This window comes from Prenolepis imparis, unplaced genomic scaffold (genome assembly GCF_030444845.1).
Source record: "Prenolepis imparis isolate NDT839.2.m4 unplaced genomic scaffold, iyPreImpa1.0 SCAF_36, whole genome shotgun sequence".
NCBI classification, from domain to species: domain Eukaryota; kingdom Metazoa; phylum Arthropoda; class Insecta; order Hymenoptera; family Formicidae; genus Prenolepis; species Prenolepis imparis.
The window spans coordinates 18,848-90,936 of NW_028141194.1; the positions used below are offsets into that span (position 1 = coordinate 18,848).

The 72,089-nt window shown below is 28.2% G+C and overlaps 7 protein-coding genes, 1 long non-coding RNA gene and 1 pseudogene across 19 annotated transcripts; 5 read left to right on the forward strand and 4 right to left on the reverse strand.

Annotated features, from left to right (window-relative positions):
• Positions 1-3,980: 3,980 nt before the first annotated feature.
• On the forward strand, positions 3,981-5,323 carry LOC145946989 (uncharacterized). Of its 2 annotated transcripts, none has more exons than XR_014427105.1 (4): positions 3,981-4,113; positions 4,310-4,487; positions 4,741-4,946; positions 5,127-5,323. It is a non-coding gene; the product is annotated as an uncharacterized LOC145946989 (long non-coding RNA). The 2 variants fall into 2 exon arrangements; XR_014427104.1 differs by having other exon boundaries at positions 4,760-4,946.
• A 2,937-nt stretch (positions 5,324-8,260) lies between these two features.
• Positions 8,261-15,607, forward strand: LOC145946994 (uncharacterized). Of its 5 annotated transcripts, XM_083056758.1 has the most exons (14): positions 8,261-8,521; positions 8,837-9,009; positions 9,097-9,320; positions 9,468-9,650; positions 12,020-12,038; positions 12,339-12,571; positions 12,657-12,821; positions 12,921-13,073; positions 13,141-13,215; positions 13,319-13,381; positions 13,459-13,673; positions 13,775-13,934; positions 14,007-14,199; positions 15,465-15,607. In XM_083056758.1, exons 6-13 carry the CDS (start codon positions 12,346-12,348, stop codon positions 14,144-14,146), a joined length of 1,197 nt encoding a protein of 398 aa, XP_082912884.1. In that variant the 5' UTR covers positions 8,261-8,521; positions 8,837-9,009; positions 9,097-9,320; positions 9,468-9,650; positions 12,020-12,038; positions 12,339-12,345; the 3' UTR covers positions 14,147-14,199; positions 15,465-15,607. The 5 variants fall into 5 exon arrangements, with proteins under 5 accessions (XP_082912884.1, XP_082912886.1, XP_082912887.1 ...); XM_083056760.1 differs by lacking the exon at positions 12,020-12,038 and having other exon boundaries at positions 13,147-13,215; XM_083056761.1 differs by lacking the exon at positions 12,020-12,038 and having other exon boundaries at positions 13,150-13,215.
• On the forward strand, positions 14,851-18,372 carry LOC145947010 (putative cytochrome P450 12a5, mitochondrial; annotated as a pseudogene). The gene is made up of 8 exons (XR_014427110.1): positions 14,851-14,861; positions 15,465-15,606; positions 15,884-16,128; positions 16,361-16,544; positions 16,622-16,794; positions 17,584-17,662; positions 17,724-17,929; positions 18,000-18,372. The product of XR_014427110.1 is annotated as a putative cytochrome P450 12a5, mitochondrial (transcript).
• Positions 18,373-18,420: 48 nt separating this feature from the next.
• Positions 18,421-28,252, reverse strand: LOC145946997 (odorant receptor Or2-like). 2 transcript variants are annotated; one of them, XM_083056766.1, is made up of 7 exons: positions 27,962-28,252; positions 26,766-26,862; positions 23,672-23,981; positions 21,776-21,875; positions 21,411-21,512; positions 21,148-21,306; positions 18,421-18,694 (listed from the first exon to the last, which is right to left on the reverse strand). In XM_083056766.1, exons 1-7 carry the CDS (start codon positions 28,250-28,252, stop codon positions 18,635-18,637), a joined length of 1,119 nt encoding a protein of 372 aa, XP_082912892.1. In that variant the 3' UTR covers positions 18,421-18,634. The 2 variants fall into 2 exon arrangements, with proteins under 2 accessions (XP_082912892.1, XP_082912893.1); XM_083056767.1 differs by lacking the exon at positions 21,148-21,306 and having other exon boundaries at positions 21,423-21,512.
• Positions 28,253-30,872: 2,620 nt separating this feature from the next.
• On the reverse strand, positions 30,873-37,504 carry LOC145946996 (odorant receptor 4-like). Its single transcript, XM_083056764.1, has 7 exons — positions 36,928-37,504; positions 36,263-36,359; positions 33,853-34,162; positions 32,755-32,854; positions 32,246-32,347; positions 31,978-32,136; positions 30,873-31,083 (listed from the first exon to the last, which is right to left on the reverse strand). Exons 1-7 carry the CDS (start codon positions 37,219-37,221, stop codon positions 31,024-31,026), a joined length of 1,122 nt encoding a protein of 373 aa, XP_082912890.1. The 5' UTR covers positions 37,222-37,504; the 3' UTR covers positions 30,873-31,023.
• Positions 37,054-42,070, forward strand: LOC145946993 (uncharacterized). 4 transcript variants are annotated; one of them, XR_014427107.1, is made up of 3 exons: positions 37,054-37,170; positions 39,100-41,290; positions 41,372-42,069. XR_014427107.1 is itself a non-coding variant. In XM_083056755.1 (2 exons), exon 2 carries the CDS (start codon positions 39,742-39,744, stop codon positions 41,194-41,196), a length of 1,455 nt encoding a protein of 484 aa, XP_082912881.1. In that variant the 5' UTR covers positions 37,858-38,278; positions 39,100-39,741; the 3' UTR covers positions 41,197-41,365. The 4 variants fall into 4 exon arrangements, 1 of the variants encoding a protein (XP_082912881.1); XR_014427106.1 differs by lacking the exon at positions 37,054-37,170 and adding an exon at positions 37,846-38,278; XR_014427108.1 differs by lacking the exon at positions 37,054-37,170 and adding an exon at positions 37,858-38,278 and having other exon boundaries at positions 39,100-41,294; positions 41,372-42,070.
• Positions 42,071-44,777: 2,707 nt separating this feature from the next.
• Positions 44,778-45,748, reverse strand: LOC145947001 (uncharacterized). Its single transcript, XM_083056770.1, has 2 exons — positions 45,652-45,748; positions 44,778-45,207 (listed from the first exon to the last, which is right to left on the reverse strand). Exons 1-2 carry the CDS (start codon positions 45,733-45,735, stop codon positions 44,797-44,799), a joined length of 495 nt encoding a protein of 164 aa, XP_082912896.1. The 5' UTR covers positions 45,736-45,748; the 3' UTR covers positions 44,778-44,796.
• A 4,461-nt stretch (positions 45,749-50,209) lies between these two features.
• LOC145946990 (uncharacterized) lies at positions 50,210-57,751 on the reverse strand. Of its 2 annotated transcripts, none has more exons than XM_083056749.1 (5): positions 57,645-57,751; positions 52,728-52,812; positions 52,380-52,648; positions 52,116-52,241; positions 50,210-51,960 (listed from the first exon to the last, which is right to left on the reverse strand). In XM_083056749.1, exons 2-5 carry the CDS (start codon positions 52,738-52,740, stop codon positions 50,296-50,298), a joined length of 2,073 nt encoding a protein of 690 aa, XP_082912875.1. In that variant the 5' UTR covers positions 52,741-52,812; positions 57,645-57,751; the 3' UTR covers positions 50,210-50,295. The 2 variants fall into 2 exon arrangements, with proteins under 2 accessions (XP_082912875.1, XP_082912874.1); XM_083056748.1 differs by lacking the exon at positions 57,645-57,751 and adding an exon at positions 52,913-53,286.
• Positions 57,752-67,941: 10,190 nt separating this feature from the next.
• On the forward strand, positions 67,942-70,193 carry LOC145946999 (uncharacterized). Its single transcript, XM_083056769.1, has 5 exons — positions 67,942-68,103; positions 68,184-68,321; positions 68,866-69,074; positions 69,153-69,315; positions 69,966-70,193. The coding sequence occupies exons 1-5, from the start codon at positions 68,076-68,078 to the stop codon at positions 70,094-70,096; spliced, it is 669 nt and encodes a 222-aa protein (XP_082912895.1). The 5' UTR covers positions 67,942-68,075; the 3' UTR covers positions 70,097-70,193.
• Positions 70,194-72,089: the final 1,896 nt, after the last annotated feature.

Consider the following 72,089-nt stretch of genomic DNA (forward strand, 5'->3'; position numbering starts at 1 on the left):
GTTAGAAGCCGTGTAAACGTAGTCAATAACGCGGGACAAACTCTGCGATACTTTTTTGTCTCTCTCCACCTCCTTTCCTTATTCGCTCTTCCTTATCGCTGTTAAACCTATAGGATGAATTACGGAAGAGCTCTTTAAATGTCTGCATATATGTACGATTGCTTTATTATGTGTATGTAGTATGATAATGTTTTCATCGGTTTTAACTATAAAATACATCGCAAAACAAACGCAACATAAGTAATTATAACATTGCATCGTTTGCAATAATAAAATATATTTTCTATTTTAACGATATAATAACCGCACAAATATAATCAATATAATAAATGTATATTTATTATTATTTATAAAATGCTGAATACTTTTAAATGCGTTCTACATTGAAAAAGATAAAATTTTATTATAAATATGTTATATTAAAAAATAATATACGTATACATATATGTGTGTGTTATAATATACATATGTCAATGTAAAATATTTTCTTAAATGTTATAGACGTATTACATTTTAGTTACAGGTTTTTATCAATATGAATAATCCATGGGGGGGTTTTTAGTGGGTGCAAGCCCCACATAACCCCGGGGCCGACCCCGAGGTATGCGCCGTAGGCATTTTCCCCTTCGGCTCCAGGCAAAAAAAAAAAAAAAAAAAAAACGCGACCGATACTTTTTCATTCAAAAAAAACATCCTAAATAATTTGAAATTTAAGTTTTGTTAATTATTTTAACAATATGTATTTAATTCTATTTTTTAAATATAAAAAAAATTTTGGGCAATATATGGAATCGAACTCGAGTCTTCAGCGTGAAAGACCGAGCATTTTCTCGCAGAGCCATAATTACAATATACTTAAACATTATCGTTATTTATAGTACATATTTGCCTCAAGTTATGCGGTCTTTTTCTTACAAATTAAAAACATTTTTGACTTGATTTCCATATTTTTCGATTTATTTCTTACTATGCTTTGTTTTATTTCAAGGATGGACAAGGGAAAAATAATTTCGTTGCACATTTACAAAATGCTTTGATCAAATTGAATGTAGTTTATTATAAATATATCGCAAAAATAACATTTAATTAATAATTTATAATTTATGGATATATAGAAAATGGACGATCGCTTATTTACTAGTCGAAAAAATGAATCTAGCACGGATATGAATCACAAATCGAAAAGTGGATGTAATTTAGCACGGACATGAACCAAATGAATGATGGTATCGAAAAGTGGATGTGGCTACGTAGTTCCAATTCCTAAAAGTGGATGCACGGCGCTGCTGTACCGCCTAGTAAAAGCGTCCCACGAAAATCGCCGGCATGGCCTCTTGCTAAGACTCCATATATGCGGCGGACTCCGGCAAATGCTGCGGTGACCAATCAGGAGCCAGGCGCAAGTCGGATTCCGGCAAGCGCCGGCATGCCGCACCGCATTTGCGTTGAGATCAAAATATTTTAATTTTTCCGCACTACCGCACGTCATTCGGTTAAAGTCGAGAACCATCAGTGATTTTCGGTTAGCAGTGAAGGCACATAGCTTTTGTTAGATTATATTGTACAAAACAAACATGGAATTCAACGATGAAAATCCAAGTATGGAATATAATTCCGAGGACGTTAATGAACTTATAATTCATTACGTTAGAAGCCGCCCGCAATTATGGAATTTTAGAGACAAACAATATAGAGACAACGGTTTAAAAAAAAAATTGTAGTGTGAAGTGGCGCAGGAACTTAATGTGACTGGTATGTATTGTTTGAAAAATTTCTAGCATCTCTATAAAAAAATTTATAGTGTTAACAATAATGAAATTATGATAAATTTGAACAGATGAATTTGTGAAGAACCGATGGAGAAATCTTCGAGATCGGTATATAAAAGAGAAAAAAAAATCTGTAACAAAAAGTGGCCAAGCAGCTGTTAATTTTTCTCCGTGGCCACTTATGACAAGCTTGAATTTTTTATCAGATTAAAAGTTACAGAATAGGCCCCTTAATTTTATATTTATTATTATTATTTTATGTCCACTATTGTCACTTGAATTAAATGTTTATATAAATAAGATATAAATTCTATATTAAATAAAATATAATAAATTATTAGTATAATTAGTAAATTAATATTATTAGTAAAATTAATATTGAATGTTCATATATTAAAATTAAACCATTAATGTCAATAACAAATAATTATACATTTTAAAAAGGAAAAATTGTTTATTTATTTATTTTAGATTATACAATCTATAAATGTATACCACAGTATGATTATTTTATTTGAAAACATTCGCATCTTCGATTTCCGTATGTGGCGTGGCGCTAAACTCTGCCGCGTATATAGAGTCGCCTTTCCGCATGCGTTTGCCGGAGTCCGCCTAGTCCGCCGCATATATGGAGTCTTAGCATCTCTCAGGCTTCTCTCTGATGCTATATAACGCAGTGTTGCCAGTGTTGGTGATTTATCACCAGATCTGGTGATTATTTATTTCACCTGGTGACGTGGTGATTATTTTCTCATCTTACGCAAAATCTGGTGATTTTGGTGCTATGAAAATTTTTCATGCATCGTCACCAGAGAGAAACCTGAGAGCGGCCACCGCGATTCAGTGGACGCGTGTACTGATGCGCCCCCTGAGAAAGTAGACGTGAACTACGTCGTAACGCTCGGTAAAAAATATAGAATATGGTTCGAATCCGTGATATGGTTCATATCCAAACTATTCGGATAAGAACCGAGTTGAGAACCAGATGAGTCAGACAAGGACCAACAATCCATCGCTCTGACTTTTTCCCACCAACGAACGTCTCGCGGATTCATGCGGCGGCAGGCACGAGATTTCGCCTTTCGTGCGTAGCGTGTCACGTAATTCAAGAAGGACAAAATTTTATGACGTTAAACTTTGGGCAATATATAAAAACTTAAATATATTAAATATAAGGTGTAAAATCAGATTATAAGTTAAATAAAAATTACATCCAGTTTCCTGAGTACATTAAAAAAAATTGTTTTCTGGCAGTGCATATTAAAAAAATTGTTGAATTAATTTTGTTTTACATGAATAAATATTCTAATTTGCATAAATAATAAAAAAAAAGTGCGAGTGACGGGAATCGAACCCGACTCACAATCAGTAACGTGATAACCACGGACTTAAGTGTACGTACTACGAGTCGGGTTCAATTCCCGTCACTCGCACTTTTTTTTATTATTTATGCAAATTAGAATATTTATTCGTCAAAACAAAATTAATTCAACAATTTTTTTAATTTGCACTATCAATAAAGCGTTTTATTATTTGTTTCATTTTATATTAAATATAACGTGTAAAATCAGGTTATAAGTTGAATAAAAATTATATCCAGTTTCCTGAGTAAATTAAAAAAATTGTTTTTTGAAAGCGCAAATTAAAAAAATTGTTGAATTAAATTTGTTTTACATGAATAAATATTCTAATTTGCATAAATAATAAAAAAAGAAGTACGAGTGACGGGAATCGAACCCGACTCGTAGTACGTACACTTAAGTCCGTGGTTATCACGTTACTGATTGTGAGTTGGGTTCGATTCCCGTCACTCGCACTTTTTTTTTTATTATTTATGCAAATTAGAATATTTATTCATGTAAAACAAATTTAAATCAACAATTTTTTTAATTTGCGCTTTCAAAAAACAATTATTTTAATTTACTCAGGAAACTGGATATAATTTTTATTCAACTTATAACCTGATTTTACACGTTATATTTAATCCCACACAGCACATGATATCGTACGAATATTCTATATTCATTCTGTGAATGTACGTACTGTACGTAATATACTGAGAACATCTCTATAATATCTTGTGTAGTATATTATTTTTCGTATATTCTCGTATATTCTCAGAATGTACTTTTAATATCTCTTATAATATATTATTTTTCGTATATTCTCATAATATACTATTGAATTACGCGCATTTTTACTTATGAGCGGATATGTATGCCATTTTGGATACGTAATTTCCGCTATTGCCGTCATTTGTCTTTTCCTTGTTCTTCTTCACTGACCACGTGCAAGTGCTATGTGCAATCTGGTGCAATTATATTACGATTGTGATTAATCGCAGGTAATCCTTTTTATTTTCAAATAAATTAAATGTAAAAAGGGTATTTTATAAAAGCTATTCAATGATTTATTAATACTTCATAATTATAAACACACAAATTAACCTCATTAATGCAAATTATAACCTCACAATCGAATATTATAATGTCAATCAAAAATATGTATTTTTATGTGAAATTCTTATTATTATGTTACAGCATTTGCACAAAAAAGGACGTCATTATCAATTGTCGTTTATTATATCAATTATCATTTTGTGATCTCTGCAGAATCTTTCTAAAGAAAAAGTGTTCTCCGCATACACATATATACATATGTATATAGATGAGATGTAAATGTGAAAAATAAAAGTGAAACTCTGAATTCAAAAATCAAGTGAGTTTTATAACATATTTTAATTATATAGTGTGTACGATTAAGTAAGCTAATTGTTACTGCAATTAACTTTTAAAACGATCTTAAAAGACTAATGTATGCCAATACTCTATATTTGTATATTACACATTGATAATGAATGAAAGATATTGCATACATATAAAATAATATGTTAACTAGGCTTTCAAAATCGTTTTAAAAGTTAATTGCAATAACAACTAATATATATTAATATATGTATTCTTATATGAAGTTCTCATTATATGTTACAGCGTTATTTGCACAAAAAAAGGACGTCATTATCAATTGTCGTTTATTATATCAATTATCACTTTGTGATCTCTGCAGAATCTTTCTAAAGAAAAAGTATCTCCGCATATACACACATATATATATATATATATATATAGATGGGATATGCAAAAAATAAAAGTGAAACTCTGGATTCGCAAAAATCAAGTGAGTTTTATAACATATTTTAATTATATAGTGTGCGATTAAGTAAGAGCTAAGTTATTACTGCAATTAATTTTTAAAATGATTTTAAAAGTTAATTTCAGTAACAACATATAGCTTATTAAATATATGTTAGATATTATTAAATGTATTCTTATGTGAAATTATTATTATATGTTACAGCGTTTGCACAGAAAGAACATTATTATCAACTTCGTGATCTAATACTTTCTGTGAAATAAGAAAAATGATATACATATATATAATAATAAATAATAATAAGTAAAATGTTTATATAAAAAAATATAAAAGTGCAATTATACGTTCAAATAATATATGTGCAATTATAACATATATTTAAGAAATTTGAATAAAAAGATTTTATGTGTGAACAAAATGTTAATATTTTACACAAACTTTTTTTATTTATAGTAAAATTTATAGTTAAATTTATAGTATAAATATAAATGGATTATATATATATGTACCATAACACTCGAAATCTGTTTTTCCGTATACTTAGTAGTCAAAATTTGCATATTTTTACTAGTAAGTATATGAAAAAACAAATATGGGGTGTTTACGGTAACATATATCATTTATATTTATATATAAAATATAGAAAATATAAGTTAATCTATAGAATGTCTTGAGTATATTATTAGTACATTATTAGTACATATATGTATATACCAATGTCATACTCAAGACATTCTATAGATATACTTATTATATACTAAAAGATATTTTCAGTATGTACTGAGAAGCAGGAAAAATCGGACATAGTAGCATTCTTAGTACATACTCAGTATATCGCAGTATGTATTTCGAATGTTCCTAGAACATACGCAATATACTTTTGTGATATTCTCAGAACATTCTCGGAATTTACATGCTGTGTGGGATATAAAATGAAACAAATAATAAAACGCTTTATTGATAGTGCAAATTAAAAAAATTGTTGAATTAAATTTGTTTTACATGAATAAATATTCTAATTTGCATAAATAATAAAAAAAAGTGCGAGTGACGGGAATCGAACCCGACTCGTAGTACGTACACTTAAGTCCGTGGTTATCACGTTACTGATTGTGAGTTGGGTTCGATTCCCGTCACTCGCACTTTTTTTTTTATTATTTATGCAAATTAGAATATTTATTCATGTAAAACAAATTTAATTCAACAATTTTTTTAATTTGCGCTTTCAAAAAACAATTTTTTTAATTTACTCAGGAAACTGGATATAATTTTTATTCAACTTATAACCTGATTTTACACGTTATATTTAATATAAAATGAAACAAATAATAAAACGCTTTATTGATAGTGCAAATTAAAAAAATTGTTGAATTAATTTTGTTTTGACGAATAAATATTCTAATTTGCATAAATAATAAAAAAAAAGTGCGAGTGACGGGAATTGAACCCGACTCGTAGTACGTACACTTAAGTCCGTGGTTATCACGTTACTGATTGTGAGTCGGGTTCGATTCCCGTCACTCGCACTTTTTTTTTATTATTTATGCAAATTAGAATATTTATTCATGTAAAACAAAATTAATTCAACAATTTTTTTAATATGCACTGTCAGAAAACAATTTTTTTAATGTACTCAGGAAACTGGATATAATTTTTATTTAACTTATAATCTGATTTTACACCTTATATTTAATATATTTAATTTTTTATATATTGCCCAAAGTTTAACGTCATAAAATTTTGTCCTTCTCGAATTACGTGACACGCTACGCGCGAAAGGCGAAATCTCGTGCCTGCCGCCGCATGAATCCGCGAGACGTTCGTTGGTGGGAAAAAGTCAGAGCGATGGATTGTTGGTCCTTGTCTGACTCATCTGGTTCTCAACTCGGTTCTTATCCGAATAGTTTGGATATGAACCATATCACGGATTCGAACCATATTCTATATTTTTTACCGAGCGTTACGACGTAGTTCACGTCTACTTTCTCAGGGGGCGCATCAGTACACGCGTCCACTGAATCGCGGTGGCCGCTCTCAGGTTTCTCTCTGTTAAAAGGTAAAATTAAGAGTAAAGTCACAGTATATACAGTAGCGCAACTCTCTCGATTTTGTGTTGGCCAAAATGGAGTGCGCATGCGCGAAGTAAGCGAGTTGCCCAGTAGTGCCATCTGAACTTCTCTTTCACTCACTCTTACTTGTTTCGGTCTCTCTCAGTCTCATTTAAATGCCTTAACACATTTAAATGCCCTCTTTAATTGCGACAATAATTCTCATGCCAATTTGGAATAATAATTAGTAAGTATACAAAGCGGTAATTAAAATTAATTTCATCTCATTTTTTATAAAAACATTATTTATAGATTATTACTATATGTATTTTTACTATACTATATGTATTATAATATTATTAATTATTTTATATAAAGTTTCTTTTGCTCTTCTGAGGTTCTTTCTTGTTTGTATCGAGGTGGATCGAGAAGCTGAGGTACAGACAGGTAAAGAATTTGGAAGAAAAAATAGAGATATTAGGTATATATATATATATATATATATATATATATATATATATATATGTATGTATGTATATGCATATTTATAAAAATATTTTTTAAACATTTCTTTGTTTATCATAAATATATAATATGTAATGTAATTTTTAGAATATCTACATTAAATCAACATGTTATTTTTAGGAAAACTAAAATACTTTTAATTTTATTTATTAATAAAATTTGTAATAAATATTTTATATGTGATTTGTAATAAATATTTTATATGTGATTATATTTTTGTTTCATAAATTTTATTTATATACTTCATATTAACATTATTATACAAAAATATATATTTAATAAATATAATTTTTTTATTTTATAAAAATATTGCATTTTATTATTTCTCGTTGTCACTTATTTATAGCGTGCAATTAAATTTTTGTATAATATATAATTTTATTATTTTGATACATATAATTAATAATACTATGATTTTTTTTATAACAATGTATATAGTTAATAATTTTTATATATTATATTTTCTTTTTTTTGCCTTTGTCTATTTTAACATTACACACGTCTCATATTATTTATTAATGATACGCTTTAGAAATTTTTATTTATTTTTTAACATACATATTATTATAATAATTTGTATTTCTTTCTATTTTGTATTATTTTTGTTAAATTATATTATTCTGATATGTTAGTAATGACTGAGTTAGAAAGAGAATGAGTTGGAGAGAGAACAAACAAGAGTGTGCGAGAGAGAAGTTTAGATGGCATTACTGGGCAACTCGCTTATTTCGCACATGCGCACTCCATTTTGGCCAACACTAACTTCAAAGGCGCCGACAGAGAGTTGCGCTACTGTATATACTGTGGTAAAGTTGTTAATAGAATGCAGGAATAAAGATAGCGCGCAGTGGGTATTAAAAAATATAAATTTAAAATTTAGACGGGACGTCACAGCTGTGAGCGTGCTCTATCCTTGTTCACCTTTTAGTAAGTAACAGAGATAGAATGACGCTGTCAGCGCTAATAGCGTCTCCCCGAACGCACCTATTAAAATCTGTGGTTTCGTCAAGAAAGGGACATGCTTCGGTAAGTACATTTTTAATCTAAGATATAATCTTCTTTTTAAACTATAAATATTAAAATATTATGTTGAATATTTAATGAAATATATAAAATGAAAATTATTGTTGCATATATTTTTGGCATTTTATTATTTTTTCTATATTGCCACAGTATATTTAACCCAAAGAAGTTGGGTTATGTCTGTATAAAAACCGCATTGCAATTATAAAAGTTAATTTATAATAAAATAAATTGTTATGCTTTGTCTCGTCTTATACAATATAATGCAATAATAATTTTTGTATAATATATTATAATGTCCAGTATTTATTTTTACAGTCTAAAAAAGAAGACGAAGCATGTCCTTTCATGGAATTTTATGGAAGGCCTGATGGTTGTTATATTTATTGATTTATTGTTTTATGGCGTTCTAATGTTTCACGATGTTCCTTTCAATAATGCGAAGAGATAAACAAATGAAGAACACGTCTCAGCGACACAGAACGTGAAAGGTGCCTAATATATATTTATTGTAAGTTATTATTGTGTATTTCAACTGTATTTTAATCTTTTTGTATGATACAATTTATTTTGATAAGGTTATACATATAAGTTCCCGCACTGATTGAGAAGACAAGACCTTACGAAGCCACTTTAATGCATTATACTTTTTCCTGCTTATCAAGCAGTTTCATATTATTCTCAGCGATTAAGATCTACCAAAGTCATTTTTGAAGAGAAGGCCTTTTGAAGTTACTTAATGCGTTACATTATTTCCTGCTTCCCAAAGAATTTCATATTCTCAGCGATTCAACTTGCATTGGTAAGCGATATATATTTATAAATTGCATTAACACACCCAAAAATGAGATTTATTCTTGAATATATCCTTTGACATATACATTTATGCGTAAAAATGTTTTATTTAGTAATAATATTTGTAAAATTTTTATCTGTTTGTGTGTTACAGTTTGCTTTGAGGTTGTACATAATAAGTTGTCGCGTTTGTACATAATAAGTTGTCGCTTTTGAAGATATTAAGGACTGTCAAAGTCAATTTTGAAGACAAGGCCTTTCGAAGTCACTTTTGTTGCGTTACACTTTTTCCTGCTTCCCAAGAAGTTTCATATTCTCAGCGATTTTACTTGCATTGGTAAGCGATATATTTATTAAATTGCATTTACACATGCATATTATGAATTTTTGATATTATTTAATTTTTTGCAATTCATATTTTTTTTAGTTTGATTACGTTTTATTTTTTAAATTTGTTTGCATATATGTATATATTTTTCAGCACTTTTTGTTTGTGCAATCCATTTTAATCATGCCAAAAGATTATCGATATTTAACTAAAAGGCGAAGAAATCAATTAATTAGTCATGAATTAGATCACATTACAGACTCTCATTCAATTCAATTAACTGCTTCAAACGTAGTTCCTAATGCAAACGAAGAAGCGGTATTTACTTTCGAAAATTCTAATGATACATTTCATAAAAGTGACACATTATCTTGTAGTTTAAATAACTGTGATGAATTATCAAAAACATCGCAGTTTGATGAAAATAGCAATGAAGAACATAGCGTAATTTCACAAGATATTTCATTATTGACAAATAATTCTGATTGTAATAACCATATGAGTTTCTGGAAAGATTTGCAAACGTTAATTATCGAACATAATATTCCGCACAATACTGCTAATAAACTGCTTCATATTCTAAAAAAAAACGGTCATATCGAATTACCTAACGATGTTAGAATTTTACTTCGAACACCACGAAACACGTCTTTACATCATATAAAATCTGTGGCGAGCGGTCATTATGCGCACTTTGGTCTTTTGCCTTCTCTCGAGCAATCTATAAAAATATATTCTAAATTTATAACGAAAAACGAAATAAATTTAAATGTAAATATAGATGGCTTACCAATTTCTAAAAGTTCAGGAAGCCAATTCTGGCCGATTATGGCATCTATTGAAAAAATAGATATCTACACATTGCCTTTTATAATTGGTGTATATCACGATACATCAAAACCTAATGATGCTAATAATTTTCTGACTGATTTTGTCAATGATTTCATTTTCATTTCAAAAAATGGTATAACTGTTTCTAATATAAAATATACCATTTCTATTAATGCTATAGTATGTGATACCCCAGCTAAATGTTTTATAACGTATACTAAAGGTCATACCGGGTATTTTTCATGCTCCAAATGTACACAATGTACATGGTGATTTTGCACATAATAGAGTGATTTTTCCAGAGACTCATAACACTTTACGCACAAACGATATGTTCAAAAATCGATGTCAAATAGAACATCACACGGGTAATTCTATATTGGAAAATCTTTCTATTGGCATGGCTTCGCAAATTCCGCTAGACTATATGGATCTCGTTTGTTTAGGTGTCGTAAAACGGTTATTACAATTATGGCGTAGGGGAAATAAAAACATTAGATTATCAACAGAAAATATAAATTCTGTTTCGTCTCATTTAATCGCAATGAAATCTTATATTCCGTCAGAATTTGCAAGAAAGCCTAGAGCTTTACATGACGTAGATAGATGGAAAGCGACGGGATTTCGCCAATTTTTATTGTACACGGGAATTGTAACAATGAAATCTGTGTTATCTGTCACTTGTTACAACCATTTTCTTTCTCTTAGTGTTGCTATAAGGATTTTAACTGATTCTCAATTATGTGTAAAATTCAATGCTTATGCGGATTCATTGCTATTATGGTTTGTTTCTAATTTTGGAAAAATTTATGGTGACGAATTTATTTCGCACAATGTTCACAATCTTATTTACCTTGCCTGTGATGTGCAAACTTTTGGTTGCTTAGATAATTTTAGTTGTTTTAAATTTGAAAACCATATGCAGAAAATTAAAAAAAGTTACATAATTCTGGAAAACCTTTACAGGAATTATGTAATCGTGTATTGGAAGAATTACAACTTCCAGTTCGATCCTATCACATGGTGCAATATCCCATTGCTATTTACAAAAATAATAACACAATTTCTCATGTGCAATTTCAAAATTTTAGAATTACAATATATCAAACCGGATGACTGTACTATTCTTGATGACAAATTTGTAGTTTTCATTTTGGATATATTTGAAGATAATCGCATTTTAGTTATTCGCGCAAAATGTTTTTCAAATCCCACATCTTTTTTTACTGTACCATGCGATTCGGAAAAACTTGGAATATTGGTCATATCAAATGCAACAACTTATAATACAATAACAATTCCAATAACACGAATAACAAAAAAATGTTTAAAAATAAAACATCCTGATGAAATTGATTCGTATATAATAATACCGCTTCAACACACCAATAATTAGGAACAATACATTAGTATTATATATGTCGATTCTTTCAATAATTTTAAGAATTGTTTTTCAATATTACAATCTATTACTTCTTTTTTTACAATTTTTACTTCTGCCTTAAGTTATGAATACTGAATCTTAATCCGTTGCCTTTGTATTGAAGAATGGCAAACATTTATAAGGTGGGTTTAATATTTGAAATCAATTAGTATATAAATTTTTTATAAAAGAATATATCATATTTTTTAAGTTTTATTTTGTTTAATATTATTATGCAATTGTTTATGAGCAAGAAGAGCGAAAATTATTGTATATAATTATATAATATACACAATTATAATTCATATTTATATAATATTTATAAAATTGTCTGCATGTTAAATTTGACTATTATTCATTTCAACAGATGTTTTATTTTATGCTTATTAATTTTCAAGTTTTATTTATGAGAATGTTCAATTAAAATATTCTTTTTATTTCAGTTTCAGAATGAATGACAATATTGAAAGTACAAGGAAGTACGCTGTTGTAAAATTTAAATTGGATTCTTCATATTCTGAAATACCAGTAACTTGGTTGATGGAAAGAACTGCCAATGGACAATGGTGTTTGTGGCCACCTCGAACAGTAAATTGCGCAATACTGATAAATAACTATGCGACTCCTAATTATGACACTTGGGTTCGACATGAAGTCGATTTCATCAAATATTGTTGTAAGTATACTTATGTACGTGTTAATATTTGTCTGAAAATAATGGAATACATGTACACAAAATTTTAAGAATTTTTCTTCTTTAGCATCTCTGGAATCAGCTCGAAAAAACGCTGCAGATTCCAATTATCAGACGATAGATGAAGAACGATTGGGAAGAGGGAAAAGGCAACATGTGCCATGCACCCGATATAGCAGTGAGGAAGAGGAATGTGAAAGTTCCCAATCTCGAAAACATAACAAGATAAGAAGTATGTATCATAAAAACGTATATTAATTTTTATCCTAATTAATTATCCTTTTAATTTCAATGTTATAATTTTAACATGAAATTTATTGCAACTTTCCAGGAAAACAGTGTGATGCCAATATAGTGTCTATGCCACCATCTTGCCCAAACAACTTTACGATGCATAATTCTAACAATAATTCTAACAATTCTAACGTACGAAAACAAACATATGATGAAAGTGCACAGAATGCAACTTCAAGTCCAGAACATGGTATCTAAAAATAATTGAAATAATAATAATTGTAATAATAATAATATAATATTCAATAATAATAAAGTTTCAGAAGAAGAAGAAAATAATTTTTCAATGGACGAAAATATAGACATTCGGAATGTGCCGGTAATATTTGAAGGTATGTAGTTCAAAAATTATAAAAATACAATAGAAACAGTAAACAAATTTACATTATAATATGGAACAAATAAAAAAAGAGTAACTTTTGTTTTATATTTCAGAATATAATGTAAATGATGCAGCCTCAACCTCAACTCAGAATAAGGAAGATTTAAATATAAAACGTAAATATTCTTTTTACTTGCATTTTATTAACACATCTTTTAATTTAACTTATTTTAACTCTTATTGTTTGTTACAGAAAATAAAAAAATGTTACGCATGATGGCTGCAATCCATATCACATTGAGAGATATAAATCAACGTTTAAATAGAACTTCCCTTAAAAATCGTGCAATCAATGTGGTTGAAAATAATGATGCTTTTATTGCACAATTTTTACCACTTACAACAATCAATACTATAAAAGAATTCGATAATTTATTAAAAACTACGGATGAGGCAGTGACACAATTTGTAAGTTTTATATTATATTTTACTTTTATGAACTTGATAATCGCATTTTATTAATATTTATATAATTATAATGCATGTAACATGTATTTTTTGTTTTATAGAAAGAATTACTATCGAAAATCGGAGGAAATAATTCAAGAGATAGTATCTATCGAACTTTGAAAAAAATATTCACGGATGAATGTGCCATGAATTGTTCGTGGAAAGGATTACGAAATAATTTTCGAATCGTGGACTTATACATGACGAAACTTATGAGAAGTATGTTATAGATCCTAGTAAATGTACAAACCAAAATGTTTATGAGCTCAAGATATTAATTTTTGTTTCTAGGAGAAATAATGTTGCGCAACATAAGCCTGACAGAATCCCAATTTGATCATATAGCAGCGGAATGGCTACGCTTTGCCAAACAAAGGAAACAAAGATTTGATAAGGCCATGGGAAACGAAGAAGATAATCGCATCGATTGAACACATTCGATCTTCACTGAACTTCAACTTTATGGGCAGTCTTTAGACAACACGTAACTATCTTATCGTGTAGTAAATAAGATACAATTTTCTTTTTCTTTTTGTTTATCCTAATAAATAACAGTCCTCAGTCTTCTAAATGCAGATGAAATATATACATAGCATATAATAAGGTCAAGTTTTACAATAGACTTTAATGTAGTAGGGATTTGAAATTGTGATTAAGTACTAAGTTTTCTTTTGTTTTATCAATGTGCTACAATTTTTTCATCGGATGTATAATGTAATGTAACTTTTATATAATTCATTAAGAAGAATTCTCTGAAAATCTCGCCGGTGGGTGCTGGGACTGTACCCTTTTGGTTACAGAGTCCGCACTGGCTTAAAATTTGAGATATTGACGATTTATCTTCGTAGATCCTTACTCAGACGAATACAATATTAATCAAAGAATTCTCTAAAAATCTCGCCGGTGGGTGCTGGGACTGTCAATTTTTAAATGACAGAGTCCGCACCGACGAGATTTTTAGAGTTTAAGCCAGTGGGTGCTGGGACTGTTTCCTTTTGGATACAGAGTCCGCACTGGCTTAAACTTTGAGATACTGATTTTTCTTCCTAGATATAGACTCATATCTTATTCAGACAAGTGGTGCTATAAGAGCAACACAAAATTTTTCATTAAATTATCAGTTTATATCGGAAAAATGAAAAAATTGTAGTACATTGAAAAAGTAAAATTATATCTGAAAATTGAATATTTAATTTCAAAGTATTATATATGTAATTTGCGTTAGATTGAAACAAACTGCGTCACTGATAATTCTTTCATAATTTTCAGTAATACGATATATTATACTAATATACACTAGGGTGTATATTAGTATAATATATCGTATTAGTATAATATATCGTATTATAAAATATATAAAATAATAAATCTCTAATCTAATTATAATATTTACAAAACATTTTTATATATTTTATATATTTGTATTATTTATATACAAAAATATATATATAATATATACGATAATAATAAATCTAATTATATATACAAAACGTTGATATCATAAGTAAAACATTTTGCTTAAATTAAATAAATATGCGAATTTAATCATATTTGTTTATTTATATTTATATAAAAATATTTGTATAAAATAATTATATAAAAGTATTTATATAAAAGAATTTATGTAAAATATATAACAGTATTTATTAATTTATATATTTTTTATAAAAATATTTTATGTTTTTTTTTATAAAACATTAAATAATGCAATAATTGTATAAAATAAATGTAAATTTTATAAAATATCAGACAAGGTTTGGAGTGGTTAGAAGTGAAAGACAAAGTCGATCAGCCGTTCCATGAAACAATTTCGAATTATGTCGGAAAACTGAATTTAGTGTGTGGCGAACTGGTTAACAAAATTCGTAGAATACGCAATCGACAAGACGAGGTATGCTATATGTTAAAAAACTAAATTTAATATTAAAAAATTTAATGTTAAAAAAAATTTTGTATAGTAATGTTAATTAAATAACATACAAAATAACGTTTAAAGAGTAAAGAAAAATTATGAAAAAGCAATCTTTTATGTATGGGTATATAAATCTCATAAGGGAATAAATTTTACAAAGATGATAACACATAGTATTGTCAAACATAGCTTAATATAATAATAAATAAACTTGAAAAGTAGTATTTTAGTTATTATTTGTTATTATTAACAATAGGTACCAACGAATTTTCATCAGGACCTCACCGCATGGGGTCTGGAATGTTTCTATGTAATGATGTTCAATAGGCATCTTAGTTTTCTCGATTTCTCGAAATCAACGTCCGAGGCTACAAAAGTTATGGATGCGTTAAGTACCGCTCATACATATATGAGCCGGTGCGAAACTGGATTTCAAGTGTGGAGATTTTTCGAAACTCCATTCGCCAAAAAACTTTTTGCAGCTTGCGACATCCTTGACGAGTGAGTTATATGAAATATTTGACAGAACACCTCAACAAGAAATATCTTATCAAATATATTATCATTCTGTTGTGTGTATATTTATTATATAATAATAATTCTATTTTTAACAATAATAATTATAATTATAAATTATAATTTGATTGTATGTGATGACCATAAAACTTTTAATTTTTAGTAATATTATGCTTTGTTGATTTCATATATTTACACACATGAATCTCTACTTTAGGATTATTGGAAAATATATTCATCAAATGCAGAGCAAACTGCAGACTTCTTCGCTATCAAAACCAGAAAAATCTACGAATGAAGAAAAAAATTTCTCATTGCTCGAAAAGATGATAATTCGGGGTATCCATTCTGAAGATATTGCTATCCTTTTGATGGATATGATTATTCTAGGCGTTCAGGCTGTAATGTGCAATATAATCTGATATAAACAAGAAATAAAAATATAAATATATATAATAAATATTTTTTTTATTTTTAGGTTATTAATTGCGAGGCGTTCCTGCTTTATTTCTTAGCGAGAAATCCTAGAATACAAAAACGATTATATGACGAAATTATCTCTATTTTACCTAAAACAAATAAAGCAGCTATGACAAAAGAAGCCTTGGAAAACATGCCATATCTAAAAACATGCATAAAGGAAAGCCTTAGGTTATAGAATTTATAAAAATAAAATAATAGCTTTATAGTCTTTCTCCATTATAATTTAAAAAAACTTTGAATAGTTATACACACATTAGTTCCTATAATAAGCAACGTAATAGAAAAATAAACAAGAAGTGTTATATAATATATTTATTTATTTATTTATTACTATATTATATACAAGGTATTTCTAAATAAGTGCGAAAAATTTTAGGAGATGATTCTTGTCGAAAATTAAGGTAGGTTTTTCATATAAACATGTATTCCTGTATCTCTTCTTGAGGAGTTATATTCTTTCAAAGGAGGAGGTAAACATTTTTAATTTTTTTCTCAAATTTTGGACAAGTTAAAAAATAAAATTTGGTGAATATTTTCTATTAGGGGAAAAAGAATACTTAATAATATTTTTTAAGTCTTCTCGTATCGTTATAAGAAGATAAAATTAAGAACCCCTATTCAATATTTTATTAGAACTTTTTAATCGGAATGTGATCATCTAAAAAATATGCGTTAAAAAGCTTGATTTCTTTAGAAACTTTTTTTTCGTAAAATCAATAGTTTTCAAAAAGAAAAGTAAAAACCTAATTTTTACCTTCCCCTTTGAAGGACTGTAACTCTTCAGGGAGGGATATAGGAGGATATGTTTATATGAAAAACCTCCCTTAATTTTCGACAAAGAATCATCCCCTAAAATTTTTCGCACTTAATTATTAGGAACCCCTGTATGTATAATATAATATTGTTTTATGAATATAATGTTATATGTACTATATATAATATTTTTTTATGTGAAAGGTTGCGACCTGCATTTCCCTATTTGACGAGATTATTATCGTCGACAATTTCGCTACATGGATACACGATACCGAAGGGGGTAAGTTGCAAGTGTTAGTTCAAATCTATATGTAAGATAATAAATAATTTTTGTGTTTTAGACTTTCGTCATAACGGCGAATCAAATAACATCGCAACGGAGTAGTTTGAAGATCCTGGCAAGTATCAGCCAGAAAGATGGTTGAAACAGATCGAAAATACGAGTAACCCTTTTCAAGAGTATTCATGTCTACCTTTCGGACATGGTATACGATCCTGCTTAGGAAAAGATATGGGTGAAATGCAAATGATGTTGCTCACTGCAAAGGTAAATTTTGCACGCAATAAAGCAATAGATGTAATAGGAAAATGGCTAAATTTTATATTTTCTCTTACAGTTGGTACGAGAATTCACAATTGAATACGATTATGCTGATATCCAAAGTCAATTTCATATGGTTAATATACCAAATAAATCGTTACGTTTTCGATTCTTAGATAGGAATTAAAGGATAATAAAAAATATAAATTTCAGACAAGATTAGAAAGATATAAGAAACATATATATAATAATTAATAGATGTAACAGAATATACATCTTTATTATATGATTATATCACGTAGAATTATTTTTCTGTAAAAATATACATATGAGGTAAAAAAAAACAGATATATATTTTATGTCAAATTACATATTATTTTATTAACAGAATAATTTAAAAGTTACAATAAAAGTGTATTTATGTTCATTGTGTTAAACAGTAAGTAATACTAAGAAAAGTATAATTTATTATATCACTTGTTGTCAAATGTTTTATTAAAATACATATTAATTGCGATAGATAAAAGTCAAATAATAATTCTTGTAATTTATAAACATAACTAATTTATAAAATATAAGTATATAAGAATAGTTGCATGATGATTTTACTAACAAGTGCAAATTTTCATTACAACACTGTGATTCTATATCATAACAAACGTTTTATGAAAATACAATTCATTGATTTTTATTCTAGATTTGAATCTTCTTTTACTCCTGACCCATTAAAATACGCACAAATGCCATGTACGAAAAAACGGTCGAAACATACTGAAAAATTAAAAAAAAACTATGTTATTGACTACTCTTAAATAATGTTGCATAGCAATTGCTGTTGCATATAAAAATCTAAAAAATAGATTGCAATTCAAAGAAAAAAATATAGAATATATACAAAAAAATGATATAATAATAGTAATGCATAAAATATAATACATAATATATATATATATATATATTATGTATTATATTTTATATATATATATATATATATACCGGGTGTTAAATTTCAAACGTAACAGGTGGAATATCTCGTAAACAATGTATTTTAGAAAAAAATGTTTCCTACAAAAGTTGTAGGGTTTCGAGGGGGACATAACTTAGTAATATTCATATGACCTTGGGCGGCGTCTCCAAGATCAAGTGGAGGTAAGAATAAATATTTTAAATGGAAACCTATATTTTTTATTATAACATCTTTTTCTACTAATTAACTTGAACAACTTTTATCTGAAGCATTTTTTTATTTACCTTATATTTTTTAAGATATTCAAGAAAAACTTGGTAACTCTTCAGCTTACGATATTGAAGATCAAATAATGGAACAAAAGGACTCAAAAAAGAAAAAAGAAAATAATTAATGAAGCAAATAAGAAATAAACTTTATTCATAAATCTTCACATTTAAAAATAAAAGAATTTTTAGAAAGAGTATCGAAGTCAACCAAATTCTTTTTCTTAAAAAAAAAAATTCCATTAATCTAAGTGTTCAAAATGTTGTCCTCTTACATCTATGCAAGCTTGTAATTTTCGTTGGAAACCATTATGCACACTTTGTAATTCGTCTCTTGAAATTCTTCCGCACGCTTCGCGTATTCGTTCTATCATATTTTCTCTTGTAGTTGGAGGATTAACATAAACAATTTTCCGAATTCTACCCCACAAATAATAATCTAGGCAAGTCAGATTAGGTGATCTGGGAGGCCAAGACACTGGACCTCCCCGACCTATCCATCGGTCAGGAAAAATAACATTCATGTGTTGTCTGACGATTACACTAAAGTGGCAAGGTGCTCCGTCAAGTTGCATCCACATGTTCTGTCGAAGGTTTAGAGGTAAATCTTCCAGAAGAGGAGGTAGTTCCTCAACCAGAAAGTTCAAAAAAATTCGTCCGTTAACGATATTATCGAAGAAAAATGGGCCGATAATTGTGTCACCAATGGCACACCACACATTCAACGACCATACATGTTGATGATCAATTTGTCTTAACCATCTAGGATTTTGGTCGCTCCAATAATGAAGATTATGACGATTCACATGGCCACTGTTATGAAATGTAGCTTCATCGCTCCACAATATTTTAGAAAAGAACATTTCATCTTCTTCATAGCGCTGTAAGGCCCATCGGCAAAATTCTAATCTTCTATTATAATCTTCCTGCGTTAATGCTTGGTGTAAGTGGATATGATATGGATGTTGGTGTTGACGACACAAAATATTCCAAACATTTACGTTGGATGTTCCAAGTTCCCGTGACAATTGTCGTGTACTGTAATGAGGGTTCACAGTAATTGCTGCTAAAACGTTTATTGTCATTACAAACTGGACGAGGCCGATTTATATTGCGATGAGCGGCAAAAGTTCCGTGCTCTCCTGAACGATAAAATACACGAATGAAGACCATGGGAGATGGATAATGGAGCCTATTATAGTATCTTTGCCGGTAAACTCTAGCAGCTCCTCTAGCATTTCGTCTACATTCACCATAAATTAAAAGCATGTCACGATATTCCACATCAGTATAACGCACCATAACGGCAAGTGAAAAAAGAATAGAAAATGGAAACACAATTTACTCTAATGACCACATTAGTCGCACTACTGTAACTGATTTAAAAAGTTACACATTCCCACCTTCTTCCGTAAATATGAAAGTCCGTGGATTGGCGCTGACGATACAACAAAAAATGTAAACACACTGAGTGCTCAGTCTATCTGTTATGTGTTTTTTCTGATCGACTACAATACATCTGCTTGAAAGTCAAATGACAGAAGGAAAAGATTCAGAAAAGAAAAAATGCTTTATTAATAAATCTTTAAATAAAAAAGACAGAATTTTTACATAGAAAAACATGTTGAAAGAATTACCAAGTTTTTCTTGAATATCTTAAAAAATATTAGGTAAATAAAAAAATGCTTCAGATAAAAGTTGTTCAAGTTAATTAGTAGAAAAAGATGTTATAATAAAAAATATAGGTTTCCATTTAAAAAATTTATTCTTACCTCCACTTGATCTTGGAGACGCCGCCCAAGGTCATATGAATATTACTATGTTATGTCCCCCTCGAAACCCTACAACTTTTGTAGGTAACATTTTTTTCTAAAATGCATTGTTTACGAGATATTCCACCTGTTACGTTTGAAATTTAACACCCGGTATATATATATATATATATATATATATATATATATATAAAAGGTTAGAGATAGTTAAACACTTACTGTAGCATAATAATTAATCGACAAACTTGGTAATGCGCATGGAATTGAAACAGTGACCGGATGTTGACTTCTTAGTATAACATGTATTAAAAGTTTTCGCATGGCCAAGTCACCGTCATACCATAATGAATCATAAACAGCTGACGCAATGTCGGTGCTCTAATCAAAGTTTGCATAACACATTAGTTTAAAAAACATTATAACAACAATTTATATTATCTATATTATAAGTTAAATTGCAATCTATTTATTAAATAATTTACCATGTTGATTACATTGTCAGCTGGCCAGGCGTACATGTAAAGTTCTACAAAACCTCCGAAAGCTATCATAAGAAACGTCCATTTCACTGACCATGGCTGCTTCTGCATACATTACCATGTGCATACATATACATACATAAATATACTGTATGACAAATTAAGTGAGAGAAATATGAATTTATTTAATATTTTTATATACAATTATTATATTATATATTTTTTTATATAATTAGATTAAGTATATTTTGTTCTCTGTAAATAAATGAGAACATAAAGTAATCTTATTATAAAACGGTAATGATGCAGAATATGTAATAATTTTCTTACTCGGGAAAGTATATAATATATATATATATTATACTTACGCTTATAAAAGTAAGATAACCAAATATTACAGCACCAATACTAAAAGTTACGCATAATAGCGCTATATAACGAATTGCGAGCGCTACTTCTTTTGCATATCTGTAAGTAATTCATTGTCAGAATACTTAATTATATCTAATGTTTCTTATATATAAAATTAGTAGAACGATTAATTATTTGATATTTTATCTCATATTAATAAAAATGTGCTGCTATACAAATTATTTTATTATTTATAAAGATATATTTTCAAAAAAATTTATATATCATGTAATTTTTTCTCAAAATTTAATTAAATTATACTTTTATCAATAATATTTAATATATTTAATATTTAATATTTAATATTAATAATAAAATTAATTAAATAAAATTTTTTAAAAATTGGATGGTATATTTAATATATAATAAATATTAACAATAAAAATATTTCAAGTAATTTGAAATAAATATATGAAAAATTTTCGGTGCATATAAATTTACTAAAGATAATGTCAAACTCTAACAAAAATAATTATTTATGAAAACCTACATTTTATAAATAATCTTTTGAGATGTATTACACAGGGTATTTCTCAAACATATGTCAAAAATTCAAGGGATGATTCCTTGGGTTATTTTATAAAAATTTATACTTTTGATGATTTTTCAAAAATCATTTTGTTTTGAAAATACAGAACGATAAAAATTTATATAAGAAAATAATTAATACCTACTTGTAAAAGTTATTAATGTAGTGTTCAAAGAACTTTTTTGTTGTTACCACACACATACACACACACACAGTGATGTCGGAATGTGTTGAAAATATTGCAATGATATTGTTGTGAAAATATTGTATTTCTTGTAAATTTTTATCGTCCTATATCCTCGAAACAAAGCGATTTTCGAAAAATCATCAGAAGTATAAATTTTCATAAAATGATCCAAGGAATCACTTCTTGAATTTTTGACATAAGAAACACCCTGTATAAAGACTGAAGGCGTGAGAGTAATTTGTACTTTGAATCATTTGGAAATTGTTTCTGATAATTGAGATATGTCATGTTTTAAAACATTTTATTTTTATATTTAATTTAACCAGTTATTGAGTTTAATAATGTATAGCGCAAGATTACTCGAGTTTAAAATAATTCAAATTTAAAATAAAATTGTAAACGTATATTAATTTTTTTAAAACAAAGTAACACTATACAAAAAACTTTTATTTATTTTTTTGATTTATTTTTGCATTATCTGCCTTTCGATTATATTATGTTTTATCATTTTTTATAATCTATTTTGTATAAGAGATGCGAAAAGGTCGCTCAATATCGTATACTTAAGATTTTGATAAATGTTTACTTTAGCGCAGGCATGCCAAACTCGTTTTGCATTATGGGCCACATGATCTATTTTGTATTAAGCTGAGGGCCGCATGTTTTCAATGTTCCTAGAATAAATAAAATACGATTTTTTAAATTATTATATTTAGTATATTCAATGTATATTATACATAGTCGCTTTGTATTTATATCTTATGTTACTTTTTAAATAAAAATATTTTACGATTTTTTAAATAAAAAAATAAAAATAGAAACTATAATAAAAAATATTTTACTTTTTTTTATAAAAAACAAAAATAGAAACTATAATGAAAAATAAACAAAATCACAATTTAATATTATTTTTTAGAAGATATTTGACATCGTTTTTCACAAAACAATTTTTTTGAAAAGATTTTCAAGAAGTTTCGGCGGGCCGCAGTTTTTTCGTTGGCGGGCCGCGTGTTTGACATGCCTGCTTTAGCGTAACATACATTTACAAATATACATTTACTAATTACTAAAACATACATACATTTACTAATTACTAAAACATACATACATATATATATGTATATGTATATTATGTACCTGAGTAATATGTAGTGTTCTCGAGTGTACTTTATGAACTCTTTCATATTCGTCATCGTACGATAGCGTTCGGATAAAATGTGAAATCTGACGGCTACAAACCAAAGTAGAAGAGCAGGAAAACTATTGGCGCTAACTTGTGTCATACTTTGATAAATAGTTAACATATGATGTGCAAAGATAATAGTTTTCAATGGTTGATGTTGTACATCAAATGGATACTCCGCCGCGCTGGGAAACGGTTGTGGCGAAAACAAGGGTGTAGCTATCATACTGATGGCTGTCATTATTACCCAGCAAAAAATGCTACCTATGGTAATTGATATTTATATAATTTATTATTTACATAATGTTGAATACAAAAAAATGTTTTTTAATTTAAAAAATAATAATCATTAATAACCATTAATTTGAAGATTATTATATTTAATATCTTTAGTAATTTATATAATAACAATCATTTTCATCATGATTTAAAGATTAAATTATATATTTAATATAGTTAGTAATTATTTTAATGTACTCAGTACTGAGTTAATTTCATAAAAATAATAAATTAATATAAAATTAACCCCTTCTCTCTCTCTCTCTCTCTCTCTCTCTCTCTCTCTCTCTTCCTTTTTCTCTCCCTTGCTCCTCCCCCTCTCTCCTCTTCACCTTTCCTTCCCCCCTTTTCTTTCTCTCTCCTCTCTTTTTATAAGAAAGGAATCTTATTGGTTTAGTTAAAAACACTTCTCATTTTTTAAGAAAAAATTTTATAAAAATAAGCTACACATGTAAAATAGGAAATACTAACTAAAATCAAAATTATATTATTAAATAATAGAATTAATATTTTATTTGACTAGCTTTTGTTAAATTTCTGGTTTCATTATTATGTTCTCAAAGAGTGTTTCCCATTTTTTTCATTGAAAGACTTTCAGTTGAAAATTTTGCAGGCCTTCAAATTTTTATATTCCTCTCCATTAATATAATTCTGCAAGGAATAAATAAGTCATCTGATAGATGCAAAGTTAAATATGACAAGTGAGATAAGGGTGATGCCAAGTTTCACTTTAGTAAATAAACACAGAAATGCTGCTATTGTTTAAAATAGTTGCTATGTTTAAATAGAATATAATACTCTTTTTGTTGTTCAATTCTTGACGCTTTTTTGATTTTGTTGTCTTCAGTTTGTCCGAGTTAAAAGCAATATGTAACCATTTAAAAATTTCGCTGTTTGTTAAGAATTCGCAATGACGCTTTTTCAATATTACCAAGTGTGTAACACGATCTTTTTTCGATAAAGAACTGGACAATTTGCGATACGGGATTTCCGAAAAAATATTAACAGATAGCAAGGTACAAATTTTATGAGCAAAATATTTAAAAATACTTGTAAATTATTTAAAATCGATAAAATACAAACCGTCTATCATCCGGCAAATAATGGATACATGTAAATAAACTAAAAACGCTCATAGAAAATTGAAAAGCGAAAGAAAAGAAAGAAATTAAAATAACAGAATAAAAACCTTTATCGCGGCTCAGGTTCAATCACGGTTGGTTTTCAGGAAATTGCAGAAGCTCAGAATCTCGGAATCATTGCACCTTTTCGGATCGATATTTTTATACAGGCGTAAACTTTTAGGCAAATATCCGTAATAAGGGAAGGGTCGCCCTTCCTCAAAGGCCTTTACTGCACACCTCAAGGGAATGGAAATATCCCACCTGGGCCAGGGCACAACTTCCGTCACCGTTCCACAGTCAGTGATAACATCTACAGTTATTCGCAATGAGTATGGAGTATTGGGACTCCGATAAACCGCGTAACAAGCACACACCATGGGATCATTTGATAACTCGAGCCCCACAACAGGTTCACGTACACATAATTCACAGAAGGGTTTATGCCTTCCTTTTCTAAAGCGAAATCCGTATTCGTAACAAAAGTAGAATAAATTCATGATATACGTATGTATGTCGAAAAACAGTCAGACAGAGACTGAGGAATAAAAGTCAACATAACATTGTTATTGTTACGAAACAATACAGACATACTAAACTGGAAACAAAACATTTTACAACACCGCTCCGAATTAGCAGAACTAAAAGACAAATTAAGAGACATCAATAACGAAAATAAATTCTTCGCAAACAAACAAACACACAAAAACAATTTATTTATGTAATGACATCGAGCGGAATAATTATCCTTATTATAACAATATTGATAGTATAAATTACACCAGTTTACAGATAAAAATTATTTTAAGCCAAACAAAGTGTTTCTTATAGATTTTTGAGTGCTAAAAACGATGCCGCAAACTAAATTTCACTAGCACGTCAGATTTCCAAAATAATTGAGGTTTAATATGTAAAAACTGGCTTTTTTGCGATATTTAAGATTTTTTTGTAAAAAAAGTTAACGTTATCCGGAAAGTCTGATCAAATATCGTGAACGTATTGCTCATCCCGTATAAAATGCATTTTTTAAATTTCAATATTTAACTTTTTAGCCGTGTTATGAAAGATTAAAGCTGGAAGCTATTTCTCATATAATAGAGATACTGTTAAAGAAAAAGGTTTGGGAAAAAATTTTTTTCAAAATTGATTTTATAATTATTTGTCCCCCTTTAGATCATACAACTTTTGTCTGAAACATTTTTTCAAAAATTTGTTTCGAAAAATTCAAGGTAGGTAATTAAAATGAGACAACATATTGTATACATATACATATAAATATACATTTAGTGAAATCTATCACGATAAGTTACACTGTATATGTGCATCGATAGCCTTAATATTACACATTATGAATACAATTATATGATTTCATCATCATAGGTGGAATGTCGTAAAAAATAAGCTATTTTTTACATATTAAATCTCAATTGTTTCGGAAATCTGACGTATTAGTAAAAATTGGTTTGCGGCATCGTGTTCAACATCCAAAAATCTATAAGAAACATCTTGTCTGGTTTAAAATATTAAAAAAAGCAAAAATATTTTTTCTAAACTAGTGTTATTAACTCATTAAATATCATTGTGCTTAATATGCACACAATTAATTCAAGATAAGTTTATATTAAAAAAGTATATTTTTTGTACATACCATAAAACAACTTGCATCTGTCAACATAGCGTTGAAAAATTTCTTTTTCATGTTTTTGAGCTTGCTGGTAATAATCCTCAATTTCCAAAACAATAAACTGCATTTATCAAAACCAATTATTAATAATTTTGTTATTGTTTTATGAATGCGTAAACTACTATTGAAATATTTTATTATCAATTAGACCAACTTAGATCATATTGATTGTACACGAGAAAGTTGCAAAATCTATGGCGCAAAATCTAAAAAATAACAAGTATTACAATAATTATGCCTAAAATAATATTCATTTCATGTAACGTTTTAATCAGGCGTAGAAATAAGGCTCTTGATAATTTAAAGATAAAATAAAGGATGGCTAAGAGCACAAGCGCGATTGTTGGGGAGCGCGAAAAAGAGAAATTACTTTATTATATTTATAAATCCAAAAACATTAGCGGACGTTTTCATCCCTATTTCGGATTATCTTCAGCGCAAAATTATAAATAATTACAAAAAGTCACTGGGGAGGATAAAAGAGAATATAATAAATAAATAAATAATAGACCTGTCACTAATATTAAAAAAGAATAATTTATCATATCGCCTTTTTAACTGCTGACATCCACCGTTTGCGTATTTAATTTATTATGTTATTTGTTTTTACTTTATATTATATCTTTATTACTTTCTTTACTTTTGTGTAGGTATATCCAGTGTTTACTATTATCTAAATAAAATTATATAGATAATCATCTAGATAAAATTTTGGCGTCATCTTGTCTTTATATAGATAATAAAAATATGTATTATCTATATCTGCATCTTAGTTGAAAAAGTATATCTTTACTAAATTATCTAGAAATTATCTAGATAGTGATAATTTGGTTTAAAGTTATAGCACATAAAAATACTTAAGTAGTAGAACTTAAGAAGTAAGCGATAAAAACTTACAAATAAAAATATGAATATATTTCTATATTCCTTTTATAATTTACATTTTTTATAACTGTGTTTACATAAGCGGTTTAAAAAAAAATATTATCTGGAAGTTATCTAAATGAATCGTCATATAATTTTATCTTTTATCTAGATATATTTAAAACAAAATCATCTTGATCTTATCTAAGATGAATTTACATATTTTCATCTCATCTTTATCTAATAGTTAATTTTAAAATCATCTAACAATAAGCACAACACTGGGTATATCTTACCTGCAAACGTTTGTCCTGCATTGCGAAAAGTATCAGCTGCAGTAGAATTTGTAAGGCGGCGCTCAATTCGCATCCCAGTTTCATCACAACCATGTAATCCTTATGTTTGCAGATTGTCCATATCACCGCGACGATGAATATCGTCGAGTTCGCGCAGCAGAAATATCGAAAGGCACTGTGAAGAAATCGTCGAAGTCTCGTCGCGTTCGGTGATAGCGGCCAACAGCAGGCGAACATCAGGTATACCCTCAGAAAAGCGATCACCCTATCCAATGTTACCTTTTTCTCCATTACATACACGGAAGTGTTCCTCGTGCTAATTTACGGTGGAAACTTAAGCTGGCATAACACATGAACCCCTCACATGATCACCCTCGCAATATCGCTGAGGTTATTTACTCGAATTATTGTACGCGCGGTGCATAAGATATAAGTAACGCGTTGCGCAGCCTATATTCGGAACAGAACGCATCGATTTTCGAAAGATTTCAATAGGTGATATATTAGAAGATATTAGGTTTAATTTTTCCCTTCTTAACACACTCTGGTTACAATTTTATAAAATAATGAACTAAATGGTTGCAAAAATAAAATTATTAAAAATAATATTATACATTTTGTGAAAGAAATATATATACTTATAATATTGAAAACTTTTTCATAATTTCGTATTTCTATATAATTATTTAATATTTTAATAAATTTTATATATTAAATATATGTATATATATATTTGAAACTCTGATACTTTGAAATTTGTAGAAGTTGTTTTACTTTGGGGAATGTGAGAGATTATGTGTAGGACATGATTCCTATTTTATTATTTTATTAAGACTATTAAGAGAGACTCGAGGGAAGAGTTTTGCGTACAATATTGAATTTGTAACACTGGCGAGAAATGTTCTTAGTTAGATTGATTGCTACCTGGAAAGTTATGCAGGTGAAATAATTTTCATCGATACTGACTAGATATCTTGTCTTGAATTGCTTTCCCACTATATAAGAAGATAATGATCATTAATTAATCATCGTGCATCGAACATTACATTATCTCCTGCCTACAAACGCTGTTAGACTCTACATTGCGTTTAAGTAATTACCAACTAACGGCAATTGTCTAGTAATAATTAAATATAATATATAATAAAGTATAATTAGCAATAAAACTGACAATTAATTGTAGATTTTCTTCTAGCAAACTGATATTTTATCATATTTTAAAATTTTTTAAATAGTGTTAAATAATAAATATTGTTAAATAATAATTAAATAGTGTTAAATTATAAAATTTTTTAAAAAGAGTGTGTGTGTGTGTGTGTGTTTGTGTATAATATGTGTAAAACGAATTCAGTTCGATTTCGGATTTAATAGTGACCCGATGTAGACTAAATACTCTCTATAAATTATTATTAATTAATATTTCTTATTTATATTTCTATTTAATGGCCATAAATATTTGTATTTAATGGCCATACATTTTATATATTTTTAATTAGTGACTGTAAATTTTATATTTTTATATTATTTTATATATTATAATTTTGCCTATAATTTGTAAATTTTAATTATTATTAGTTTTATCTTTGTTACATATTTTAAAACAAATAATAAAATATTAATTAAAAATTTGATTGTAAAAAGTGAAATAATTTTAAGATAATTTTAAGAGTACAATTTAAAAAAACATGTTTCTATACACTAAAAAGTTATATAAAATTACATATATGCGGAATTTTATACTTATATAATAATTTATTTGTGCATTATTATATGAAAATAATATTTACATAGTAGAACCAAGTTTTTTGCATTAATTTCATTACTTGTAATTACTTTAATTATATATTTTATTTATTATTTGTAATTACTTTAATTATTATATTATATTTATTGAAAACAATTGTTTTGACAATTTTTTTTATCAAAGATTATATTTTGAGGATTTTAAAAGGAGAGAAAACAAGGATAGAAACAAAGAAGAAAAAGAGGATAAAAAAGGGATAGTAAAGAAAAGAAAAAAGGAAAAAAGAAAAAGATAAAAAAGTAATGAAAAATAGAAAGAGAAAAAAAGAAGGGGAAGAGGAAGGAAGATGAAAGAATGAAAAAAAGAGAGACAAAAGAAGAAAAAGTAAAAAACAGAAATGGAAAAGAAATTAGAAGAAAGGGAGAGAAAAGGAGGAAAAAAGGGGGAAAAAGGGTGATAAAGAGAGAAAAGATGGGAAAGAAGAGAGAAAAGAGGAAAGAAAAGAAAACTGGAAAAGAAAAAGAGGAAAGAGAAGAAAGAGAGAAATAGAGAAGAAGAAGGAGTAAAAAGAAAGAAAGAATGCGAGGAGGAAAGAAAAAAGAGAGGCAAACAGAGTTCTATTATAGAAAACATAAATATATATATTTTTGAGGATTACTAAAATTCTAATTGTTTTTATTTAATTGTTGAAATAGAATTAAGAACACATTAAATTAATTCAATTTACAATATATGTTTATATTTTATATTTTCTTTACATTTTTAATATATACATATAATCACGAGAAATAGAGAATTAAATATGAGAATAACAAAAAATGGGAAAATTTTTGAATTTAAATATTCATATTAAGTTCAAGTTAAGTTGTAACAGTAATTTAAAATTCGTATATCGTTTTATTGTAATTTTATTGTAATTAAATAGTTTAAAAAAGAATTAGGAAATTAAATAGTTAATATAATTGTTAAGAAATTAACTTCTTAAAGAAAGATAAAAGAAAGAAGCCAAGTTTACGTCCAAAAAGTTATTTTGTTAAAATATAAAATTCATTTGTAATATAAATGTAACTTGTACTACTTTTGTATTATTAAAATAATAATTGTTATTAAATAAAATAAATAACTTATTTTTTGTTATGGATATTTTGTAATTAAATAATATTACAATATTATAAAATTTTTACGTGTATGGAAATTATAAAGCTACCTTTAGAGTATCTTTGTGCAAGTTTTATTATAATTCTGCAGTTCTATAACATAGCCGACATTTCATGAAAATGCAGTTGCGCAAATTTTTACTATAATTAAAATTTTTCTTCTACTCTTGACCCATTATAAGTCGCACAGATGCCATGTATGAAAAAACAGTTGAGATATACTAAAAAAATAAAAGAGAAAATCGATATTATTAACAATTTATTTTAATTCTAAGATACATGTGATTATTTATTTAAATAATCTGAAAAATAAATTTAAATTCAGAACAAATCTTATTGCTAAAATTCAATGTTGATAATGATATAATAGACACGAGAATAAATAGAAATATAATACAAAATCCTAGGTGCCTGACTAAAATTATTATAAAACTTATGTTTAAAATCTATATGTTCTTATTTTGCTTGCTAAGTATATATATTACACATAAATGTGATTTTTGTTACAATAAATAAATCAATATGTATACATATATACAGGGTGTCTAATTTTAATCGACTATCCTCCAAAACTTTTTTATTTTTGATTGTACAATAAAATGTTTCAGACAAATAAAATACTTTATAAACTATTAATTTTTTTAGTCTTATCTTACCGTTATAACTTTATACGCCGAAAAAACTGCGAGGAATCGATTTATATTATATTATAAAAAAATTATAGTAGTTTCATTTAAAAAAATAAGTAACCTTCAAATAACCTTACAAAACATCTTTCAGAAAAAAGTCAGTAGCGCCATCTTCTGTCTCCATTCATATCAAACAATAACTCTTGTCAGACACATTTTATTGTACAATCAAAAATAAAAAAGTTTTTATGGGGGTGGTCAATTAAAATTGGACATATTGTATATATGTGTATATATGTACATTAATATATATAATATATAAATATATATATAATACAATATATATAATATATAAATATATGTATGATACAATATATATAATATATAAATATATGTATAACACAATATATATACATATATAATATATGTATATAATATATGTAGATATAATATAAGTAAAAAATAATTGTTAAATAATGCTCTTACCGACGCGTAATAATTCATGGATAAATCCGGTAATGCACATGGAATTGAAATAGTGACCGGACGTTGACTTCTTTGTATAACATGTATTAAAATCTTTCGCGTGGCTAAATCATTGTTGTACCATAATGAATCGTAGGCAGCAGACGCAATGTCACTACTCTAATAAAAATTTTTGAGAAGCACATTAATTAAAATATTATTATATCTATAATATACATTTACTATAATATACAATTATGCAATTTATTTTTTTATGTAAGTAACCAACCGTGCTCATTACATTATCAGCTGGCCAGGCATACATATAGAGTTCTACAAAGCCGCAAAAAGCTATCATGAGAAACGTCCATTTCACTGACCATGGTTGACGCTATTATACGCAAACAATGGAAAAAGATAATATTATACATATATACAGCAGATTACTTCTTTTAATTACATGCATACATATGTCCATATATGAAATTTGTTTCATTTTATTTTTATTTAATGTAATAAGTTATAATATATTACTACATTATATAGTAATTAATATACTATTAAATAAGTAATTATGTAACTTATTATATTAAACAAAAAACACAAATTGTAATATATTTCATATATGTATGGGCAAATATGTAATATAAAATAATATATGAAAATAAATATAATGAAAATTTAACGAAATAAATATAATGAAAATTAAATAAGTATATAATTAATAAATATAAAAATTTTTTGCGGAAAATGTATGTGCACAATAATTTTCGCACGAGACCATGGTACATTACTTACGCTCATAAAGGTAAGGTAACCGAATATTACAGCGCCAGTACTAAAAGTTACGCATAATAATGCTATATAACGTACTGCGAGCGTTACTTCTTTTGCATATCTGTAAAAGAAAACTCATTTTCAGAAACAATAAAAAGTAATGAACACTAAAAATAAGCACAAAAGTAATGAAGATTGTCCATTATTAGTAAGAACATTATAAGATATAACTCCAAAAAAGTTACCTTTGTTTTTCAAAAATTCAAAACTGAAGAGTATCTCAAATGATTTCAGATAAATATGTATGTGGAAAGATTTGTAGCATAAATAAAATTTAGTTTAAAATAATGTTTCAAAAATGGATTTTTTAAATACTTTATATATTATTTTATTTAACAGTTTTATACTCTATTGTATTATTTCAGTTTTCTGATTATTATTAATAAATAATCGAACATGCATATATGTATTTTAACTTTGCACTCAATTTTTTTTAACTTTATATTTGTTTAAAAATATTTGAAACATTTTTAATAAATTTTATAAAACTTAAATTAAATTATAAATTTTTAAAAAATTCTATTTATCCCTTAATCATTATATGTAAATTAAAAAAAGATTTATAAAAAAATTAAACATAATATATATAATCAGAGATAACTGCTAATATTTCTATTTTTATGTTAATTTTTCTTTCTCTTTTATATTTTATAAATTATATACATTTTTAGTAAAAAATAATCAAGTATGTATAAATGACAAATTTTGAAATTTAAATTAATATAGAAATAAATACTCAAAGTAAATTAAAGTTTAAAAGGAGAGCGAAAAAAATCAGATAGATGTCATAAGATTAAACAAAAATATAAGTACATAATTCTTTTAATGTAAATGAGAATGTAAATACTGCTCATCACTTTTAATAATCCGTTTAGCTTTTCTTATATAGTTTTTACAAATTAATGCATTACATAATATTATATTTTCTAACTTGCAATTAATCCTGAGCATATTGTCTTTTATAATTTCGTATTTTATATATATATATATATATATATATATATATATATATATATCTTTTTATACATATATACATATATATAGGTATCTCATACGTACCTAAGTAATATATAATGTTCTTGCGTGTACTTTATGAGTTCTTTCATATTCGTCACCGTACGAAATTGAACGGACAAAATTTGAAACCTGGCGGCTACAAACCAAAGTAGAAGAGCAGGAAAAGTATTAGCGCTGACTTGTATCACACTTTGATAAGCAGTCAATACATGATGCGCATAAATGAGAGTCTTCAATGGTTGATGTTGTACGTCGAATGGATATTCTGCTTCACTCGGAAACGATTGCGACGAAAACAATGGTGCGGCTATCACGCTAATACCTGTCATTGCCAACCAGCAAAGAATGGTACCTATAGCAAATATACAAATATATGTATATATATTATATATAGGTACATGGAGTTTTATTTTAATTAATATAATCGAATGTTTTTGAAACTATGGCTATAACAAGAAAATATTTCATACAAAAGTTAAAAGACTTTAAGAGGAAAAAAAAGATCATTTTTAAAATTAAGGTTATTTTGCAAGATCATTTAAAGATCATTTTTTATAATAAAACCACCCTAACTTTTTTATATAAATCGATTCCTCACAATATTCGGCATAAAAAATTAGAAGAGTAGGATGATCAAAAATTGAATATTTCATACTTATTATTTACTATAATTTGACATAATTTTCATAAACTATAAAATATTTCGTAAAATATTCATTTTTTTATTATATCTTACCTCAATATTTTTATGCACAAAATAATAAAACAAATTGTGTGTGTGTGTGTGTATAATATGTGTATGTGTATAAAATTGATGTTTAATATTAAATTCAAGAAAAGATTATTAATTTATGATAATATTTTGTCATTGACTTTTTATTTTTTATATATAATATGTCTAATAATATATCTTTATTGTATTTTTATTATATTTAATAGTAAGATAATGTCGTGTGATATAACTAATTAATTTTATTCTACATATATCTAATTAACAAATACGGGAAAGTGGAGCAAAACCGGATACTTTTTTGTATTTGTCTTTTTACAAAAATTTAAAAGACAAAAAATCTATTGACTGTTAGTAGTGTTAAGTAAACCTTAAACTACGAGAAAATAAGGCTAGTTGCTGAAAATAAGTATTTGCTTACCAAGGATAACAAGATTTTTCGAAGTTGTCAAAATACCCGGTTTTGCCTTACCGGTAGGATAAAACCGGATACTCATTTAAAAGCATGCAAATTACCGTGCAATTTCGAAATCTTGATTTATTTAAATCATAATACAGTACAAAAATGCACAGAGAGAATTTTCTCTTAGAATTTACCCTAAAACTCATGGTAATTATGAGACAATATGGTATGAAAAGAATTTTATGAGAATTTTTCTGATTAATATTTATCACATAATAAAAAATAATAATATCTATCACAATAAAATATAAAATATGTTTGATTAATTGTACTAAAAGTATAGTTTCACTAAAAGTATGGTAAAATTAATCAAACATATTTAAAAAATTCTTTTCATACCATATTGTCTCACGATTTTCAGGGTAAATTCTAAGAGAAAATTCTCTCTGTGTGTATGTCTATAAACAAAAATCACAAAAAAGCAAATATCTTGCTCTACATAGCTGCAGAACTCGTGGATATGTAATGCACTGTATCCAGCCTTTGATTGATGTTAAGTACAAATTATTACAAAAGATGCAGGCTACATCTTTTTTTCTTCTAAAGATAAACTGTCTTCTTGCTTTTTTTATTATTTAATTTTTTAATCCTATATTTTTTGTACCCGGTTTTGCCCTACACGTAGATACCCAATTTTGCCCCAACATGAGGAAAATAATAAACACGGCGGCTGTATTCCGACGTAAAAGAAACGATGAAAACTAATGCGATCTATACTTTCTAATATGTCCAGATTTCAGTTCTGCACTTATCAAAATATAGATGCTTTGTATAGAAAAAGTCCACCACGACTTGATTGTTGCTCCGATATCGATCTTTTTTGTTTCGAAAATTTTAAACTTCTCTTAAAAAAGAAGTATCGTGTATACGTGGACACGGTTCATCTCACAATAATAATGACGTCAATTTACAATTAATGACACAAATTGGTCACAAACGACAATACTTATCACGAAGAAATAGAGGTACCCGGTTTGACCTGCCTACCCGGTTTTACCCTACTTTCCCCTATATGAAATTTCTCTTTTCATAAGAAAAAAAGAAATACTATGATAGCTATAATCCTCATATTTTTTGTAAATTATCAAAAATATGTGTAAATATATAAATAAAAAGTTCAGCATTTTATTTAATATATCTTTGACTTGTTTTAACATTAAAAAAATGTACGTAATTAATTGATTAGTTTATATAAAACATATAAATAATTAAACTTTTGTATAAAATATAGAAATAATAATTACATATTAATTACATACCATAAAATGGTTTGCATTTGTCAACATATTTTTGAAAAATTTCCTTTTCATATTTTTGCGCTTGCTTATAATAATTCTCCATTTCCAAAACAATAAACTGTAAATTTGTCGAAATTGATATTAATAATTTTGTTACTGTGTTTTATAAATAATAATATTATAAATAATGATTATAATAAAGGTATTATTAAATTACTCTTTCTTTCTCTTTATATCAATTTATAATTTTTTTAAATCTCATATATTTGTTTATATATAACAAAATTGCAAAAGATGATGTATAGAAAATAATAAATATCACAAAAATTATGTTCAAAAAATTATTTATTTTATGAGATAAGTAAATTTACAATTATATTTTTATACATACACAAATATATATATAATTGCTATAGAAAAAAATCTCAATACGCGGAAACATACTATACATTTTGTTAAAATTTTAAATAGAATGTATAAAACAATTTAACGGAAAAATAATTATTAAAATTAGAATTATAGCAATAATAAAAAAAATAATTTTAACTACGTATTTATATGACAAATGTTAATTTTTTTATTTTATTATTAATTATCCACCATCTTTTGCAAAGATTCTTGTTAATAAAATTCTCAAAGAGGAATATAACTTTTTCAAGGAAGAAATGTATCCATAAAACTTTTACCTGCAAACGTTTGTCCTGCAAAGCAAAAAGCATTATTTGTAACGGGACTTGCGAAACAGCGCTCACTTGACATCCCAGCTTCATCACTAGAAGGACGTCGTCACTGTGCTTATAGAGAGTCCATGCAGCCGCGACGCTGAGTACCGTCGAATTTGCGCAGCAAAAATATCGAAAGGCAGTGCGAAGAAATCTCTGAAGCCTCGTCGCGTTCGATGGCAGAGGCCAACAGCACGCGAACATGAGGTATACTTTCAGAAACGCGATTACTCGACCCAGCGTTGCTTTATCTTCCATAATAATACACGGAAGTGCCTCGATGCAACTCACGACGGATATTCAAGCAAGCACATTGCGAACTTTAATCACCCTCGCGATGTCGATAGCGTTATATATTCGTGTAAACGTGTAATGACTAATGACACAGTCGTGCGTGAGAGATGCCGAGCATCATATGTGCGTTGCATAAGATATAAACAGCATTACCTAATATTATATCCTACATTTGGAGCATCGATTTCAGTGTGCGCGATAAGCTATTAAAGAACATCAGGCTATTTTGATAATTACAATTTTAGAAATTAGTCTGTTAAATAATTACTAAAATTTACGTATTGAAAAAATAATAATATATAATATATTGTATAATTAATATATCATATATTATAATAATATAATAATTAAATGTAACTTAAATATTTTGATAAAATATCTAGTTTTATATTGCAAACTTTTCTTTAATATTTCAATTTTTTTATAATTATTATTACTTAATATTTTAATAAATCATATATGTACACACATATATATATATATATGTGTGTGTGTGTGTTAAATAATAATTTAAAACTAATACCTTTTGAAGTTGCAAAAGCTGCTTTACTTTTGAAAATGTGGAAGCCTATTTGTAGGACACTTGAATTTGCTCATTTCATTAAAATTATTCGAGAGAAGTTTTACGTATAATGTATTGAAGTAAAACAGCATTTATGCGAAACTGCTGACGATCTTAGTTCATTACGACTGATTATATACCTGGAAAGTTATTTTCGCAGAGAAATAATTTTCATCGGTACTGAACTAAATACTTCTCGTCTTAAACTACTTTTCCCACCACATAAGATAGCAAATGTTATTAATTAATCACAATATCGAACCTATCATTGATTCAAGCCTACAAACACTTCCAGATACTATATTACGTTTATGTAATTGCAGTCTAATAGTATATAATGGTCTAGTAATAATTAAATCTAGTATAATGAAATATAATTAGCAATGAAGTGGAATTATTACAAAGTACCTCGTGGCAAGCGACTACAAGCTATTATAACAAGCGACTTATAAAGCGAAGGTAAAGCAAATTTAACTCATTGTCAGTATAGTGATATGATGTAGATAGAAATAATCTGTATAATTAACGAACAACATTTATATTTTTATTTAATGATTAAATTTTACACAATTTTTTAATATTACATGACTTTTACTTTTTCTTTAATTTGTGACTCTTATTAGTAATTGTAGAGTACATAATAAACAATCAAATCTTAAATAAAAATTGTATAATATTATAATAGATAATATTGAATAATATTATAAAATAGATTTTGAGTTCAATTTAAGAAAAAATGCGATTGTACTTACTAATATATAATTACAATATAACTTATTTTCCGTTAATTAGATAAATATAATATATATGTACATATATATATGTATAATATATAATATTTACATATATGTATATATATGTAATATATAAGTTTATATATACATACATATATTATATATATATTAAAATTAGAAAAATTATTTTACAAAAATAATTTGTTATCATTATCTATTTTTCTCTCTGAAAAGTAATTTGTTATCATTACTCGCGTTAATTTTAAAAAATATATATTTAATTATTGTTATTCAAAAAGTAAAACTTGTTATTATAATTTCCGTTATCTTTTTTAATGCTAATACACAGAAGGCCAAGTTAATAAAGATTTTTTATTTCTTAAATTATATTTTTATTTTAAACTGTGAAAATAATATAATAATATAATAATTTCAATATAGATTGCTATTGATACATATGTTCACGTATACATAAGAATGTGTATATACGTTTTTATACTGTTATAACTTGACAGCCTATAAGCTAAATATTATTATTTATTAAAGTATATCGGGGAATCGCCAGCGCAGCACTCCACGCGCGGAAGTCGAGAAAATTGCGAAAGTGCAAGCGAAGAAGTTCGACTTTGCTTTGCTTGCATCTGGACTTTGGCCGCACATCGACCTCGAAAATACAGAGGCCTGTATCTATAGGTACCCCTACCAAAAAGCAGAGGATAAAAGATCAGTCGCAACCGCGCACTGGACAGTAATAATAGCAGTAGCAACAAGAAGACAAAAATGTGTGTAATACAAAATTTGTATGTTAGTTTTAGTGAAAGACAGTGTTAAAATAAGACAGTCTAGTATGAAATAAAAAGAACGATTTAATTAAAAACATCATCATAGAGTGCTCCATTCTCAAGTTCCAACTCCGTGAATTCTGATACTGGACCCGAGGTTCCAATCTCCTTTCTGACAACGATCTTAACATTTCGTGCCTCATTTACAGCATAACAAAATTGGTGGCAGCGGTGGGATCTGCCAAGGATTATCACCGGACTCTTGGACGAACTAAAAGACCTATAAACAGTGTTAAGACAGGCACGTTAGTATAAAAAACTGGCGGAAAACCAACTAACGTCACAACACAGCAACAAGAACAGCGGACAACCCAAGCAGTGAGAAAATCAGGATCAAATAACTGAAATGATAGCGATATCTAAAGATCAATGCCGAACAACAACGTCATGGACAACGCGTCACATGGAGCAACAAACTGCTGTATCAACTGTCGGGCCATCAGTTGTATTAACGTTGACGAGTAACTTGCAGCAGCGTCAACAGCCGACGTATAGCGATGCTAGTACTGTAAGTCGAGAATTTTATTATTGTAAAAAGCGAATGTCAGAAAGCACTAACACTTCTAGACAACCGATTGCGAACCGATTATGGTTACTGAATAAACCTGCAAGACGAGCTGTCAGAGCATCATCGGTAACGCGACGGAATCTCGATAACGTGCGTAGAAATTTAGAAGCGCAATATTCGAGCGATAGCGAAACCGAATTACCCTCGAACGTCGTTAACAAACGCGATTTTCCGTTTACTAGTTTTGAAGCAAGTCTATTCGCCCACGAGACTCAACACGAAAATCGTCAGACAAGACAAGATGTTAGCAAAACTCCAAGTCGAGTATCTTTAAGAAGGAAATTTTCACTAACTTCTTACAAAAGCGATATTTTCGACGAAATTTATACTCAAGCGGGAAATATGTCCACCCCTCTTCACAATACTGCCGCGAATATACCTGTCACTGCCGTAGATGACAAAACAAACAGACTCCGACAAACTATCAGCCAAATAGAACAAGATAGAACCCCCCGTAGCGAAGAAATTAAGAACAACCTGCAACTCCTCGACATATTAAAAGAAATACACGCAAAAGTAAATTCGCTGAACCGGCGAATAACGCAATTGGAGAATGCGAACACACGTGCACATCAACACGTATACAATCGCCCGGAAGACGCGTATAATGTGATTTATGAACAGACCGAGCGCGACATAAGAAACCGACGAAACACTACCTCACCGAATTTCCTATCGTTGAAAGAAGCGAGGAAGATGATACCGGAATTTAATGGTACATCGCAAAGCCGATTACGAGAGTTCTTAAACATCAGCACGTACGCCATCCAAAATATTAATCCCGCGGAAGAGGAGTCATTGGTACAAGCAATTTTATGTTTAAAGTTAAAAGGTAAAGCCTTGCAAGATTTTCAAATGCGAGATATCCGAACATTCGAAGAACTAAAGCAACGACTTAAGACGTATTACCAAGCAAGCAAGGAAAGCACGGCGCACTTACAACTCAAATTCAATTCCCTCAAACAAAAAATTAGCGAATCAGCGCAAACGTTCGGGCGACGCGTTAATAAACTCGCTATGACGTTATATGAATCCATGACAGAGGACGAAAATTATTCCGCCGCGGAAAAACGAGTTATTTTACAAACTGTACAAAAGCAAGCGTTATTAAACTTCCAAATTATACGACGACGACTTGAAGATATTCGTCCGCTCACGGCGATACGCGACCCTTCAAGAAGCGATAATCAACGCGAGCGGAGAAGAAAAGCTTATTGCAACGCAACGACATAGAGACGTATCTACCAGAAGTCGACATTGCACTTCTACGCGACAATACAAACACAATAGACGAACATAAAAAAGCATATTGTAACACCACTCTGAAGTAGGTAAACTAATACTAGAAAAATAATACTAGTTTATACAGCCAAAAATTATTTTAAAACAGACGAAATATTTTTTATAGATTTTTAGGTGCTGAAAACGATGCCGCAAACCAAATTTCACTGCAACTTCAACAGCATATCAAGTTTCCAAAATAATTCAAGTTTAATGTGTAAAAAATGGCTTCTTTGCGATATTTGAGATTTTTTGTAAAAAAGATTAACGGCATCTGAAAAGTCTGCTCAAATATAATGAATGTAATTTGATTGTTAATCTCCTATACTGGTTTAAAATATTGAAAAAAATATTTTTTTTGTAAACTAGTATAAGTTATAAAAGACATAAGAAATTACAAAATAATAAAAACAAATTTTTTGCACAAAATCAATTTTTATGGCATCCATCGGAATAATAACATTATTATAATATTTATTATATAATTTATTATTATATAATTATTATTATATAATATTATATATGATACATATTATATATATATATATATATATATATATATTAATTATTATAATATTTATTATATAATCTGGATATTCAGGATATACAGCGGAAAAGACAAAGTAAGAAACAACCATCAGTTAGAATACTCGATGATAACTTCAGCATACATACCTAGTTCAATATTATTAAAGCTAACAATAAATGGAAGCTCAAGATTTTATATAGTACATATAAGACATAACTATAATAACACATATTGTAAACGGGAAACATCAATATTATTGTAATTAATATAATTATAAGCGAATAAAAAAGTTTTAAAAAAAAGTTTATTTTTACAAAATGAAATATGTTAATTATATATTATTTTCAAAATAATTTTTTTTTAAATTTATTATCTAATTTTTTATTGCACAATTTGTTAATTTATAATATCAAATAAGGTCTGTAATAGAATAAAGTCTTCTTAAAATTAAATTAAAAATAAGATTTATTCGTAAATATTTATTCGCTAAAACAATCCATTAAAATGCAAAGCATACTATATAACATATAAGTATCACAAATCGCTATAATATACATATATGCAGATTTTAGAAAGCCTCTTTTTGATATATGACAGATATAATTATTATACAAGAAATATTTATATTGCATAAATATCCGCATTGTTAAATTAATCTTCTTCAAGTATGACTCGAAACGTAGTTAGATAGGAGAAAGCAGTCGAGACGTACTAAAAATGTTTTAAAAATTATGAATGTTTGATTTTGATAGTAATTAATCGTGTTGCTCATGGCAATGAAAATTATAAAAATGTCACAAGCAAACCAATATATAAAATATAAATTTATTGTTATAAATATAGTTATAAAATTGTTATAAAAATTATTATCTATAGAATATAATTAACAAAAATATATATAAGGACTCTCTCTTTAAACAACTTCTTATTTATTTTTAAAAATAAAAGCAAATAAAAATGTTGGTGCGAGGTAATTTAATACATCATTTATCGAGTAATGCAAAAAATAATAGCTATATTTATAAACAAACAAAATTATTATAATAAAATCAGTGACTCACGGAGGCATAATAATTTAATGAAACAGTCGGTAGCATGCAGGGTACATTTACAGCTATAGGTTGTTGGCTACGTAATAAAGTGTGCACAAAATTTTTTTGAAAATCAACCTTTCCGTTGTACCACATTGATTCATACGCAGCGTGTGCAATATTAGTGCTCTAAAATATTAAATTTTATATACTATATATATATATATATATATATATATATATAATATATGTATATATGTACACCAACTCCTTCTTTTTTTGTGTATCTATATATACATTTATAAATGTAACTTACTGCACTTAGCAGATGATCAGCTGGCCACGCGCACAAATATACTTTTGCGAGAGATGAAATAAAGAAAATTAAAAATGTCGATTTGACTGACATTGGTTGCCGCTATTAAAAGGGAAATAATAATAAACAACGATAATAGCAACTGATAACTTCTGTGCTATGTTTAAGCTTTGTCAAACGATATAAAGATATTTCCTAAATTACACGATGCGTATGAAAGAATTATTTTGAATAGAATATATGATGCAATTATAAAGGAAATTTTTGTTAAAATAATACGAAAAATAATAATGGTATATTATAAGAGCTCTTTGTTTAGTGCTTATATAAATAAAATAATGCAAGAATACATTTTTATAAAATATACACTTGTATTTGCATTTTATGAGAGATAATAATAATTGTACTCACGCTGAGAAAAGTGCAGCCAGTAAATATGATAACTATTGTACTGACAGCCAACGACGCTAACATTACATATCGAATAGAAAGAGTTACTTTTTTTCCATACCTGGAACACACAATCACACAATACATCTATTTTTATATAGATCTTGTAAATTATACGATTCTAAAAATGTTTTACATTATTAAGGCATTAAATCAATATATATGTATGTAATATAATAAAATAAAAACATAGACAATTAACATAAGATGTTTGTTATGTATATTTTCAACAGAAAACATCATGTAAATTAAATTCAGAACAGAACTTGCTTGAAAAAAATTATTTTTTGTAAAAATAATTTTATTAAAAGAAATACTTGATTCACATACATTAATTCCAACTAATGTCCGAAAAATTCAGTTATTCTTATAAATATATTGTAGCGTAGAAAAAATGAAAGAAACATTTTAAAAGGTTGCAATTTTAACTTTAATGCGCTATCGGTAGTTTTTAAAATTTTTGTTAACTTCTGTACTAAAAACAAACATATTGTTTTGCTTTTAAAATTACATATGTGTGACACTTTGCAGCTCGATAAAAAAATTTCTCTCGAAAAATTCTATTCATGTTCCATAAACTACAACATTTTGTTTACAACGCTATTTTAAAAATTTTCTTACCATCTTTTTTGACCGAGTTAATGATTTTAAAATTAAACCTTAATTTTTTAGAAATGATATGTCAATACTCAGTGAAAAATTATCATAGACAAAAAATTAAAAAAGCATTTTGACGCTTGAAGTATCAACTTTAACACGTCGGTGATTTTAAAAAAAATTTTTTTATTTTCCTTGTTCTGAAAAATACAGATTTAGTTACAAAATCGTGTAACTCGGTCAAAAAAAAATCGTAAGAAAACTTTAAAAATAGCGTTTTGTAGGCAAAATGTTGTAGTTTATGAAACTTGAGTAGAATTTTGTGAGAAAAATTTTTTATGGAGGTACAGAGTGTCAAAAATACGTAATTTTAAGGAACAAAAAATATGTTTGTCTTAATCTTAAAGCATAGAACAAGAATAAAAGTTTTTAAAAATCAAAAACTGATTCCGCATTAAAATTGAAACTTTAAGCTTCAAAATGCGTTTTTAATTTTTAGTCTATGATACAATTTCGCCGAGATTCAGCGGTTTAAAAATAGCATAATTTTTAGGATAGGAAAAGTGTTCCCTATTTTTTTTAGTATAGTGTATAATATAGTATAATATTGACAATGAGTATTTTATTATTTACCAGAGTAATTCTTGATGTTCTTCTATACATGCACGTAACTCGGCAAGTTTTGTAACTGCTCGAAATCTGCTGGATAAGATATCACATCTCGCCGACACGAACCACAACAGAAGCGCGATAAAAATGTTTGCGCATACCTGCGTATAACTTTGATATATAAGTAGTATGTGATGTAAATAAATGATAGTCTTTAAAGGTTGATAGTCTACGGAAAAGGGATAATCTATGTCGATAGGAAACGGATGCGGTTCTACGATGGGACTAATAATAAGCAGTAGACCGGTTACAGTGAAGGCACATACTGAACCTACATAAATTGATTTACAACTATCAATATATTGATGAAAAACGTTCCTTTCTTGTGGTTTCGCACGCTTGCAATAATCCTCCAATTCATAAATTACGTACTGCAATTGAATTATGATATTAGATAAATGTTTACGACATGAACAAAAATTTAATATTGCATATTATTTTGCACAATACAGTTTAAATTTTATATTAACATTTTTTTTTTACAAAAATGTAGGTATATGTGCGTGTATATATGAATCAGAATTAATAATTTCAAAATATAATTTATTCAAAAAAGTAAAACATTATATATATTAAATCATATTAATATTTATTACATTATATAGATAAATTACAAATATGTAGTTTAATTCAAAACTTGAAGAATATTGATTTAAATAAAGATAGGTTATTATTTTAATTTTGTAAAAGATAACAATAAATAAATAAACATATATATACATATATAAAAATCAAAAAGACAAATATACATATATAATTTTATTTTTATTATTATAAAACTGTGTTTGTTATTTAAAATAAAATTAACTTCTTACTTGGAGACGATCATACTGACTTGAGAAGCAAATTATTTGTAGTGGAACTTCCGTAGTAGTGCACAACTCGCAGCATAGTTTCATTATCAAAAATGAATCTGACCGATTGATATAAATTGTGTATATTATTGCAATCACCATAATCAATCCATGCAGGGTAGAAAAACAGCGAAATATTTTATTACGCATCTTTTCCCATTTTGTAGCAGTGGGTGGTAATGGCCAGCAACAGGCAAATAACAAATCCGCTTTCAAAAACGCGATTAGTTTCTCGATTGTCAATGTATTTGCCATAACAATTGTGTTAAGCCTATTCTCTTATATTATTATATCGTTACATGCGATGACATATGATTCGAACTAACTTTGTTTAACAGAAGATGACCTCGTGCATTTCGCGCAAAGAATTACGTATTATAGACATTTAATTTACTATATCCAGATATACTAACTGTAAACATGAAACTTTTTAGATAATGTAGCGCACGTAACCCCTCTGATGCATACATTTCCTGCTTTGCAGTTTTGCTTCTGGCAGAGAGAACCATGTGTTTAAGTCCACAAATTATTCAACCAGCGAATGATGTATCTCGATGCCGAGCTCTACTATAATTGCACAATTATCTTCTTACTTTACTAGACATAATCTTAATTACTATAAGTATAGGAGGATGATAGACGAGATAATAAAGGAAAGTACGTAACCACCAAATAATATACCGTTAGCACAATATTGATACAAAGTTAGTATTGTCATATAACTTATTCTTTTGAGAAGTTTAACGTATGTTTGATGTATTTTATTGTGGATGTGTATATTGTTTTATTAATTTATATTATTGTTATAAAAGTTAATTATTATATACAGGGTGTCACAAACCGCCCACTAAGTACATAGCGTTTTTCCTTACCAAAAAATAAGTCGAAAAGTCCTGAACAATTTCTTTTTTACAACACTTAATAATGGAGTAATAATTCAGTAAAGTAACGGCCAAACAGCGCCGAGTTTTATCCTGGCGCACGTCAGTGAGTCGCACAATGTGCGTGAGTACACATTACCAGAATGTACTGAATTTTATTACTTCATTATCAAGTGAATTATTACTCCAATACTGAATTATTACTAAATTATTACTCCATTATTAAATGTGAATAAAAAAAAATTGTTCAGGACTTTTCGACTTATTTTTTGGTAAGGAATAACGCTATAATGTACTTAGTGGGCGATCTTTAAGTGACATCCTGTATAAAAGTTTTGAAGTTTATATATTTCCCTATAAATTTTAATATTAATTACAAGGTAAAATAATTAATTATTAATATATATTTGTTATAAAAATTATTATTAATTCTTTTGGATTTACATTTAAATTTACAAATTCTTTTTACAGAAATGTAATAATCATAATAATTCTCAAATTATTTTGTTATTTATATTTATATTTACTTTATTGTTATATTGCTGAAGCTTATTTTAAATAATATATTATTATTTATATATTAATGTTAATATATTTATTTTAATTTTTTACGTTAATTGTATAATTACTATTAAATATTATTATTACAAAAGTTATAGTAAAAATCAATTTGTAGATTATTTTGCTATTTATATGTGCATTTACGTTTATTATTACATTTAAACTTTTCTCAAGAACTGCTAATATGTAATTATATCAAGAAACTAAATCTAAAATTCGAATATTTAAATATTTAAATATTTAAAGAGAGAATGGATTATTAAGAGCTTCCCTAAAAATAAATAAATTCTTTAAAGAAAAAAAGATTTTACGCTTTTGCTGCGCGCCTTGCTTTTAATAGTTTATTTTCCAATTAGTTAAATATATAATTATATCTATATTAATTTCTTTGTTGATTTTATATAATAATTGCTTATATATGATATTTTAGTTTAAAAAAATCTGCAGAATTATATTTATATTCCTAATTAATAAAGAATAATAGTAACAATAAAAAGTAATAATAAAGTAAAAATAAATACAAAAAATAATTTATTGTATATTATTTATCATTAACCATTTATAAATTTACTCAATGCAATTATAAAAAAAAACCAGCAAGAAAACTTATATATTTATTTTTATTATTATGTAAACTGTCATTGTCATACAACATTTTAATGCTTCTTGTTTTATTTTTTTACATAATCAAAAAAAATCCAAAGAAATTGATTTTCTTTTCGCATTATCCAGTGTTATCTTCAGAAAGAATTATTCGAAACGTTGTCAGAAAAGAGAATGCCGTTGAGATGTACTGTAAAATTATTTAAAACAATTTATAATAAAACATATAGTAAAATTATATATAATATATATAATAACGTATTATTCTATATACATGCTTATTAAACACTTGTAAAAGAAATTAAATACATTGGCCAAAAAAAAAACGGTACACTCGAAAAGTAGTAAAAAATTGTCAAAGTTCAAGAATTTATAACTTAGCTAATAATTATGATATCGAGGTGTTTAAAAAACGAAAATGAAGCTTGAAGTCTGTAGTTTGAGAAAATTTTAGTGCCGATTACGTGGAATGATCAGTTTTGCAATGACAAATGATAGAATGTGAACCTGCAAAACTGCTGAATAGAAGGTCCACTTTCCTGAATTGCACGGCGTGAATCAGTTTACGTAGCTCAATGGGATAAAAAGCACGTGAAAATTTGAACTTTTCTCTTTAAAATGCGCTTTGGCGGAACTCAATACGATAATTTTTCGCTGAGTTATTGCAATTTGAAAAAAGTCAGTTTTTAAGGACAAATTGTGATTTAAAATGTGTATCTGCTATCTTTATCAATTCGAATCGTTGCAATTCTATTCAAAAATGTTACATTGAATGCGGAGGTGTCTCGAAGCGAGCAAATTGTGCCGGGCATCTCGCGCAAACAAAGTCCGAGTAGGATATTCGCGGAGTTTTCGCCGGTAAGGGTTCGGCACTACTTCCTCGAGGATCGGAGAGTATTTATGAGGATTTCTCCGCGTAATAAAAAGTGAGAAAGTGAAAAAGTAAAAAAAGTAAAAATGAAAAAAATGAAAAAGTAAAAAAAAGACACACAGATGTGATTTCAAACAATGACGTTTTTCTTTTTTTTTTTCATTTTATTTTTTTAGACTTTTTTAAAGACTATAAAAAAAGATAGATATAGATCTAGCATGAGGCACGTAATCTGGATCTTGAACTCAAATTATGTTGCACGTTACTTATCAACACTTCTCTTAAGTTGCTCAAGTTTTCTTTTTCGAGTCATTTATTAACTTTATTTCTTCTATTCTAATAAACTAAAAATTATTCAATAATAAACACTACATATGTATATGTTGCTGCAACAATATGACCATATAACAAAGAATATTTCTTTACTTTTAGAAAATATTCTAAAAACATTTAAGGATATCTGTTAAGAGGGATTTTATAGTTTATTTATATGTATAGTCTATTTCTTCGAGAATACAATATTTTTCGGTATATAAAAGTGGTTCAATAAGTAAATAGACAAACGCGCGTATATAGTTTATGTAAAAATATATTTTATAAAACAAAAAATTACAGTTATTTCTCAAGATAATCTTTCTTTACACATTTGTACCAATTGTACCTATCCATTAGTTTTTCTAATGTAAGATAGAATATTTTTATTTGTTTTCTCGTTGCATTTGTGTAGTGCCATCTCATTAATTTTATCTCTTTAAAAAATTATATTAAAATTTTAACGAAATTTTTCTGCACAATTTATTAACATGATATTTATTTGTTTATTTTATAATTTTTCTATTTGTACATAAAAAGAAAAATATAAGGATGTTTCATTTTAAGTAATACAGTCGATTATCTTAAAAATAAAATGTTTTTGGGAAAAAAGTTTCATAAATTTCGAAAGGGACATAATATCGTGACCTAGAATTTTGTCTCTGCAGATAGATTTTCAAAATTATTTAGAGGTCAACATATAAGGTGGTTCTGTTTTCTTAAACGGAACCATTAATTCAAAAGGAATTGATTTGAGAGGATTGATTTGAGAGGAAAGAAAGAAGGGAGAGAGAGAGAGAGAGAGAGAGAGAGAGAGAGAGAGAGAGAGAGAGAGAGAGAGAGGAGGGGTAAATTTTATATTAATTTATTATTTTTATGAAATTAACTCAGTACTGAGTACATTAAAATAATTACTAAAGATATTAAATCTATTAATTTAATCTTTAAATTAATGATTGTTATTATATAAATTACTAAAGATATTAAAAATATGATAATTTTATTATTATATTTAATAAAAATCTAATATAAATGAAAATCTTCAAAAATCTTTAATGTAAACATAAATATATATATATATATATATATATGTTGCGCTTAGATAATTTAAAATAATCTAGATACAGATGAGATAAAACATATGCGCATGTATCTCAGATAAAATAAAGATAGTTGCGGTTTAAGTATATCTAGATAAAAGATGAATTAGTTAAATATTTTATCTAGATACTTTTAAGATAATATTTGCAACAATTTACATAAGATATATAAAAATAATACATTCATCATGACAACTACGAAAAATAAGCATATATTTCAATATTAATACATTATATGTTATAAATTTATATATAAAGGTGTTTATAGATACTTAAATTATAAGTTTTTGTTTTTTAAAAACAGTAGTTTCTCAAATGTACTGTCGGACAAACGATTTCTTCGAGGTACAAATATCTGTTGCCCGCAACTGAAAAGGCGCTCCACTGGCGCGAATGATGGTAACGTGGTATTATACTTCAAGAAAACGTTTTTTACATTAGGGTATTGATTAAGAGAATCTAAATCTTTGGTTTTAGATTCTAAATATGACAGCGCCTCGATGTTACTATTAAGTATCGGCTGCACCGAACAATGCATTCCACTTTTTTTGTCGATATCATAAAAAAAATCTTCCTCTCCACTACTACTAGATGTTGATTTGTTTTCAACACGAAAACTATTTTCTGCATGAAAAGTATCTACTTCTTTCAAAAATAATTCTTTACACATCTCTATGTGACATTCTGGCACCCAATTTAATTTAAAGCGAGGTAAACTGATAGCAGATATAATATATAATTTACTATCAGAACAGTCAAAATCATAAATATGTTTAAATCGCTTCTCTAAAGCTATTATTATTCCATCTACCAATGGCTTGCAATATGATAAATGAGTTAAACTTGAAAACTTTTGTTTCAGTATAATAATTGTAGGCGCTACTAAGCCTAAAAAACACATTTTTTCTCCTTGCAGAATATCAATACTAGTCGCTAACGGAGACATAATCATGACAAATTCTTCTAAAAATTCAATTTCATCCAATCTTAATTTTTGGAGTTTAAGTTGTTCAAAAAGTGCATTTAGTTTAGTTTTACGAGTTAGGAGTTTTTGTATCGCATCAAATTGTGAATTCCATCGTGTAATTATTGGTACAAGAAATTTACAGCCGCATTCTTTGAAGCATATATCAGATGCTACAGTGCTACGACTCAATAAGTTCCATAAAGCACTTAGTTTTGCAAAAGCAGAACGATACATCTTTTTCAAAGCTCCATTGCCAGGATTGTCTAAATTTTTTTTACAATCCGTTGTAGTAATCAGATTTAATGTATGACTACAACAAGTTATTTGTGGAGGTAAAATAATTTCATTACTTAATTCATCAGTAAAAGCATTATCATTATCAAGAATGCCATTTTTTGCAATTTTGTTAAATTCGTTAATCTCAATATCTGAATCCGAGTCTTCCATATCATTTATATCATTTTCTTCTACATTAAATTGAATTCGATCAGAACTTTCAAATCTCGTAACACCGAAACATCTGAAGACTTTGCCAAAATTTGTGGCATTATCAGTTACTATGTGAGTAACTTTAGCTACATCTAAAGAGAATTCTTTTAATATATGATGCATGATTAAAGCAATATTTTCGTAAGTATGGTTATAACGAATTCTTTTACAAGCTAAGCTATATGATTTTCTTTCTAAAGTTTCTGAAATGAAATGAATAGTCATTCCTAAATAACTTCTGTTTCTACACGACCAAATGTCAGAAGTTAAACACACATAATTTTGTTTTTCCAATAATACTTTTAGTCCACATTTTTTTTCTTTATATAATTTGTTAATTTCAATGGACAGTGCACTTTTACCAGGTAAAATGTTTTTAGATGTATTATTTGCTATCCCACAAATTAAATTTCTAAACGCCGGTTTATAAACAGTGTTGAGAGGACGCATTTCTTCAATTATGTAATTTAAAATTAACTTGTGTATCTGTAAGAGAAAGAAAATATTATTTTAGAAGAGTTTTTAGTATATTTATTATTTATTATTTATTATATTATCAATATATAGTTAGTATATTATTATCAGTATATTTAGTATATTATTATCAGTGCATTAAATATTATATATAAAATTATACAAACCTGTTTTACAGAAACGGATCTGTCTCTTGCAAAAAATGCCATGCTTTGAATATTTTGTTGATCTGTAGTTTTCTTACTATCTAATCTTTTTAATTTAATTTTTTGCATTAAATGAGGATGCACTCTCTAAAAAAACCAATAAAAATAATTTAATATAAAAGAAATTCAACATAAAACATTATTTTTTAGAATTCTAATAAATGTCTAAATAAATTTAAGAATCTAAACACTATAAATAAAAAATAAAAGAGATGTGTAACTTACATTATAATGACTGAAAAAATTTCCAGTACATGTTCTGGAACCGTTGATCGTTTTAGGACAATTTTTACATTGAGCTATTATTCGTGAGTCCGTGCTTTTACTTGTAATTTCAAAAAATTCTCCTCTTAAAATGTATGATAGAGAAGGTAAGGATGATAATGTACTATCCGTGTTTTCATTTGTATTATTATTGACTTCGATCTCCATAGTTTTCAGAGTTTCCATAGTTTCCAGAGAACTTGAAGAGGTTAGAATTTTTTCTTTATTTTCTGTTCAACCAAAAGTAATTGTGTATTATACTACTAACAGTAAAATGTAAAATATAAAAATATTCAAATATATGCTTACTTGAAGACTTCATAAAATATGTTTCTAGTGTAAGCGGTGTAGAGCAGATGTTTAGGTTAGATCCTATTTTCACTTTTCGTAGGAGCTACCAAATTGAAAAACAAATAGAAACAAAACAATTATTACAAATGCAATAATATCTATGAACCAAAAATGACCATATATATATAATATACAATACATACCATTATACTAATATGATGTGCTTTTTCGTTTCCAATCTGGCATTAGCGGTAACACGTTAATTCGGCAAGACCAATGCGATTATATATGCAATTGTGCCATTGCGATATAGAGGGAAAATGTTAGTCTGAAAATGTCGCCAACATCTGTACAAGAGAGGAAGGTATAGATTCCTATTCGTCTTCTGTGCGCATGTGTTGTTTCCAAACGCATGCCCATATGTCTGCCAGTTTAGCGCACGCGCATAAAGGACGAATAGGACTCTATATATCTTTCTCTCTTCGCAGATCTTGGGGTCACTTTCAGGTCAGCATTTTCCCTCCTATATAGTTACAATATCTGGCTTGCAGATATCATATAATCAAATAGGCGGAAAAAATTGTACTCACAATTAGTGCACTGATTACATTATTATCTTAGATGTTTTATAAAAGATATTATTTTTCTTATCTGAGATACAGATAAAGATGCCACATGCTTTAATTATATAGATAAAAGATAAAATTAACAATGATTACATCTAGATGAACATCTAGATAATTTTATCTAGATAACGGAAAACACTGTATATATATATATATGTATACACATATATATATACAGTTATATACATACACATATATATATACATATATATATGTGTATGTATATAAAATTAAATTAAGCATTTTAATAAAATCCGCTATATACAGATGTGAGAGAGGTGGACAATAAGAGAAATCAACTTCGCACGCGAGAAGCGTGAGAGTCCCAACACGGAGCTACAGCGCTGAATCTGACACGTGGGTCCGGAACTCCGATTAAACCCGGAGATTTAGGATCGATAAGGAATTCGATCCGGGAAGCATTTGAAGCCGTAAAAAACGAAGGGCCGAACAAGCCTGTAAGGTGCAAAGATCATTTCCAACGTTTCAGAGGAAAAGCGATAAGAGCAGAGCGACGGAGGGTAAATTAATTAATCGTGAAGGCCGAGAATCGCCAGGGTCACGCGACGGCCCTGAGTAGTGATCCTCCAGGGAGTGATCGGAATAATCGTCGCCATTTGTTTCAAAAGCGGAAGTGGTATGTTCAGCGGCAAAATTCAAACGTGTTTCAATGCAAATGTGTATATTTTATCTAATTTAGGCCCTGCGCACAATAAAGAAATGTTAGGAATAAATATATTAAATATTAGGAATAGGAGTTATTTTAAAATAATACAATTGGAAAGACTGATATACAAATATAAATTCGCGTATATAAAGAGCTCTTATTAGTTAACTAAGGCTAATGATATCCCTTTGATAGCCCTTTATATCCGAATTTGTATTTGTATATCAGAGTCTTTTCGATTTTATCACTTTAAAATAATTACTATTCCTAATATTTGATATTCGATCATTCCTAACATTTTCTCTATTGTGCGCAGGGCCTTATTCTTATAAAAATAAAATATTAAAAAATTATTTACAAACTTATTACAAATATTATCAAAAATATTATTAAATATTTTACTTTAATATTTTATTTTGTGAGTTTACAAATACATTTCTTTTATTAATTTAAAACTTCTTAAAAGTCTTTGGTTAGATCATAATAAAAAATATGTAATAAAAAATTTGTTATTACACAATATTATTACATAAAATTGTAATATCAGAAGTTTATTTCAGTTAGGAATAATACAAAAGAAAAAATAAATAGATAGTTTGTAAAGAGTAAGTTAAAGAATAATAAAGAAAATTTGTTAAGATTAAAATTTCCTTTATTGATTACATAAAGTTGAATAGCCTCAAAAATATTAAAAATAAAAATAAATATTAAATATTAAATATTAAATATTATTATGACTTTAGCTAGCTTATATATTCCTTTATATTTTCTCAATAAAGTATTAAGCTTCTTCAAATTCTTATTTTAATAATTACTTACCAATTTGTACAATTTATAATAAAATCAAATATAATTTCTGTTGAAAGTATAACTTCTTCATATTTTACACTCTCACTCTATCCTCTATCTCTCTTACTCGTTCGCTCTTTCTCTTTCTGTTTCCGGTTTTGAAACAAATGGCCGCCGACCAATAGAAAATGATACCGCTTATTCCGATCACTCCCTGGAGGATCACTAGCCCTGAGTAAAGTCATTAGATATATGTATATCTAGTGACTTTAGCCCTGAGAACCCGGAAGCGCCACTGATAGCTCCGTGAACTTGGCCCCCCAATTTTGACTTTTTGAGTTTTTTTTTTTTTTAATCGTTTGTAAGTCGTTTGTAGGTGATTGTTAGATTAATTAAAACGTTTGTTAGATTAGCCTCGCGCTGCAAAATAAAAAATAAAATTGACCGTAAAGTTAGCCCCCGGTTTTTTATTTTGATCCTATTTCAGTTTTGCAGAGGCTGAATCGATGCGGAATCGTTTGTTGGTCACGAATATGCTAATTAGAACGTTTGTTAGATCGTCGTTTCTTAAATAAAAGCAAAAAACGATATTTGATAATTTTCTAGGGAAATATCCGCAAAGTTAGCCCTCGGCTTTTAATTTCGATTATTTAAGTTTTGCAGAGGCTCAATCGATGCGGAATCGTTTGTTGGTCACGAATATGCTAATTAGAACGTTTGTTAGATCGTCGTTTTATAAATAAAAGCAAAAAACGATATTTGTTAATTTTCTAGGGAAATAACCGTGAAGTTAGCCCTCGGCTTTTAATTTAGATTATTTAAGTTTTGCAGAGGCTTAATCGATGCGGAATCGTTTGTTGGTCACGAATATGCTAATTAGAACGTTTGTTAGATCGTCGTTTTATAAATAAAAGCAAAAAACAATATTTGATAATTTTCTAGGGAAATAACCGTGAAGTTAGCCCTCGGCTTTTAATTTAGATTATTTAAGTTTTGCAGAGGCTTAATCGATGCGGAATCGTTTGTTGGTCACGAATATGCTAATTAGAACGTTTGTTAGATCGTCGTTTTATAAATAAAAGCAAAAAACGATATTTGATAATTTTCTAGGGAAATAACCGTGAAGTTAGCCCTCGGCTTTTAATTTAGATTATTTAAGTTTTGCAGAGGCTTAATCGATGCGGAATCGTTTGTTGGTCACGAATATGCTAATTAGAACGTTTGTTATATCGTCGTTTCTTAAATAAAAGCAAAAAACGATATTTCGCGTGTCGCTAATCGCGCTGGTCTGCAGAAGCCATAACGCGTACCGCGTAACCAATCAGAGTCGTTCCGCGTTTTCTATTACGGCTCTGATTGGTTACGCGGTACGCGGAAAATATCAGTCCATGAGATCGCACTCTAAGGTAAAGCAACTTATCAGCTGATTGGTCAATCCACAATTGTCAACTGGCAACGAGAACATTTGCAACCTATTGTGGAATGACCCTAAGAGTGCGTTCACATGGACTGATATTTTCCGCGTAAGCGTGCCGTCACATGGGGCGTAACTTGCGTAAGCGTAACCAGCGGATCGCCAATCACCGAGTTATTCCGATAGAGCCCTTCGTCGAGCTCTATCGGAATAACTCGGTGATTGGCGATCCGCTGGTTACGCTTACGCAAGTTACGCCCCATGTGACGGCACCCTAATGGCGTCTGCAGACCAGCGCGATTTCGCGATATGCGACGCGCGATATCCAATGAGCGTACAGCTTTCTCGAAAAAGCTGTTTGGCAAAAGCTCATTGGATATCGCGCGTCGCGTGTCGCGAAATATCGTTTTTTGCTTTTATTTAAGAAACGACGATCTAACAAACGTTCTAATTAGCATATTCGTGACCAACAAACGATTCCGCATCGATTAAGCCTCTGCAAAACTTAAATAATCTAAATTAAAAGCCGAGGGCTAACTTCACGGTTATTTTCCTAGAAAATTATCAAATATCGTTTTTTGCTTTTATTTATAAAACGACGATCTAACAAACGTTCTAATTAGCATATTCGTGACCAACAAACGATTCCGCATCGATTAAGCCTCTGCAAAACTTAAATAATCTAAATTAAAAGCCGAGGGCTAACTTCACGGTTATTTCCCTAGAAAATTATCAAATATCGTTTTTTGCTTTTATTTAAGAAACGACGATCTAACAAACGTTCTAATTAGCATATTCGTGACCAACAAACGATTCCGCATCGATTGAGCCTCTGCAAAACTTAAATAATCGAAATTAAAAGCCGAGGGCTAACTTCACGGTTATTTCCCTAGAAAATTATCAAATATCGTTTTTTGCTTTTATTTAAGAAACGACGATCTAACAAACGTTCTAATTAGCATATTCGTGACCAACAAACGATTCCGCATCGATTGAGCCTCTGCAAAACTTAAATAATCGAAATTAAAAGCCGGGGGCTAACTTTGCGGATATTTCCCTAGAAAATTATCAAATATCGTTTTTTCCTTTTATTTAAGAAACGACGATCTAACAAACGTTTTAATTAGCATATTCGTGACCAACAAACGATTCCGCATCGATTCAGCCTCTGCAAAACTGAAATAGGATCAAAATAAAAAACCGGGGGCTAACTTTACGGTCAATTTTATTTTTTATTTTGCAGCGCGAGGCTAATCTAACAAACGTTTTAATTAATCTAACAATCACCTACAAACGACTTACAAACGATTAAAAAAAAAAAAACTCAAAAAGTCAAAATTGGGGGGCCAAGTTCACGAAGCTGCCACTGATGGCCTATTTAAGCATTAGGGCCACCGCACAAGCTTTTCCGTAAGCGTTACGTTACGTTAAGTACTGACCTTAAACTTAAACTCGTACGTAACCTTAAACTTGAGTCAACGCACATAAAAAATCGTAACCGTAAGAACGTCACGTAGGAAAAGTGTGATCAGAACAGAACATCATCATATATGAGGTGAGTATATAACATATTTGATAGTAAAAAAAAAATTGTAAATGATTAATTTGATAATTAATAATGTTATTAATATTAATAATTTTGTTATAATAATTCCATTTTCGCAAGTATTTTTAAGATATAGTATATAACCTCTTTTATTTTCAAATAACCATATTTATCTTTTTATTTTTAATATTATGTTCATTATTATTTACATATAATTCTAATTACATATATATATTACTCTAATTCTATTTCAGAGATACTTTAATGTTATATATTTATAAATTTCAGATAAAAATAAAGTGGTTCATGCAAAATGGATCAAAATAAGAAATTGATGTTATTATTATTATCTATAATAATTTTAATAAAAATAAAATTAAAAAGAAAAAAAAATAAGAGAAGATGGTGGATAAGACCAATTAATCAGAATAGATTACACCAAGGGGAATACTATAATTTATTTAAAGAGCTCAAAGAATTTAAGGACAAACGTATGTTCTTAGAGTACAGCAGAATGTCAATGCTGCAATTTGACAAGATATTACGTTTAGTACAACCTTGTCTTGTCAAAAAGAGCAAGCGCGCTCTCATTGCAGAAGAAAGGCTCATCATTGCTCTGAGGTGTTTGTACTCTTCTATTTATATTTGTATGATAAAATTTATCTATTTAAAAAAATATTTTCACAATTTTGTTATAAAAAATTTAATCAGCTATCGAATATTGATCATTTTGTTATATTGTGTTTGGATATTATAAATATACATTTAATAATTCTATTGCTTTACAGATATCTTGTGACTGGGAATTCGATAAGTTCAATAGCATTTTCTTTCCGAATCGGTCAATCTACAGTAAGGAATATAATAAAAGAAGTCTGCACTATAATTTCTAATACTTTGAGTCCCTTGTATCTGAAAGTTCCAGCAGAAGAAGAGTGGAAATCAATTGTTGACGGATATTGGAATACATGGCAAATGCCTAATTGCTTTGGGGCAGTAGACGGAAAGCATATTAAATTAAAATGTCCACCAAACTCTGGCAGTTGCTATTTTAATTACAAAAAATATTTTAGTATTGTATTGATGGCTATTTGTGATCATCGATATTTATTTAAATTAGTAGACATAGGTGCCTATGGAGGAAACAGCGATGGTGGTATATTTGATGCTTCAGCTATTGGAAAAAATTTGGAGAATGATCGGTTAAATTTGCCGAAAGATAATATCAGACTTCCTGGTAGTATCCCCATATCAGTATACCAGGATTCTTTATAGGAGACGCTGCCTTTCCACTTACAACAAGAATGATGAAACCTTATTTAGGTGTAAATTTGACAAATGCTCAAAGAATTTTTAATTATAGACACTCTAGAGCGAGACGTACAATTGAAAGTTCCTTTGGCATTCTAGCCAATCGCTGGCAAGTTTTTCATAAATCTATTTGTATGTTACCCGAAACAGCGGACAAAATAACATTAGCATCCGTGTGTCTACATAACTTCATTATGTATGAGAAACAAAAAGACGGTACTGAAGAGTATAGAGAAGAAACTGATGGCGACAGTATGTATTCTGTAATAGTTGATGTTGAGCAAGGTAACACACAAATGGCAACCACCCAACGAGATGCTTTGTGTGAATATTTCGTTTCTCCAATAGGAGAGGTAGACTTTCAATATGATTATGTACAAAGGGGTACATATCGAGAATAAAAGCTAGCACTATGAAACTTGATTTTCACGTTTGTATTCATTATATATATGTTAAATTAATATTTTACATAGTATAAGAATGTATAATTAGTGTATAAGTAGTATAAGTAATAGTAGTATAAGTGTATAGTATATGTAACAGACACTAAAAATGATTTTAAAAATATTTTTTTAGTTTACACATTTTTCTGTTCGACATTTTTACGATTTTAAAATGAGTATTATTAGACTAAATCTGATATTTTTAGTACTGTAACTTAAAATCATTAATATAAAGACACTTTTTTGAAAAGAATAAAAGAAAAAGAAATAAAATTATATAAAAAAAAAATTGAGAGGGAGAGAGAAAATAAAAAAAGAAGAAAAGAAACAAGCATAATCCACTTATTGACAGCAGGTGAAACGATAAAGCAATAAAATATTCTCATTAAAACATCGATGGTTACAATAGCGGCACTTCACTGTGTATCTGTGCAATGAGTTATAAATTAAAAGTTTTTTATTAAATGTAAAAATTTATAAAACAATACTTTTATTGAAAAATAAACATTTTATATAATAAATTTTAAGAAATATTTTTATCGGCTCCCAGTATTTAATAAATAAATAAATATGATTTTTTAAAACGACCAATAGAGCCAAGCACGAAAATTAATTCTAATTTTTTAGAACTGTATCTCTTGGTTTGAGATTATTAAGTTCCATCAATTCATAATCCTCGAACTTTACAACGGAAAAATAGGCGAGAAAAATATAGGTCCGAAAAGTCGCTGAAGCGGGAATTGAACCCGCGTCTTTCGCTTGCCGGGCGACTGCTCTTACCACTAAGCTATTCAGACCCTTTCGATCCTATATTTTTCATTTGTCTTATAATGGATGTTAATAAATAGCGCCATGAATTAGGCCCAGACGCAAATAAATAAATTTTAAGAAATATTTTTATCGGCTCTCAGTATTTAATAAATAAATAAATATGATTTTTTAAAACGACCAATAGAGCCAAGCACGAAAATTAATTCTGATTTTTTTTTTATTTATTTTTTTTTTTTATATAATATTTTATATAATATTTTATAGCAGTCTTATTTAATACAATCTTATTTCATTAATACAGATTGTTAACAAAAATAATATTTTTCATTATTAAGATTAACAACTCAACATGTTTTAATATTTTTGGCTTTGACACTAGTTCCAATAAAATAAAAATGCTTATAATAATTTGCCACTTAAGTATCCATACCTTTAACGTAAACTTTAAGTACATATTTGGTTAAACTTTGGTAATTTGAACAAAGAATAAACTAAAAAAGATATATCCATAAATCAGAAATAAAAACATACATATATCTACCAATAATTCATATGTAAAAACAAAATAATAAAATTTATTATTATAATTGAACCACTTTATTTTTATCTGAAATTTATAAATATATAACATTAAAGTATCTCTGAAATAGAATTAGAGTAATATATATATGTAATTAGAATTATATGTAAATAATAATGAACATAATATTAAAAATAAAAAGATAAATATGGTTATTTGAAAATAAAAGAGGTTATATAATATATCTTAAAAATACTTGCGAAAATGGAATTATTATAACAAAATTATTAATATTAATAACATTATTAATTATCAAATTAATAATTTACAAATTTTTTTTTACTATCAAATATGTTATATACTCACCTCATATATGATGATGTTCTGTTCTGATCACACTTTTCCTACGTGACGTTCTTACGGTTACAAATTTTTATGTGCGTTGACTCAAGTTTAAGGTCACTTAACGTAACGTAACGCTTACGGAAAAGCTTGTGCGGTGGCCCTTAAGGGTCGGCAGGAGACCCAGCCAAACTCCGAATTGATGTTGGAGACCTCGCGCGGTGACAACGCGAAACTCCGGTTTCAGTGTTGCCAACGCTGAGAAACTAATTCCCAGACTTTATGTAGTGGTGTATGTCTGTACACGTACACACACCATTGCATTGCTCACGCGGACGCACGGTAGAGAGACAAGGATCGATTATCACGTTATCCTTGTTCCTCTACCGTGCTAATCACGTGACATGCTACACGCGAGATACGGTCTAAAAATCCTTTCTGGCCTTCCGTAGCAGAAGGCAGGAATGTAGCAAGGCTAATAAGCACCCACTTTTTGTAAATTTTATATATGCTTATGCACATATGTGCGTATATACAACAAATAGTATCAAAAATTTATATATATGTCTCCAAATTGTACAATGATAAATAATAATGATAAAATAATAATTCGCAGAGTGAACTAATATACAACATGTAAGACACGGGCGCTTATTAGACTTGGCAATTTATTGCTTTTTCACTTCTACTTTTTTATCGATATTTTATGTATCGTTAGCGCGATAGAGAGACAAGGAGAGAACGAGTATTAATTCTTGTCTAACATGTAGTGGCAATTGTAGATTTATAGGCTAACAAATATGTATTACTTAATTACTTTTTGATTATATTGATCCCAGGTAGAACATAAAACTCATAATGACATCATGATGACGTCATTTAAAAGTGATTTTGGAAAAAATTTTTTATATATTACAGTTATTTGTTTATTGTTCACACATATTCTAACAATTATTCAAGCAACATAAACTTTTTAAAAGTCATCATATAATGCAATTATTTTATATTAAGGGGATTTAAATCTAATGATTACTTTTGTCATCTTTATTTCATTTTTGAATCATTTTTGTCCAGAAAACTTTTAAGTGATGAATAAAATCATGATGATGTCATTATGACGTCATTATGAGTTTTATGTTCTACCTGGGGATGTTACTGTATAAGAATACTTGCTCCATATAAATCGTGATGTAAAGAACATACGATGAGTAACATATTATAAATAGCTCAATGCAAGGTGTTCGGTCTGTCACCCTGAAGACTCAAGTTCAAGTCTATCGATATGATTTTTTTTTATAATATATTAGAATATATAAAAATTATTTTAAAAAATATATTTTTAAAGGCGATTAACTTTAAGAATTTTTAAATATTGAAAATATCAATTATTTTACAACTATCATATACATAAAAATGCAAAATAATTCCGTGAATAAATTAATGTATCCTGTAATAAATCAATAACTAATATATATATATATATATATATATATATATATATATATTGATTACTGATTTAGAGAGATAGATTTATTACTGGATTAATTTATTTACCGAATTTTTTGCATTTATATATACAATATGTTTGTAGTTGTAAAATTATTGAAATATTTTCAATATTTAAAAATTCTTAAGTATCGCCTTTAATTAATAATTTCTATATATTCCAATAATAATAAATATAAAAAAAAAATATATACCGATAGACTTGAACTCGAGTTTTCAGGGTGATAGACCGAACACTTTGCATTGAGCTATTTATATGTTATTCATAAGTTTTTTATATTATTTTTTATGCAGCTGATATTTTTATACAGTAACATCAATATATAATCAATATATAATGAAATCAAGATAACACATACTTGTCAATCATATATATATATATATATATATATATATATGCATATATATATAAACTTATAAATATTTTAAATATTCTTTCTAAATTATATATGTATAATAATCTTTAAAAAATATATATATTTTAATATTTAATAAATCATTATTCTATAATTTGAGATACATAATATATGCGAGATACGGCATACAATAAGATACAATTATTGGAAGATATTGTTAGGAGCAAGATTTAAGATATCGCGTTATCCTCGTTTTACATATACAGAGAAACAAAGGTAATACGATAGCCGGTTCTTGTTGACATTATCTGTCAATAATCGCATCCGTGTGCTCAACATATTAGTATCTGTGCCTACATGGACGCTACTACATACGTAATGCAAGAGAGACAAAGACAGAACGATTATCTCTCTCCTTGACAAGCTGTCAGTATGTTACCACGAAAATTTCCCCAGTTCCTTAGATCTAGTGAGAATCGTATCGTCCAGATTTCTCATCAAATAAGTGACATAGCTTCGTGATTTTTTTTTAAATATATTCTTTATATAATAATGCAATCCGCTAAAGAGCCCGATTTTGCATTTTTGCTCTTAAAAATTTATAATAAATTAAATACGAACTCGCGGCTAACCCAACCTTACCCGTTGCTAACTGCACATTTCCCCAAGTTTATTAAAAAATTTTATTTTCACCTTTTTTAAATAAAATAGCTCTTTAGCGGTTTACAGTTTGCAGGAGACATGGTGGAGACCTCCAGCGGCCGGCCGGGAACTACGGATTCGTATATTCCAAATTTTAGCCAAAATACTGAATGAATCTCATTAAATTTACGATATTCTTAATCAGTAAGCTCGACTGTAATCCGCTAAAGAGCTATTTTATTAAAAAAAGGTGAAAATAAAATGTTTTAATAAACTTGGGGAAATGTGCAGTTAGCAACGGGTAAGGTTGGGTTAGCCGCGAGTTCGTATTTAATTTATTATAAATTTTTAAGAGCAAAAATGCAAAATCGGGCTCTTTAGCGGATTGCATTCCCAGGTAGCATTAATGTCCATTTGCAATCAAGAAGTTATCGTTTTAAAGTTGCCTTTAGGATCTTACTATAAGATAACCAATGTATGTCTTTAAATCGATATCAATTTTAGTGTAATCTTAAAGGTGTCTTTTTTATGATATCTTACAAAAAAGAGAAACTGTTGTCTAAAAGTTATCAAATTTTTTGACCTTATAGATGTCCATTTTAAGACATCGAAAAGATATCAATTTATTGTTATCCAAAGTATTTCTATGAAAGTTATCCAGAAGATATCTTTATTGCAGTTCGAAAGATATCACCAGTTAGATATCATATTGTAGTCCGAAAAATATCATATATTCTGCCGCCTTTTTTTGCCTCCAATTCTATAGCTGCATTAAAGAAACGAGAACAATATAAAATAGAATAAATGTAAAAATATTTCTAATATTATATTACGTAAGTATGTACATCAATTTATTATTATTTTATTATAATTCGCATTTTTTATTACGTATATATTTTCGAAAATTCATAAAGTGCACGTACTTTTTAGGTTATATTGGAGCAATTTTTTGGAGCTGTACAATTTTGGTTAGAAAATTTAAGTGAGTAAATTTTTTTCGATATATTCTGTGTACTTTATTTAATGGTTGAATATATATAAAGGGTGTACTTTATTTAATGGTTGAATATATTTAAAGGATGAATATATATATGATTATGGGTCCTCCATTGAAACCATTTCTTGAGCTTTCGCGAAGACAGCAAAGACGACGAATACGCGCCCTTTTGCAAATTGATAACAATTCATTATGTCTTGCAAATAATATTGTTTCTACTAATTCTACATGTCCTTCTCTCTCATTATCAACAGCTCGTGATCCTATTCTTAATGATGTTCCTCATGAAACCAGTCATTTTTTTGATAATCTTGGTCTTGAGAGCTTTAATGACGCAGAAAACCTCAATGCGCCAGTCGATGAAAGATCCACAGCATTGCCTGACAAAGATGATGTTCAAGTAGAAGTTCAGGCTCAACCTTCTTCTTATGTAGAAATGATTCAGACTCAATCAACTGTCAATCGTCTCACTGATCTTCGAGCTTTTCTAGCTCATTGGGCAATCCAAAACAAAGTACCTCAATCTGTTGTAAATGATCTTTTAATAGGATTGCGGAAATTTGGTAATCCTGAGCTTCCATCTGATAGCAGAACATTATGTAGCACGCCAAATAGAATCAATATACAGGCTCTCGCTGGAGGTACTTATGCTCATTATGGCTTAGAGAAAGCACTGAAAGAACAATTGCGATATGTATTGCTGCAATGTACTTCTGACATGAGAATTCCTGTGACTCTCCAAATTAACATTAACATCGATGGATTACCTCTATCAAAGAGTTCAAAAAGTCAGTTGTGGCCTATATTGGGTAAAATTGTCGGAATTCAAAATCAGTTTATCGAACCATTTCTTATTGGGGCGTTTCATGGAAATAGTAAGCCTTCCTCCATTGCTCAATTTCTGCAAACATTTATCGTAGAATATACAAAATTGAATAATGAGGGTTTCATGTACGAAAATCAACATTATTTTGTACAATTGAACGCAGTTCTTGCTGATACTCCTGCACGAAATTTTATCACTTGCTTTCCTGCTCATAACAGTCGTTGTGGCAAATGTATTCAATCCGGTGAAACTATTAATGGACGACGAATATTTGAAAAAACAGATTCATCTTTGAGAAGTAATGCTTCTTTTAGAGAAGGCTTACCTGCTGCATATCAAAATATTATTTTTCCTTTTGAAACCATAGGTTTTGATATGATTAAGCAATTTCCTCTTGATTATATGCATTTGTTGTGTTTAGGAACAATGAAAAAACTTATTTTAATTTGGATTCGTGTTATGGGGAAATCCAAGGATGCATTAGCTAAGTTTGCCGCATTTAATAATTTTTATAGTAGTTTCGCTAAATTTGTTCCAATAGAATTTTCACGAAGTCCGCGTTCTTTGGAAGACGTTGCTCATTGGAAAGCGACAGAGTTTCGATTGTTTTTATTGTATCTCGGTCCTGCAGTTTTGCAATATTTTTTGAATGAACGTTATATTATACATTTTAATGCTCTTAACTGTGCCGTTAGAATTCTTTGTGACCCAAGAGAATGTGTACGCAATAATAAATATGCCCAAGATCTTATGATCTATTTCGTGAATAACATGGAACTTTTGTATGGCAAAGAAACATTAATTTATAACATTCATAATTTAATTCACATTTCTGTGGATGTTTTAAATCATGGGCCTCTTGATTCTTTTAGTTGCTTTTTATTTGAAAATTATTTGCAGAAAATTAAATTAATGATCAAAGGTGGTGCTCAGCCTTTAGCACAAATTATGAAAAGAATAACAGAACGATCGATTCATTTTATACCTTCAGCTAACTCTATTAAAACTAATTACAATTTAAACAAAAAGAAGAATCGGTTAGATTATCAATTTCCGAAAGGATATACTGATCTCCATGGGGAGATTAAATTTCGAGATTTTTTATTAACTGACAAGAGTCCTAATAATTGTTGCTATCTATCGGATAAGAGCGTTGTTCTCATTCAACATATATGTTACCGCGATGGGATTCCTGTTATTATTGGTCGTAAATTTATAAATATTCATTCTATTGCTAATTATCCGTGCGATTCTCGCAATTTAGGTATTTTTAAAGCACGCGAACTTTCCGAATTGCAAACATGGAATATAGATTGCATTGACAGAAAAGGCTTTGTTATTCCATATAACACTGATTGTGTATTTATTTTCCCTATGATTCACAGCGACACATAAAAACATTATATCTTCCGGCTTTTTTTTCTTATTATTATTATTTATTTGCACCTAACTACATGATAAAAATCACATTGACTGACTGTCGCATTATCATGTTTGCATGAGATTATATTTTATCATATGATATTTAGAACCATTACAATTTAGAACATGTAATGAAATGTTTCCATTTACAGATTTAACATCATGAGACGTCAGATAAAATTGTTTACAATCTTTCAATCCAATTTTTACATCAGAAGAATCGCCGTGAGCGCCCACGATTTGTTGCATTTTCTCGACTATCTATATGTGACACAACTCTACTATATTTTATTGGTCATTTTACAGGTTTGACATAGATACATGGAGATGAGATTGCAGATTTTATTTTGATTTTATTTTTATTTGCATGACAAATTACTTAATTTTATTTTGATTGTTCTTATGTTTGATATTATCTGGCTTTATGGTGTTCTTGGTAACAGTTTATAACATTGTTCCATTTATATATACTCATTTCATAGATTTAACATAGATACATGGATTGCAAATTTTATTTTGATTATATCTTGATATGTATTTAATTTAGATATTTGGATTTATGTCATAATGTATTTAATATTCACTTCATGGTATTTTTGCTGTCATGTTATATTATCTTATTGTTTAAATTGGTTGTTTTATTAATTTGGCATAAATGCATGAATGAGATTGCAGATTTAATTTTATTTGGTTTTATATTGTTATGGATTTGATTTGTTCTTATATATATATTGCGTGTAGGATACTATTATGGCAACTAATATTCAGAAGAATAAGTTCAAGAGACTAAATTCAAAACTATCTCAAGAATTGTGTAAGTATTTGATTATACTTCAATGTATTTATCAATTGGAATGATTATTAATGTACATAGTAATATTTTACATTAAATTTTTTACATTTTGCAGCTAATCCAAAGATTATGTATCTTCCGCCTACCAATTTTATAGGTATATATATATATTATGTATTAAATATTTAATATGAAGAATTATATAAGGTTTAAATTATGTATAAAAACATTTTATGTTGTAATTTTTGTATGTTGTAGAAAGTGAAAGCGCTAACATAGCATCGACCTGTTCTAATATTAGAATAATAGACAACAAAAATGTTACTGTGCAAAATAAGAAATCGAAAGGTATTCAACCATTATTTTTCTCCAACAAAGGCGTCCCAATAGACAGTATGGAATTGGAAGAGGAGGAAGAGCAAAGTAAAATTAGCATCGATGAACTATCCCAACATTATATTCGAAATAGAATAAACCTGACACAAAAATCTTTTACTCTGCAGCTGGAGATATAGTGGAGGCATGTCCTTCGGGACAACTTTTCGATGAAGAAAACAATGAAGAGGATGTAGAAGATGAAGAAGATACAATTCAAAATGAAGTAAATGAAGAAAATTCTGCACACAATGCAGCATGTTGCAGTAAGTATAACAAACTTTTTATAACACTTAGGGTTGATTTTTCCAACTTCTCGGTAAGTTTTACTTGACAGGTAGCATATTTTCGTTTCTTTTCAGATAAGTTTTAAAAAAAAGAGACAAAGATATGCTACTTGTCGGGTAAAACTTATCAAGAGTTGGAACAACCGGCCCTTAGGCCGGCGTCCCATGGACGGAAATACTCAGCGGAACGAAACGGGATCGCCAATCACGAGATCATTCTGATAGAGCCCTTTCAAAGATTCTGTTGAAACAATCCCGTGATTGGTGATCTCGTTTCGTTCCGCTGAGTATTTCCGCTCCATGGGACTCCAGCCTTAGGTTGATGCCTCATACAACGGATTACGCGAAAGCGGAACTAGCGGATCGCCAATCGCGTAATTATTCTGATGGAGCCCGATCGAAGAGCTCTAGCGGAATAATTTCGTAATTGGCGATCCGCTGGTTCCGCTGGTTCCGCTTCCACGTAATCCGCTCCGTGGGATACGTCAGTCTTATATCTGTAGATCATTATTTTATTTTTCAGATGATTGTCGAGAAGAGCATAAACGTTTCGAAACTATAATATTACGAAAATTAAATGAATTGTTAGAAATAGCACGTAATTCTAACGCAATAGAATTACCGAAACGCAATAATTATTTACTTCTGCCCCCGATGCCATTCGACAATATTAACGCCTTAAAAAAATTTGATCTGGATCTAAAAAATAATGAGCAAATGCGAAATCAGTTTGTAAGTATACGAGTATTCTTAAACTGCGTTAATATATCGTTTATTTAATAATTTAAGTGTTTAATCCATATCTTCCAGATGCAGAAAATTCAAGACATCGGTGGGAAAACAGTCCAAAAAGCAGTTAAATTTTCAATGGAAGTAGTTATGACAGATGATTTAACTCAAAAAGTCGTTTGGACTCTCGGAGCCGAGAACGTTCCAAAAATATCCAAATTTACGTTCCCATTTCTCATTATTGGTACGTGTGTATACACACACGTACGCACACGCGCGCGCGCACACACACACACACACACACACACACACACACACACACACATATATATATATACTGATAAATATTGTTTTAATATTTTAGACTGAGATTTCAAAACTTAACATTTGTCGGCGTTGTCGGACGTATATCGATTGATCATTGGATAGAAAATTTTTAAAATTCTGGTAGAAACCTCATATTTTTTACACAATAATTTATCGAAACATCCAACAACGTCGACAAATGTTAAGTGAAATCGCAGTCTTAAGCGGCGTCTACAATAAAATTTTAAGTTCTTAGTTTTAAGAAATAGATTAATCACAGTCGAGTATTCTCTTCATACTTGACGATGATTGGTCAATTTCTTAAGGCTTAGAACTTAAAATCATCTATTGTAGACCTTGGGTTTGTTCTTTATTGCTGCACTGATGAACTAGTGCAATAAGTTAGAGTGAGAGAAATATATTTTGTTTCATTCTAACTTACTGCAACAGTCTGCACTAGTTCACCAGTGCAACAATAAAGAACAAACCCCTTATTGAGGCCTTATCTAGTTCTTCGTCGTGAAGAAATTACTACGTCTCATGATATTATACTGATAATATTTATAATCTGATCATTAATTTTTTCAGATGTAATACGTAACATATTTTCGGGAACAACAATAAAAACTGTCGAGGATCGAATTGCCGATTGGCTTCGCCGTGGAGGCGATCGAATAAAAGCTGCTGACAAACGACGAGAACGTCTCCAACACCAGTAAAAATATTTACTATATTATACATATACTTAATATTAATATAAATCTTGCAATATAAATTTTGCTCGTATAAGAATTATAACACATACATTTTTTTTAAAGGATAACGAATAATATTTCTATATCATTCTATATCATTTGTGTATTCTAGTTCTGTAGTTAATTAATAATCAAAGTTCCTAATGTACTCTGTTTTTGCTAGGCTTATTATGAATAAAATATATTGATTCTAAATAATCTTGAGTGAGCAGGTAGTAATAAAAATTTATTTGAAATACAAATGTACATAATATGATTAATTGTTAACTAAAATTATTAATCTATTCCATTTATTCCATGTATATATATTTATTACTATGATGATTGACGCTCAGCAAACACAAAGTAATAGTTATAATATCAAAAGTTTTAATTTCTCAATCAACACAATTAAATATAACTGTTGTATAACATATATGCCTTGGTATATAATAATTATATAACTGTATATATATACCAAGGCATATGTTATACAACAGTTATATTTATTGTAGAGATTATTAGGAAATTAGAACTTATAATAACTATTATTTTGTGTTTGCTGGATATTGTTTAAATGTCTTTTTATTAACCTTTATTTAGTTGTCTATTTTATATCTTAAAGATATCTAATTTAGTTGTCTATTTTATATCTTAAAGATATCTTTCGATTTTAACACTTCGATAACTTTATGTTGACGTATTGGTAACTGATAAAGGTTGACCATATGTTGGTAATTTGGTCACCGTTATAAGTTGTCTTACAGTTGGCGTTCGGATACAAATAAGTTGTCATCCAAGCGGACATTAGTTATACTATTTATGCCACAAAAAGGTATCTTTTTTGCCAACTAAAAAGTCATCCGTATCTTTTTTGGGTTGTCTTTTTAATATCATTTTGATATCATTTTGCTACCTGGGTTATTATATAAAGAATATATTTAAAAAAAAACACGCAGCTATGTCACTTATTTGATGAGAAATCTGGACGATACGATTCTCACTAGATCTAAGAAACTGGGGAAATTTTCGTGGTAACATACTGACAGCTTGTCAAGGAGAGAGATAATCGTTCTGTCTTTGTCTCTCTTGCATTACGTATGTAGTAGCGTCCATGTAGGCACAGATACTAATATGTTGAGCACACGGATGCGATTATTGAAAGATAATGTCAACAAGAACCGGCTATCGTATTACCTTTGTTTCTCTGTATATGTAAAACGAGGATAACGCGATATCTTAGATCTTGCTCCTAACAATATCTTCCTATTTATCTAATTCTATATATCCAATAATTCTATATATCCAATATCTAATTGTATCTTATTGTATGCCGTATCTCGCATATATTATGTATCTCAAATTATAGAATAATGATTTATTAAATATTAAAATATATATATTTTTTAAAGATTATTATACATATATAATTTAGAAAGAATATTTAAAATATTTATAAGTTTATATATATATGCATATATATATATATATATATATATATATATATGATTGACAAGTATGTGTTATCTTGATTTCATTATATATTGATTATATATTGATGTTACTGTATAAAAATATCAGCTGCATAAAAAATAATATAAAAAACTTATGAATAACATATAAATAGCTCAATGCAAAGTGTTCGGTCTATCACCCTGAAAACTCGAGTTCAAGTCTATCGGTATATATTTTTTTTTTATATTTATTATTATTGGAATATATAGAAATTATTAATTAAAGGCGATACTTAAGAATTTTTAAATATTGAAAATATTTCAATAATTTTACAACTACAAACATATTGTATATATAAATGCAAAAAATTCGGTAAATAAATTAATCCAGTAATAAATCTATCTCTCTAAATCAGTAATCAATATATATATATATATATATATATATATATATATATATATATATTAGTTATTGATTTATTACAGGATACATTAATTTATTCACGGAATTATTTTGCATTTTT

Coding starts and splice junctions, on each gene's coding strand:
- LOC145946990 (XM_083056748.1), bottom strand. Junction 52,242..52,379: donor ATTTTTTCAGTCATTATAAT/GTAAGTTACACA, acceptor TGGTTTTTTTAG/AGAGTGCATCCTCATTTAAT. Junction 51,961..52,115: donor GATCCGTTTCTGTAAAACAG/GTTTGTATAATT, acceptor TTTCTCTTACAG/ATACACAAGTTAATTTTAAA.
- LOC145946996 (XM_083056764.1), bottom strand. CDS start 37,221: ATGGAAGATAAAGCAACGCTGGGTCGAGTAATCGCGTTTCTGAAAGTA. Junction 36,360..36,927: donor TGCAGGACAAACGTTTGCAG/GTAAAAGTTTTA, acceptor ACAAATTTACAG/TTTATTGTTTTGGAAATGGA. Junction 32,855..33,852: donor GAACATTATATATTACTTAG/GTACGTATGAGA, acceptor TTTCTTTTACAG/ATATGCAAAAGAAGTAACGC.
- LOC145946999 (XM_083056769.1), top strand. CDS start 68,076: ATGGAATTGGAAGAGGAGGAAGAGCAAA. Junction 68,104..68,183: donor GGAAGAGGAGGAAGAGCAAA/GTAAAATTAGCA, acceptor TTTACTCTGCAG/CTGGAGATATAGTGGAGGCA. Junction 69,075..69,152: donor AGCAAATGCGAAATCAGTTT/GTAAGTATACGA, acceptor CATATCTTCCAG/ATGCAGAAAATTCAAGACAT.
- LOC145946993 (XM_083056755.1), top strand. CDS start 39,742: ATGATAGCGATATCTAAAGATCAATGCCGAACAACAACGTCATGGACA.
- LOC145946994 (XM_083056758.1), top strand. CDS start 12,346: ATGAATGACAATATTGAAAGTACAAGGAAGTACGCTGTTGTAAAATTT. Junction 12,572..12,656: donor CGATTTCATCAAATATTGTT/GTAAGTATACTT, acceptor TTTCTTCTTTAG/CATCTCTGGAATCAGCTCGA. Junction 13,382..13,458: donor GGAAGATTTAAATATAAAAC/GTAAATATTCTT, acceptor TGTTTGTTACAG/AAAATAAAAAAATGTTACGC.
- LOC145947001 (XM_083056770.1), bottom strand. CDS start 45,735: ATGAAACTATGCTGCGAGTTGTGCACTACTACGGAAGTTCCACTACAA. Junction 45,208..45,651: donor GTCAGTATGATCGTCTCCAA/GTAAGAAGTTAA, acceptor ATTCAATTGCAG/TACGTAATTTATGAATTGGA.
- LOC145946997 (XM_083056766.1), bottom strand. CDS start 28,252: ATGGAGAAAAAGGTAACATTGGATAGGGTGATCGCTTTTCTGAGGGTA. Junction 26,863..27,961: donor TGCAGGACAAACGTTTGCAG/GTAAGATATACC, acceptor TGATAAATGCAG/TTTATTGTTTTGGAAATTGA. Junction 23,982..26,765: donor CAGATGCAAGTTGTTTTATG/GTATGTACAAAA, acceptor CAATTACCATAG/GTAGCATTTTTTGCTGGGTA.